At 52.2% G+C, this 70,487-nt stretch overlaps 1 protein-coding gene across 1 annotated transcript; it reads right to left on the bottom strand.

Annotated features, from left to right (window-relative positions):
• Positions 1-29,006: 29,006 nt before the first annotated feature.
• LOC148140016 (nuclear factor 7, brain-like) lies at positions 29,007-59,222 on the bottom strand. The gene is made up of 6 exons (XM_087979197.1): positions 58,609-59,222; positions 58,423-58,518; positions 58,099-58,332; positions 55,699-55,721; positions 55,483-55,598; positions 29,007-29,745 (listed from the first exon to the last, which is right to left on the bottom strand). The coding sequence occupies exons 1-6, from the start codon at positions 59,017-59,019 to the stop codon at positions 29,231-29,233; spliced, it is 1,395 nt and encodes a 464-aa protein (XP_087835323.1). The 5' UTR covers positions 59,020-59,222; the 3' UTR covers positions 29,007-29,230.
• Positions 59,223-70,487: the final 11,265 nt, after the last annotated feature.

Here is a 70,487-nt window from a genome sequence, read left to right as displayed (position 1 = left end):
TAAGCAAATATAGGCCAGAGAATTCCTAGAGGCCTGGCACCCCAACCACAACGCCATAAACAAGCACATAGATCTAGATGCCATCTATCAACCCCTCAGAAAACGAACAGGAAATGACATCACCACAAACCCCAGGAACCCCATCCAGGAGAAAGATATAAATAGAAAGCAGGAGACAACAGCTTCTCTTCACTTGGAGGTCACCACTGATGATGTTACCTAGCTAGGTAACGAAACGTCTGGATATCAAACCTACAGCTCAGCGAGCAAACCGACACCCTAAGTCATAAATTCCCACCAACACCGTGTGATATCACATTGTGAAGTGAAAGAGCTAAAGAATTCTCTCTGTCAAACTCAAAGTCAGTGCCGAGTGGAAAAGCAACTTGGAAAAAACAACCATTCACCAAGAACTCCAGGATATCTACAAACCTTTTGACTGCTAAACAAACAAGACAACAGCAAAACAGACAGGATTCAGATAGTTAAAAATCACACAACACCAGGTTATAGTCCAACAGGTTTGATTAAACGTGTTGGACTATAACCTGGTGTTGTGTAATTTTTAACTTTGTACACCCCAGTCCAACACCGGCATCTCCAAATCAGGATTCAGATAATTCCCACAACTCAAAGACTTGAAACTTCAGCTTCCCCAGTGGATCAGACACCCTGTCCCTTCTGGTCTGTGGTTATACTTGATGGTGCATTTTTATTATTTTCTCAGGGCCATTGGGAACAAAATTCCTCTTTTTTGCACTGAAGAAATCCTTATCATTTGGCTCCATAATTTTGATCTCATTCGCTACATTTGAATTGAAGTGTGTCGTGTGAAACAGAAGAGGAAATGAAGATGAAGGTTTGTGTGAAGATTTGTAGCTCGGATGCCAGTTCCCGTAGTTGTGGGTATGTTCACCAAGCTGGGAAGTTGATTTGCAGACGTTTTGTTCCCCGTCCAGGGGACATCTTCAGTGCTTTGGATTCTCCTGTGAAGTGCTGCTGTACTGTGTCTTCTGTATTTATTTGGTTCCGTTCCTGCTGCTTCCAGTTGCTGGTTCCGGTTGATCGTTGTGGTGGCCGGTATATTGGGTCACGGTCAGTGTGTTTGTTAATGGAGTCCGTGGATAAGTGCCATATTTCTGGAAATTCTCGAATGTTTCATGCAGTTTTTACAAGGAGGAATCTTGTAAAAATGCAAAGACTGCATGAAACACCATCGAGACAGACAATTGCAATCCACATCCATGAACACCAAGTAGCCACAAAACACCATGACCAACTGTCCCAAGTAGCCATATGAACAGATGACAGGGACCACAAATTCAACTGGGACAGCACAATGATCATTGGACAAGCTAAACAGAGGTACAGCCAGAGAATCTCTAGAAGCAAAGCACTCATCCACGGACTCCATCAACAAACACACAGACCGTGACCCAATCGACCGGCCACTAAAACGAACAACCGGAAGCAGCAGGAAAGAAACCAAATAAATTCCAGAAGACACCTCACAGCAGCACCTCACAGGAGGATCCAAAGCACTGAATGTCCCCGAGTCAGGGGATGAAACATCTGCCTTAACTTTCTCTGATCTTTCTTATTTTCTGCTCCACCTTATCTTTTTCTGCCTTCTCTAGTTTCTTCATTCTCTCTGTCTGCTCCAGCTGCCTTCACTGGAACTGCATCTGACCTGGTTCCTCTGTTTCACTCCCTGGAGAATGCGCTTCTCTCGTGTTTCCTCTAAACCCAGGTGCTGTGCCTTCTTAGCTCTGCCAGCTAATCCTGCCTCTAGATTGTCCATCAAATCAAACAACGTCGTCTTTGAAATGAGTCGCAGAGTGAAAGTCTATCAATGATTTTTGAGGAAATTGACTGAAGACATTGCACAAATAATGCTTTCCATGGACCGTCATCGCCATCTGGTGGTTGTCATTGGGACACCCCATTTTTATTTTTCCCTACACTGCCTATTTCCGCCACCTGGCGGTGCCATTACTCCACTTACCATTTCCCTCCAAATCGTCTCGCTCCCATGAAACTGGAAGGTGAAGAGATAGCCGCTCAGCTGTGGTATAGGAATATTGCAGCCTTCCAGAAATATTATGTTGTACTCTATGTTCCTCTATATTTTTTACGTGCAGAGCATTTTTTGTCTGAATGCTTCCGCAGTTTCCATTTGAACCCCTTGTCGACGAATCGTTTCGTTGCGTTCAACATTAAAATAAAATTAACGCAAAATACTGCAGGTTCTGGTGGTTGAACGTGCAAAGTGTTGGAGAAACACAGCAGGTTCTGTATGTTCATTGGACAGAGAAACAGAATTAATATTTCAGTCCTTTGTGTGTGTGTGTGTGTGAGAGAGAGACAGCGAGAGAGAGAGAGAGAAATAGCCCAGAGAAAGCTCCGGCTCCAGATGCCCCAATTCCCAAACCCACTCGACCCTCCATCATGATGCTGCCCCCGCGGGGGTCGGTTCTCACAATCCCACCCGCCCGCCCCTCCCTCCCTTAAATAAATGGGGAAGAGGAGGATCAGAGTGCAGGAAGATCCCAGTCTCTTTCAATCCGCCCCCGGAGAAAGGGGGAGGTGGGGGTGGGTGGGAGAGAGAGAGAGCGACAATCTGCCTGAACCGGTTTAGTGAAGGATGAACGGTGACCGGTGCTGTCCAATTCCTGTCCCTCCCTCTCTCCCCCCGCATTACCCCCCGGTTACCGCCCGCCCGCGAGCGCCCCCTCTCGGCCCCGCCCTTCCTGTGAGGAGGGCAGATTGCTTTCCCTAAAGGGCAGCACTGACACTAATGGGGGGGTGTGGGGGGAGTGAGGGGGGGGGGGGAGTGAGGGGGGGGGGGGTGCGGTCCAACATTGAGCCACTTTAATGGGAATCACTTTCCATTCCAGACTGAGACTTTGCATTGAAGTTCTAACAGGCACCGTGATGGATTGGGACCCGTGTGTCCATCCGGGAATTATTCCTCTAGTGAGGTTCCCACTGCACCGCCATCTCCCCATTACAGGGGCACAGGAACAGGAATAGGCCATTCGGCCCCTTGGGTATGTTCTACCATTCAATGAGATCATGACTGAGCTTGTCCCAGGTCCATGTTCCTGACTTTAGCCCGAATCCCGTAACACCTTTGACCCAAAAAATGCATCTCTTTCAGATTTAAAATGAACAATTTATTCAATAGGAGGAGATCACGTGACTTTAGGTGTGGAGGCGGGGAGAGGGATAATACATTGTGATACACAGGATGGAGCAGTTGGGAAGGACAAACTGAACGGACCAGCAGCTGTTCCCTGTCCTGTTCCAGACTCAGATGGACTTTCATAAAAACCGAAAGAACCCACGGATGCTGTAAACCGGAACCAAAACAGAAATTGTTGGAAAAAGCTCAGCAGGTCTGACAGCATCCGGGAAATTCTCCAGTCTCCTTCCACAATCCAAAGAGATGCCGCCAGACCTGCTGAGCTTTTCCAGCAATTTCTGATTTCCTCCAGTTTGTCTGATGTCCTTTTGGGGTAACAGTGCAGATACTAAACTTCTCTGCCACGATGCAGGCTCAATGTGCCAAAAGCTTCGACCTCAAGAGGACAGCAAGAGGGAAACCTGCAGGAAAAAACTCAGGAGAAAGAAAAATACTTTCAGATGGTCCTTTCCTTGGGAATATCTTTCGGATTAGCGGGAGGAGCTGCACACTGCAGTGGGAATGGAGAGGGTGGACGCTAGGAAATTGTTTCCGTTAGGCGAGGAGACTAGGACCCGTGGACACAGCCTTAGAATTAGAGGGGGTAAATTCAGACCAGAAATGCGGAGACATTTCTTCAGCCAGAGAGTGGTGGGCCTGTGGAATTCATTGCCACAGAGTGCAGTGGAGGCCGGGACGCTAAATGTCTTCAAGGCAGAGATTGATAAATTCTTGATGTCTCGAGGAATTAAGGGCTACGGGGAGAATGCGGGTAAGTGGAATTGAAATGCCCATCAGCCATGGTTGAATGGCGGAGTGGACTCGATGGGCTGAATAGCCTTACTTCCACTCCTATATCTTATGGTCTTATGGAATGGTGCGAGAGACAACAGTTGGGTTAATCCCACAATCCAATGGGGGAGGCTGCACTGGAACGGATCCTTCCACCACATCACAAATCCTCCCCTTTATGCTTGTTACTTTTCTCACCTTTCCCCGCCTCTGTCAGGCTTCAAATTAGATCTATTTTTCACCTTTTCACATTTTGGCAAAAGGCTACAGATCTGCAACGTTATATCTGTTCAAAGATGCTACTTGATCTTCTGAGTAATTGTAAACCTTTTCTGATTTTATTTCGATGTTGAGTATCTGCAATATTTTACTTTTGGGCTATGATCGCGCATGAATGATATTTGGCTGCAGTACCGGTGACTGCCACCTGGTGGCAATCCTACACCACGAGTGTCATCGCCGTTTAGAATTTACAGTGACGTCTGTGACCTGCAGTACCCCTCGCCGCCAGAGGATGGTAATATTGCACAGTTAAAAATCACACAACACCAGGTTATAATCCAACAGGTTTAATTGGAAGCACACTAGCTTTCAGAGCGACACTCCTTCATCAAGTGATAGTGGAGGGCTCAATCCTAACACAGAATTTATAGCAAAAATTTACAGTGTGATGTAACTGAAATTATACATTGAAAAATTGATTGTCTGTTAAGCCTTTCATTTGTTAGAATACAGTGATAGTTTTACTTCTTTCATTTGTAAATCACAAAACCCTTCTTTTTAAAGTTGCATTTTCGGGTTACCTGTTAACAATGGTGATACCTACACAATATGCTGAAGGTGTTGGCCCCCTGTGTTCTCTGTCTGTGCCATGATGTTTAGATTGATTCTAATCCAAAAAGTGAGTTGACGGAGTTTTACATAAATTCATGCAGTTTTTGAGCTCAGAGTTCTACATGAATGCATGCAGTTTTTGAGCAAAGTACAATGTAACCCTGCAAGTTCAAATTCACCCCACCAAATATATGTGTGCATGTGGCTCTTTGTCTGTCTATGTGTGTGTGTCTGTCTGGGGTGGGGGTTGTGAGTGTGAGAAAATGTATATGTGTGTGTAGTGAGTGCAGAGTGTCTTAATTCTGTGAGGGGGTGCATGTGTGAGTGTGGGAGTGTGTATGTCTGTAAGGGTGTGTGTGGGTGCCTGTGTGTCCATGTGCACAGGAGTGCCTGCGTGTGTGTGAGAGTGTGTGTGTGTAGGAGTATCTGTGTATGTGTATAGTGCAATGGTGGTCACCTGTAATGTGACATGAACCCGAAGTCCCAGTTGAGGCCCTCCCTATGGGTACTGAACTTAGCTATCAGCCTCTGTTCTGCCACGTTTCTCTGCTGCCTGTCCCAAAGTCCCCGTTGGAGGATGGTCACCCGAAGGTCCGAGGCTGAATGTCCTGGACCACTGAAGTGTTCCCCAACTGGGAGGGAACCCTCCTGTCTGTTGGTTGTTGTGCAGTGCTCATTCATCTGTTGTCGTAGCCTTTGCTCAGTTTCCCCAATGTACCAAGCCTCCGGGCATCCTTGCCTGCATCATATAAGATAGACAACGTTGGCTGAGTCACATGAGTACTTGCCATATACAAGGTGGGAGCTGTCCCCACATGTAATGGTGGTATCTATGTCCACACTCTGACACGCCTTGCAGCACCTACCATGACAGGGTTGTATGGAGTTGTCCTGAGAGCCGGGCAGCTTGCTACGAACATATTTCTGTTTGAGGTTTAGCAGTAGTTTAAAGGCAAGTAGTGGAGCTGTGGGGAAGGTTTTGGTGCTCATCCTCATTGATCATGTGTTGCAGGTCACGAAGAACATGGCGTAATATTTCAGCCCCTGGGAAGTACTGAACAACGAAGGGTACCCTGTCAGTTGCAGCATGTGTCTGTCTCCTGAGGAGGTCATTACGGTTCCTTGCTGTGTCATGTTGGAACTGGCGGTCGATGAGTTGAGCATCGTACCCCGTTCTTGTGAGGGCATCCCTGAGTACATCCAGGTGTCTGTCACGTTCCTCCTTATCTGAGCAGATCCAGTGTATGCGTAGGGCTTGTCCATAGGGGATGACTGTTTTAATATGTTTTGGGTGGAAGCTGGAGAACTATAGCGTTGTGAGGTTGTCTGTGGGTTTGTGGTAGAGTGTGGTGCTGAGGTGTCCATCCTTGATGGAGACACATGTGTCCAAGAATGAGACAGATAGTCGAGAGTAGTCCATGGTGAGTTTGATGGTGGGATGAAACTTGTTGATGTCACTGTGTAGTTTTATCAGTGACTCCTTGCCATAGGTCTAGAGGAAGAAAATGTCGTCAATGTACCTGGTGTACAATGTTGGTTGGAGATCCTGCATAGAAAAGGAGTCTTGTTCAAACCTGTGCACAAAAATGTTGGCATATTGGGGTGCAAATTTGGTCCCCATGGCTGTTCCGTGTGTCTGAATGAAGAAATGGTCGTCAAAGGTGAAGACGTTGTGATCAAGGATAAAGTGGATGAGTTGTAGGATGGTGTTTGGAGATTGGTAGTTGTTGGTGTTGAGTACTGAGATTGTTGCCGCGATGCCATCATTATGGGGGATGCTGGTGTAGAGTGCGGAAATGATGAGTGCAGAGTGCAGAATGGTTGATAGCTAAGTTCGGTACCCATAGGGAGGGCCTCAACCGGGACCTTGGGTTCACATCACATTACAGGTGACCACCATTGCACTATACACACACACAGATATTCCTACACACACACACTCACACACAGGCACTCCTATACACACATACACACATACGCGCACACAGACACCCACACACACCCTTACAGACATACACACTCCCCTCACAAAATTAAGACACTCTGCACTCACTACATACATACACACACACTTTCTCACACTCACAACCCCCACCCCAGACAGACACACACACACACATAGACAGACAAAGACCCACATGCACACATATATTTTGTGGGATGAATTTGTACTTGCAGGATTACATTGTACTTCGCTCAAAAACTGCATCCGTTCATGTAGAACTCTGAGCTCAAAAACTGCATGAATTTATGTAAAACTCCGTTAACTCACTTTTTAGATTAGAATCAATCGAAACATCATGGCACAGACAGAGAACACAGGGGGCTAACACCTTCAACATATTGTCTAGCTATCACCATTGTTAACAGCTAACCCGAGAATGTAACTTTTTTAAAAAGAAGGGTTTTGTGATTTACACATGAAAGAAGTGAAACTATCACTGTATTCTAACAGATGAAAGGCTTAACAGACAATCAATTTTTCAATGTATAATTTCAGTTACATCACACTGTAAATTTTTGCTTTAAATTCTGTGTTAGGATTGAGCCCTCCACTATCACTTGATGAAGGAGTGTCGCTCTGAAAGCTAGCGTGCTTCCAATTAAACCTGTTGGACGATAACCTGGTGTTGTGTGATTTTTAACTTTGTACACCCCAGTCCAACACCGGCATCTCCAAATCAATATTGCACAGATTATTCTTCAAATGGAATCAGACAGGAAACGGGAGTCCTCACTGAAACGGCGAAGTGGACATCTTGTGGACCGTTGGTGGGTTCCCTGAAAATGCTGGAGATTGCAACAGATTGAATGCAGCAGGACGGGCAGCATCTCTGGAGACAGAAGCAGAGTTAATGGTTCGAGTCCAGAAAGACTTTTCTTCAGAACTGAAAGGGGCTGGAAAATCGTAAAAGCTTGTGTTGATGACAGAAAGTGGGGAGCAGAGAGGGGAACGGATTGTGAGGGTGCCCAGAGCAAAAGACAAAGGGAGTGACGATGGTGTAAACTCAATGTGGAGATATAACATAGATGTAAATGTTCGATGTGAAATGAGAAAAATGTGTCTGTGCAGCAAGATCAGAGATCTCCTCCCTCGGGACCTGAAGTGGGATCAGACCCTCCCACTGATATTCATTGGGCTCCGAGAGACAAGAATCCAGGGATACCAGCTGTTCTCCTCACAAACTGGTCACTGGGCACCAGATGAGAATGCCAGTGTGGATACTGGTGCCCACTCTGACCAATTCACAGATGAGGGCAATGACCAAAGATAAATTTACAGCTTAATTGTGACAGACATTGTGTTTCCTTTATTGCTATGGATCAGACCAAACCCCCTCAAAATAGGTCAAGAGATAGCCGTGACCCTAATTCTTCATTTTATTTAAAGGGAAGTGTAAGGTGCTGCGTTCCAGATGTGATTTGATTGGTCCAGTGTGAGGCTTTAAGCAAAACACATTTTATTTATAAATGGCTGTGGGAGATCAGGAGATGGTGGAAAATTACACTGGAATGGGAATGTTTGACCCACTCAACAGGGACGCAGAGTCTATCATGGACAAAGCCAGCCCCAGGACAGAGAGCTGCAACAGCAGCCCCAAGAAAGGGGAACAGGGACAGGAGACCCACATGGATCCTCAGCTCATGGAGCATTCCATACAGTTGGAGATGGGAATAATGCTCCTGGAATGTTGCTACTCCTTTAACAAGATTAGCTTGTCCTTTTTTCTCAGAGGAGTCACAAATGCAGATTCCGATGTGTCCAATTGGGATGGATTTTAGGGCCAACTTGCTTATAGCCAACAAATAATGCCTCAGGCAAAAGGCTTTCAAGGTGTTATTTTTTGAAAAGAAAATGTGTACAGTGAAAGGAAAGTGCCCAGTTCTCCCAGCTCATCTTCGCTCTGGTTTGGTTTGGTTTTAGCAAGATGGCAGCTTTTTGAGGCTGCTGGTCAAGGAAGCAGCTCCACGCTGATTCTCTCTCTCTCTCTCTCTGACATCCCTCCTGTGAGATCCTGTGTTTGAGTTTAGATTTTTTGCCAAGGGGGTGTTTATGGGGTCTGTACAAGTATTTGGAACAGCATCATTGAGTTGTGATAAAGTCAAGTGTTTTTAAATAGTTATGTAATTTAATATTTTGTTCTCGTTTTGATCTTGCAAATGAATTCTGTTTTGTTTACACTAGGTGGTTGGGCCAGCTGCATCACTCCTGGAATATCCACGTCACACCTGCTTAAAACAACCAGAAAGGTTAGGGTCTGGGATACCTTCTTAAACTGCTTTGAGGGAGGTCTGGCCTGGTCCATAACATGCTCCTGGAACCAATCCTGCTCCCAGAGTAGGGGGTTTGCGGATTTTTATGGAACCACGAAGACGGTGATGATCCTGGGATTCCCGACTGGGAACCTTGTCCAGACAGAATCAGGAAGAGAATAATAATGCAGGGTCAGTGATTGATACACCGATCCCATTGAAACCCTGAGGGTCAGGCTGGGTGGGGAGGGGGGATACATTGGGTAACTGAGGAGGGTGATGGAGTGGGGTAAATTGGTGAGGTTTGAGAGGGGAGGTTACACTGGGGAGCTGACTAGAAATTGTCAAGTAAAGTGTGTTTAGCAGCACAAACACAGTTAGGGAAGAATAAGTAAAGAAAGTGTTTATCATTTGTAACACATCCATAAAGACAGTGATGGAGAATAATCCCGTCTGGTTTCTGAGGAGAGTTAAAATAGATGGGAGCAGGTAGGGGATACCTGGAATCCAGATGTCTCCTCCTCAGTCAGAATCCGAGTGCATTGACGTCGGTACTGGAGGGAACAATGTGAGGGAGACATAATGTGAGGCCTGGGGCAGGCCCCAGCTTCAGTCAGGTTGGGATGGGAATGGCGGCTGTGAAAGGCAAATCTTCATCGCTGTTGGGATGGAAGAGGTGGACCTATTAGGCATTGCATGGCACTGCCCTGGAAAGGAGGTGGGCCCTTGGGGCTGTGTGCTGGAAAAAGGGGGGAAATGTTCCATTGGAAAAACATTAATCTCACCCAGAAGCTCCCTCTGTTTGCTTTGAAGAAAAAGAGGAACCCAAGTCTGCCGGATGCTCTCCCCAATCACTGGGACTATAGAACGGGCTGTTTGTTACTCCCACCCCGATGAGCCTCTCTCCCCATGGGCCCCACCAGGTAATGCTGGCAATGAGGAATTTAGGGGATATGGGGACACCCCCACAGTGTCAATATAAAGCATGAGCATTGCAGAATTGATGCTGCACCAAGTGTTGAGATGGAGCAGCTCCGTGAGAGATGAGGGTATTGGGTGAATATTGTGTCCCATCTGAGAATACAGGGACAGGGATCTGATCAGTTCTATTCTCAATGGGATGTTTAGTTTAACCCCAGCTCAAGGTGTTCAACTGGGTGTGCAGGGAATACTGAATGTCTCTTCTCATGGACAGGTGAATATTACTGTGAAGGGGGGAACTTGAGTGGACAGCTCCATGAGTATGTTGTCCATTTCGGATCTCATTGACCCCCCAATGTCCTAACATTCTGTCGAGCTGTTCCAGAGGATGAACACTTCCAATCACTGGCTGTAAATTTGTTGATGATTGAAAGGCAAGTGGTCTGTCTTCCCAGAAGAAATACAGCTTCTTTTTCCTTGTTTTATCTTTACTTTTGTTGCTGTTGAAAAGAAGTTAACTTTGTAAATGTTGAAATGTTTTCTACCATGTGAAGCTCTCACATTGAACAGAGAGAACTTGGGTGGGAGGGTGAGCTGTGAGGAGGATACAGAGATGTTTCAGTGTGATTTGGACACGTTGAGTGAGTGGGAAAACGTGCAGCAGATGAGATATGATATGGGTAAATGTGAGGTTATCCACTTTGTAGCACAAACAGAAAGGCAATAGATAGGGAAAAGGGGATGTGCAATGAGACTTGGATGTCCTTGTACACCTGTCGCTGAAAGTAAGTATGCAGGTGCAGCAGGTGAAGGGGGCAAATGATAAGTTAGCGTTCATAGTGAGAGGATAGTGTACAGGGACAGGGATGAGTTGCTGCAGCTGTACAGGGCCTTAGTGGGACCACACCTGGAGTATTCTGTGTGGTTTTGGTTTCTTTATCTGAGGAAAGAAGTACTGACTATGAGGGCATTGAAATATGGTTTGCCAGACTGAATCCTCGGACATGTGAAAAGAAACTGGATCTGTCAGGGCGATATTCCCTGGACTTCAGACAAGGAAGCATCTTATAGAAATCTATAAAATTCTAACAGGATAAATACAGGAAGGGTGATAATCAAGATTGCAGCACCTGAGTCACAGTCAGAGTACAGAGAAGGTTTACCAGGATATTACCTGGTGTGGTGTAGCTATGAAGTCTGGATAGAATTGGTTTGTTTTCACAGGGAACACAGGAGGTTGAGGGCTGACCTGATGGAAGTTTATGAGATTGTGAATGGCAGATAGAATGGAAAATATGAGGGGTTTTCTCAGAGTGGAGGAGTCAATTACTAGAAGGCACAGATTCAACTTGTGGGGACTGGGAGGGTTTGGGAAATGTTTAGAAGAGATATGCAAGTCACATTTTGCACATCAAGAACAGTGAATGCCTGGAATATGCTGTCAGAGGTGGTGGTGGAAGCAGACACAACAGCAGCATTTGAGAAGCACCTGGATGAATACATAAATAGGAAGTGAATAGAGGGATATGGATCCTGTAAGTGAAGACAGTTTTAGTATGGAAGGGCAAAATGTGTTGGCGCAGGCTCGCGGGCTGAGGGGCCTGTTCCTGTGCTGTTTTGCTTTTTTGGTCTAAAATGAAGAGAAATTTCATCTTCCAGAGGATGCTAAGCCTGGGGCGTTCTCTGCCTCACAAAGTGGTTGAGGGTAAAGTATTAAATGTTTTCATGAAGGCTTTAGACATAGGTCTTGGGCTAAAGGAGTAAGGGGGATGTGCGAGAAAGTTAGAATAAGGGACTGCATTGAATGATCACCCATGGTTCAGTTTCAAAAGATCAAATGGCCTACTCCAGATCCTATTTTCTATGTCTATGAGATAGCGTAATGCTTCGATATGTTTTAGGGAAAGATTAACATTCCATTACACAAAACTGAAAGATGGTATGGTGTTCAGGACATGCAGCCTGTGTAGATTGACTGCCATTGCAGGTGTAGTTACATGAATCAATCAGAAATAAGATGATGTATAACAGCAATACATTTATGAATGGGAGTTTCCAATGAAGGGTCACCTGTGGGGCCCCCAGAAGCATTTCTTTCATTGCCCTGTCACTATGGGCACTGTGAAGTGACAATAGTCAGAGTAAGGCATCTTGGAGTCACGGTTCATGTTCAATGAGGTGAGCTATGGAGAACTGTGAGAAAACTCACTGAATGATCCCATCCATGGAACTTCCCAAAATTGACACTTGTCTGATATTTGATAACATTCGCTTGATGGATCCTCACTCTGCAACACACGCTGAACTATATTTCAACAGCAATGTCTTTTGCTAAAAAAAAATCACAACACCAGGTTTATTTGGAAGTTCAACAAGTTTATTTGGAAGTACAAGCTTTCAGAACACTGCTTCTTCGTCAGGTTGCTTGGGGGGCAGGATCACAGAATTTATAGCTTAAGATTTTTTTTTGCAGTAGAGCAGAGAGAAGGAAGCTGGAATTATCAGAAAGATCATAAGAACTAGGAACAGGAATAGGCCATTCAGGCCCTTGAACCTGCTCCACCATTTGATGAGGTCAGTCATGGTCCGATCTCAGCCTCAACTGCACTTCCTGCCTGCTCCTTCTAACCCTTTCACCGATCAATTAGAAACCTATATCCACCTTAAGTTTACTCAATGTCCCAGCATGCACTGTACTCTGGGATAGTGAATTACACATATTCACGACCCTGTGAAAGAAATAATCTTTCCTCTTTTCTGTTTAAAAACTACAATACCTTTTCCTAACAACTATGATCTCATTCCGGGAAGTATCCTCTGGACATTTAATTTCTCAATCCCCTACATCATCTTATATACTCACTGAGATCTCCCCTCACTTAACTCCAGTGCCACTATATTCGTCCTCAAGGATATGGGAACTAAAATTGTACACAATCCTCAGGTCTCATTAATGCCTTGTACAATTGTAGCAACACTCATCTACTTTCATACCCTATTCCTTTAGTAATAAATGTCAGGATTCCATTTGCTTTCCTGGTTACCTGCTGTAGCTACATTTGACTTTTTTGCGATTCACACCCAAGGATATCCAGATCCCTCTGCACTGAAGCACTCAGATGTTTCTCTCCATTTCAATAAAAAGTTGCTTTTCTTTTCCTCTGTCCAAAATGGATAACCTCACACACATTCACGTTTCATCTATCAAATTCTGCCCATTCACCTCATCTATCCATATGCATTTTTATATTTCTTATTTATTCATTGCAATATGTTTTCTCACCTCTTTTAGCATCATCTGTAAATTTGTCCATAATTCCTTCTATCCTTCCATCCAAGTCATTCATAACGACTGGAAATATTTGGGGTTTGTGACATGCTATCAGTTACATTTTGACAAACAGAAAATGGCCCAATTTGCCCAACTCTTGGCTTTCTGTTAGCCAATTCTCGATCCAAGCTCAAATTCCCACCAACACAGTGTGCTATTACCTTGTGAAGTGAAAGAGCGGTGGAGTGTATTATTTCCCCCTCCAAATCGATTTTGATCTAATCCCTGCCCTCCACTTCATATTTGATCACGCAGCATTGTCCTGAGGAAGGGCATCGCTCGTCACTGGCCAGTCAGGTGTTTCCTTTCTTCCTGGTGGTGGAATATAAATAAAGATTTACACACATTTTTCTGCGAAAAACAACAAGAAGTGAAAGAGCTAAAGGGTTCTCTCTGTCAAAGTCAATGTCAGTGCCCAGTGAAAAAGCAACTTGGAAAAAAACAACTAAGAACTCCAGGATATCTTCAAACCTCTCGACTGCTAAACAAACAAGACAACAGCAATACAGACAGGATTCAGATAATTCTCACAACTCAAGGAATTTAAACTTCAGCTTCCCCTGTGGATCAAACATCCCTGTCCCTTCTGGTCTGTGTTTATACTTGTTGGTACTTTTTTTTATTTTCTCAGGGTTATTGGGAACAAAACTCCTCTTTTTTTCACTCAAGAAATCCTTATTATTTGGCTCCATCAGTTTGATCTCATTCATTACATTTGAAATGAAGTGTGAAACAGAAGAGGAAATGAAGATCAAGGTTTGTGTGAAGATTTGTAGCTCGGGTACCAGTTTCCATGGTTGTGGGTATGTTCACCAAGCTGGGAAGTTGATTTGCAGACGTTTTGTCTCCTGTCTAGGTGAAGTCTTCAGTGCTTTGGATTTTCCTGTGAAGTGCTGCTGTACTGTTTTCTGGAATTTATTTGGTTCGACTCCTGTTGCTGGTTCCTGTTGTTCATTGTAGTGCCCAGTATATTGGTTGGCGGTCTATGTGCTTGTTGATGGGAGTCCATGGCTGAGGGCCATGCTGCTAGAAATTCTCCAATGTTTCATGCAGTCTTTCCAAGAAATCTTGTAAAAATGCTTAGACTGTATGTAACACTATCGAGCACGGACAGACAATTGCAATCCACATCCATGAACACCAACTCGCCACAAAACGCCATGATCAACTGTCCCAAGTGGCCATATGAACAGATGACAGGGACAACCTAAATAGAGGTACAGCCAAAGAATTTCTCGAAGCAAAGCACTCATCCACGGACTCCATTAACAAACACACAGACCGTGATCCAATATACCGGCCACGACAACGAACAACCAGAACCAGCAACTGGAAGCAGCAGGAACAGAACCAAATAATTTCCAGAAAACACCTCACAGCAGCGCCTCACAGGAGGATCCAAAGCGCTTAATGTCCCGGAGTCAGGAGATGAAACATCTGCAAAACAACTTCCCAGCTCGGTGAACAGACCCACAACTGTGGTAGTAAATGAAGATATTTGTTGCGATGTATGAAGAGGGATTGAAAAGAGAGTACCTGATATATTTAAATAAGAACATAAGGAATACGAGAAATAATAGGCGGTTCAGCCCCTCAGGTCTGCACTGCCATTCAACAGGATCATGGGTAACCTGCCCCAGGGCTCAGCTCCATTTCGATGGCAGCTCATCACAGCCATCAACTCTCAGATATTACAACATCTATCAACCTCTACTTTAAATCCTTTCAGTGATGGCACCTCCACAACTCTCAGTACTACATTAGTATTTGATGTCTCTTGTTCCAAATGCATTGTGTTAAACTGATATTCATATTATTTCACTTCTTTCTCCCTTTCACTTCTCAACCAAGTTCTCTTTTCCATTTCAAGCCTTTTCAGTTTGATTTCATAGCTTCATAATTCCATCTCCTTTGCCTTAACTTTCTGTGCTCTTTCTTTCTCATGTTCTGCTCCACCTTATCTTTTTTCTGCCTTCTCAATTTCTTCATTCTCCCCTTATGCTCAAGCTGCATTCACTGGAACTGCATCTGCCCTGATTTCACTCCCTGGAGAATTGGCTTCATGTATTTCCTCGAAACCCAGGTGCTGTGCTAATACATAGAGTCATAGAGACCCTTCGGTCCAACTCTTCCATGTTGTCCAGATCTCCCAACCCAAACTAATCCTACCTGCCAACATCTGGTCCATATCGATCCAAACCCTTCCTATTGATATACCCATCCAGATGCCTTTTAAATGTTGCAATTATAGTCGCCTCCACCACTTCCTCTGGCAGCTCATTCCATACACATAGCACTTTGCGTGAAAACCTTGCGCCTTAGGTCTCTTTTATATCTTACCCCTCTCACCCTAAAAATACACCCTCTACTCCTGGACTCCTCAACCCCAGGGAAAATACTTTGTCTATTTATCCTATCCAAACCCTTCATGATTTTATAAACTTCTATAAGGTCACCCCTCAGCCTCCAATGTTCCAGGGAAAACAACCATAGCCTATCCAACAACTCCCTACAGCTAAAATCCTCCAACTCTGGCAACATCTTTGTAAATCTTTTCTGAACCCTTTCAAGTTTCACAACATCTTTCTGACAGGAAGACCAGAATTGCACACAATATTCCAACAGTGGCCTCACCAATGTCCTGTACAGCCGCAACATGACTGTACTCCTGTACTCAATACTCTGACCAATAAAGGAAAGCATACCAAACACTTCTTCACAATCCTACCTATGTGCGACTCCACTTTCAAGGAGCTGTGAACCGGCACTCCAAGGTGTCTTTGTTCAGTAACACTCCCCAGGACCTTACCATTAAGTGTATAAGTCCTGCTAAGATTTGTTTTCCTAAAATTTAGCACCTCGCATTTATCTGAATTAAAGACCATCTGCCACTTCTGACCCCATTGGCCCGTCTGGTCAAGATCCTGTTTTAATCGGAGGTAATCCTCTTCGCTGTCCACTACACCTCCAATTTTGGTGTCATCTGCAAACTTACTAACTGCACCTCGTATGCTCGCATTCAAATCATTTATGTAAATGACAAAAAGTAGAGGTCCCAGCACAGATCCTTGTGGCACTCCACTGATCACAGGCCTCCAGTCTGAAAAACAACCCTGCACCACCACTCTCTGTCTTCTCCCTTTGAGCCAGTTCTGTATCCAAATGGCCATTTCTCCATGTAATCTGAGAGATCTAACCTTGCTAACCAGTGTCCCATGGGGAACCTTGTCGAACGTCTCACTGAAGTCCACATAGATCACATCTACTGCTCTGCCCTCATCAATCCTCTTTGTTACTTCTCAAAAAACTCAATCAAGTTTGAGAGACATGATTTCCCATGCACAAAACCATGTTGACTATCCCTAATTAGTCCTTGCCTTTCCAAATACATGTACATCCTGTCCCTCAGTATTTCCTCCAACTTGCCTACCACTGACGTCAGGCTCACTGGTCTATAGTTCCCTGGCTTGTCCTTACCACCCTTCTTAAACAGTAGCACCACATTAGCCAACTTCCAGACTTTCGGCACTATTTTAAACTAATTGATACAAATGTTTCAGTAAGAGGCACACCAATCACTTCCCTCGCTTCCCACAGAGTTCGAGGGTACTCTTGATCAGGTTCTGGGGATTTATCCACCTTTATGTGTTTCATGTCATCCAACACATCCTCCTTTGCAATATGGATGATTTTCAAGAGATCGCCAGTTTTTCCCTACATTCTATATCTTCCATGTCCTTTTCCACAGTAAATACAGTTGGAAAATATTCTCTTAGTGTCTCCCCCATCTCCTGCGGCTCCACACAAAAGCCGCTTTGCTGATCTTTGAGATGTCCTATTCTCTCCCTAGTTACCCTTTTGTCCTTAATGTATTTGTAAAAACCCTTCGGATTCTCATTAACTATTTGCCAAAGCTATCTCATGTCCCCTTTTTGCCCCACTGATTTCCCTCTTAAGTGTACTCCTACTGCATTTTTTTCTCTCAGGATTCACTCGAATTATCCTGTCCATACCTGACATTTGCTTCCTTCTTTTTCTTCACCGAACCCTCAATTTCTTTAATCATCCAGCATTCCCTATACCTACCATCCTTTCCTTTCACCCTAACAGGAATACACTTTCTCTGGACTCTCATTATCTCATTTCTGAAGACTTCCCACTTTCTAACCATCCCATTGCCTGCAAACATATGCGCCCAATTAGCTTTTGAAAGTTCTTGCCCAATACCATCAAAATGGCCTTCCTCCAATTTAGAACTTCAACTTTTAGATCTGGTCTACCCTTTTCTATCACTATTTTAAAACTAATAGAATTACGGTCACTGGCCCCAAAGTGCTCCCTTAATGACACCTCAGTCACCTGCCCTGCCTTATTTCTCAAGAGTAGGTCAAGTTTTGCACCTTCTCTAGTAGGTACATCGATATACTGAATCAGAACATTTTCTTGTACACACTTAATTCCTCTCCATCTAAACCCTTAACACTATAGCAGCCCCAGACTACGTTTGGAAAGTTAAAATCCCTTACCATAATCACCCTATTATTCTTACAGATAACTGAGATCTCCTGACAAATTTGTTTCTCAATTTCCACCTAACTATTAGGGGGTCTATAATGCAATCCCAATAATGTGATCCCATTTTGAAATTGTGAATTGTACTCTATGTCCCTCTATATTTTTCATGAAGATCGATTTTGTGTCTGAATGCTTCTGCAGTTTCCATTTGAATCTCTTGTTGATGCATCTTTTCATTGCATTTAACATTACTATAATAATATTAAACCAACATACTGCAGATTCTGGTGATTTAAAGTACAAAACAAAGTGATGGAGAAAGCAGGTATAGTAGAGTCAGTGAACAGAGAAACAGAATTAACATTTCAGTCCAATCTGTCTCTTGTTCAGAACTCCACGCTCAGTTTGTGTTTCTCTCTGCACTGACCCTACTAGACCTGCTGTGTATTCCCAGCATTCTCTACTTGTATTTATACAATTGTTGAGGAGAAAGTGAGGTCTGCAGATGCTGGAGATCAGAGCTGGAAATGTGTTGCTGGAAAAGCGCAGCAGGTCAGGCAGCATCCAGGGAACAGGAGAATCGACGTTTCGGGCATAAGCCCTTCTTCAGGAAAGAAGAAGGGCTTATGCCCGAAACGTCGATTCTCCTGTTCCCTGGATGCTGCCTGACCTGCTGCGCTTTTCCAGCAACACATTTCCAGCTTTATACAATTGTTGTCTCATATCCCTGTTTACCATCACCATGTTTTTTCACATCCTTTAATCTCTGTCATAGAGGCATACAGCAACTCGACCATGCCAGGCAACTTTCCCAAACTAAACAAGTCCTAGGAGCCTTTGTTTACTCCATAACCCTCTCACCGTTTCCTATTCATGTCCCTGTCCAAATGCCCTTTAAATGTTGTCGTCGTTTCATTTTGTCTGGCAGCTCGTTCCATACACGACCCTCACTCTGTGTGAAAATGTTTCACCTCAGGTCTCTCTGTAATCTTTCCCTCTCACCTTAAACCTCTCTGTCTAGTTTTGAACTCCCCCACCCTAAGGGGAAAAAATCATTGCTGCTCATCCTATCCATGTCCCTCATGATTTATAAACCTCGATAAAGGTCACCCTTCAGCCTCCAACACCCCAGTGAAAAACCTGTCCAGTCTCTCCTTGTAACTCAAACCCTCCAGTCTGTGTGATATCCTTGTGGATTGTTTCTGAACCCTTTCCAGTTTAATAATATCCATCCTACAGCAGGGTGACGAGAATCTAACACATTGCTCCAGAAGTGTCCTCACCAACATCCTGTACAACCTCCTGAAACAGTCATGAAGAACATTTTAATCCGTTGTCATCTGGTGATATTTTCCTCCCAAGACCCTCCATGAAGACACGGTGCCCCCTCAGTCCTGGGATTGTAACCCTTCACCTTGGGCAAGCTCAGAGACCTCTCCATTTCAGACTCAGGGGCGCGGGCTCCAGCAGCTTCCTTTCAGCCTCATCGCCCACGTCTTGTTTCCGGCAGATTGCTGTTTCCCGCCCGGTCTTGGCTCACAGCCTTTCTCCCCTCTCTGTGTGTGATTGTGTGTGAGAGAGAGAAATAGCCCAGAGGCAGCTCCGGCTCCAGATGCCCCACTTCCCAAACCCACTCGATCCTCCATCATGATGCTGCCCCCGCGGGGGGTCGGTTCACACAATCCCCACCCGCCCCCTCCATTCCTTAAATAAATGGGGAAGAGGAGACAGAGAGTGCAGGAAGATCCCAGTCTCTCCCTTCACCCGCCCAAAGCCGCCATTATTGTGAGCAGAGCCGTTCCCGCCATTCACCGCCATCTTAACCGTCACCGCCGCCCGCGAGCGCACATTCAAATTTGAATCTAACCGTCGCGCCTGCGCGAGAGCCCGAGCCCGAGCCCGCCCCAAACGGCTGGAGCCGAACCGCCCGCGAGCGCCCCCTCTCGGCCCCGCCCTGCCTGTGAGGAGGGCAGATTGCTTTCCCTAAAGGGCAGCACTGACACTAATGGGGAGGGGGAGGGGTTACAACATTGGGCCACTTTAATCCATTCCAGATTGAGATACTACATTTTAAGTATAAACAGGCACCATGATGGTTTGGACCCCATGTCCACCTGAGAATTAAAACCGAAAGAACTGCAGATGCTGGAAATCAGAGACAAAAACAGAAATTGCTGGAAAAGCTCAGTAGGTCTGGCAGCATCTGTGGAGAGAAATCAGAGTTACGTTTCGGCTCCGGACGAGGAAGGAAATGAACCACCCGGGTTCCTGAGAAATACCTTCGAGCCGTGTGCACTTTTACCACCGAGATCTGTCAAATCCTGGTGCTGGGATCACCTGGTGAAGCCTGAGGGCCATCCGGGGAACAGGAGCCTGGCCTGGCTCGGCTTGGTTCTGGATTCCCCTGTCCTGGAGGAAGAGGACATGCCTCATCCTCTTCTCCAGCTGAAAGCATTGGGCTCGAAAACCCCAGGCCCATGTGTCCCAATTTGAGCAAGGCGCAGGGACAGGGCACTCGGGGCCCAGGATGACTTGGGGAGGTCCGGGTTTGTCCAGCTCGGCTCACACAGCGGGATCCATTTATTTGTGAAAAGAACAGACAATGAAGGGAGAAAGAGCAGAGACTGGTGACGGGGGTTACTGGGGGGGACATTGGTCTTAGCCTCGAACTCCACTCTTGGGGATGAATTCTCTCTCGCGTCCTGGTTGTGAGCCTGGATTTATCGTTGTCTGTCTGTTGTCTGACCAAGGTCATGGGCTCAGGGACAGGAGAGCAGGAAAGTGGCTGAAGATGTTCCTGAAGGGACTGGATAAGGTGAGTGGAGCAGATTCACAAGTGGAGTCATGTTCGTTGGGAATAACATCGACTTGAAGCTGTGAGGTTTTTTAGTGTTGGTGTGTATCCATCATGTAATAAGGGAAGATCTGTCTTTGTTATTTAATCTGTCTGGTATTTCTTCCTGTGTTAAAATGGAACCAGTTGTGAGGTGGAGCAACCTCCTTGAATTCCTGCCTTGTCACTTTTCTGAGAAAAAAGAGCAAGGGAGATCATTGACAACCTGAGAGAGGCCACTTCTGAGAGGAGACACTTCAAACGGGCTCACCCTGGGCACTGACCACACTCCCCGGAATGGGGCTTGAACCCACCACCTTCCCACTTCGAGGGGAGAGAGCTCGACCCATGGAGGCCCCCTCTCTCACTGCGCCTCACGATGGGCACTTGGAATTCTCCAGCTGTTAACAGGAACAGGATATTCCTGAGGTGCTGTTGCAGTGGGACCCTTTCCCTCAAACCCAAAGCCACCCTGAACCCACCTCTGCTAGTGACAGAAAGCACAGCGTATTCCCAGGAAGTCTCACGTTCCCTGTCTGCAGGTTCCTGGAAAACCCGCAGGAATCAGGGGAGAGAAAAGCTGAGCCCTCACAGGAAGTGAGAGTGGGTTCAGCTGCTCCCCTGAGCTCAGTGCAATGAACTTGATCAATATCTGTCCCTGACACTGAAGAGCAACTCAGAAAGGAAATGGTCAGCTCACGCCCACCCTCCTGTTATTTGGATCGTGCTGTGCGCAGAGTGGGCAGACTGTGGCGCCACCTCAGAGTGATATCAAGCAACATCTGAACCTCCCCCATGGCAGATGAACAATTCAGAGACCTGACAGAGAGTGATCCAGTGGGAGAGATGCTGGGCTCAGGGTTGGAGACAGTGTTCCTGTCTGTATTCCCATGTGGAGCTCTCAGATTGCAGAGGGACTGAGCAATCTCAGACTCTGATGAAGGGCTTTTGCCTGGAACATCAATTCTCCTGTTCCTCAGATGCTGCCTGACCGGCTGTGCTTTTCCAGGACTACACTCTCGACTCTGATCTCCAGCATCTGCAGTTCTCACTCTCGCCCAATCTCAGACTGTGATCACCTGCCAGCAGCTTCCTCTGATTTCTGTCTGCAGTCTCTCTCTCTCTCTCTCTCTGAGCCTCCCAAGCTGGCCCACGGTCAATACAATGGGAGGCTGTGGTTTCCCAGTTTCACCCAGAGACATCACTGCCTCACCTCGGTCTGCACAGGGGTGACAGGCAGCTTGAGAAACTCAGCCTGAATAGCCCCATCCCAGCCCAGTCTGAGGGAGGTTGAAGGAACACAGAGGGGAGGGAGAGACCCTGCAGTTTATGTACACCACTGTAAAAGTAGGGTTGTAGGTCAAACGAAGCAGACAACGCTGTTTAATGTGAAATAACAAAGCAGCAGTGAGAACAACAATAGCAACAAAAGGGAACCAGCACTTTTCAGATAGAGTCTTATTCGTAAAACATAGAAACAGACCCTTCGGTCCAACTCATCCACACCAAGCAGATGTCCTAAATTAATCTAGCCCCACTTGCCACACATCCACATTCGTTCTTCCTATTCACATACCCACCCAGATGCCCTTTAAATGTTGTAATTGTACAAGTCTCATCCACTTCCTCTGGCAGCTCAGTCCATACACTCACCACCCTCTGCATGAAAAAAACAATTCCCCATGGATCCCTTTTAAATTTTTCCCCTCTCACCTTAAACCTCTGCCATCTAGTTTTGGACACCTCAGCCCAGGGAAAAGACTTTGACTATTCACCCTATCCATGCCCTTCATAATTTTATGAAACTCTATAAAGTCCCCCTCAGGCTTCGACACTCCAGGGAAAACAGCGCCACCATGTTCAGCATCTCCTTGTAGGTCAAACCCTCCAACCCCAGCAACATCCTTGTAAATCTTTTCTGAACATTTTAAAGTTTCACATCATCCTTCCTATAGCAGGGAGACCAGAATTGAATGCAGTATTCCAGTAGTGGCTGAACAGACTGTACAGATACAACGTGATCTCCCAACTCCGATACTCAATGCACTGACCAATAAAGGCAAGCGAATGGCTCAAACTCCACTTTCTCAGTGAGAGCACTGTGTTTACTTCTGTCTGTCCTTTGATGAACCTGGTTAACTCTGAGAGGGAAAGTGTTTAAGAGGGGCATTTCAATGGCATCCCACAAGGAGGGGGCTTCTTAAACATTCATTCATGGGGATGTGGGCATCGCTGGCTGGGATCAGCTCTCCGGGTTCTCAAGTACACCCTCTTCGGGGTCTCCCTACCCCCGGGTCCCCCTCCTGATCCTCCCCATTTTACATTACCACCCCCTCCTCCCCCAAAGGCTGAGCTCCCACAGGTGAGTGATGGAGGACATTAAGTCCCTTAAGTGGTGACTGGGATCTTCTCAAGGTCATCCCCGGCTGGGGAGGGGGTCCTTGCAGCCATCCTGGTTCCCCATCCCCCTCCCCCTCCTTCCTCTCCAAGGGTACTGAGGCCAATGGGATGCTCCACATGCTGACCACTCAGAGACCAGCTTCCCAATTGGCCTCAGTGCCATTCCTGGGATTTCCCGAGAGATTCCTTTGCCCTGACTCCGAGCGGCAGCAATTTATAACGAGGAAAGGTCTGGTGTAAACTGGGCAATGTCAAAACATCAAATGACCTTCCTCTCAACAACAAGGAAGAGTTGCATTTGTGTAGCGCCTGTCCCAGCGGCAGGCTCGGTGACGTGCTTCCCTCCCTTTCCCCCGCTCTCTCACTTGCTCGGGCTGCTCTGGCTCGGCTCCACATCGGAAGTAGATGACGAGCAGGGCCGTGGTGGGCACTGACAGCCCCAGGCTCAGGAAGACGGTGCCGAGTACAGGGGCCAGGCGGCCACCAGCTCCGTCCGCTCCCTTCTCCGAGTCAGGCATGGGGCTGGGGGAGCTCTCCTGGGCTGTGGGGGTTGGGAGGACTGTCTGCTCTGAGTGTCTCACTCCCTCTGGTAGGTGCAGCCGAGCAGGGCTGGGGGCTGCCCTCTCTCCCTCTGTGTGTGTGTGAATAATAGCAGGAATAATAGCAGCCCATCATACCTGCTATTTTGTAAAATATTTATTTATATTGAAAAAAATTTGAGTTGTTTCTTACAAAACTACAAAATTAATACAAAATAGTTTATCCACTTTACAATATAATAACATCATCAATATAAAATTAAGAAAACTAACTACTAATCTACTGTACAAACTACCAAAACACAAAATAGGATACAGGAAAGAAGACTCTAAAAAGAAAACCACAGTATCGTACATTACTCACAATAACAAAAAAAAGAGAAAGGAAAAAAATAATTAAATAAATCACATTCAAAATAAAATTATATTAAGTCATAGCAAAACCCATATTTATATGGGATTCCTCCTCCCAGGGGCCCCCGAACCAACAAGCACCATCCCCACGGCTAAACAAAGGGCCTGAACATCTGGCCGATACATCTGCATTGGTGTAGTTCAAAAAGGGCTGCCATGTTCTGTAAAATAATTCAGTTTTTTGGTGCACCATATTCGTAAGGAAGTCAAGGGGAATATATTCCATGACTATCCTATGACAATTCGAAAGTTCTGGAGGACTTTCGGATCCCAACTTACTGAAATGTTTTTCCTAGCACAAAAGGAAAGGACAGTGAACCACTTCTTCCCGGATGCATCGAGAGAGGGGAAATTTGGAAAGCCCAAAAAAAGAGACACAGGGTCCAACCCAAATCTCCATTCCCAAAATCTTTGCCAAGGCATTCGCTATGCTGTTCCAATATCTTCAAATCTTATGGCACTCTGGATTAGTGGTGCTGGAAGAGCACAGCAGTTCAGGCAGCATCCAAAGTGCAGCGAAATCGACGTTTTGGGCAAAAGCCCTTCACCAGGAATAAAGCTTTCTCCTGAGGATGTAGTACAGAGTGGGTCCTTTGCAATTCTGAGAGAGTGTGGCCCTCAGCTGAGGCAGGGCTGACTGTGGAGAGGTTAGGTGCCGGCGCATTGCTGCGAGCGTGGAGCGGAGGATCTTGAAGGAGAACTGTTGCTGGTGTTTTTGAATCTGTAGTCTGTACTGTTTGTCCTGTTCGGGTCTGAACTCTGCTGGTTTAAAGGTGGTCCGGAGTCCGTGTGGGATGAGTTGGTTACGGAGGCAGGCACTGAGGAAGCAAATGTGGCTGTGGTACCGAGTTTGTTTCAGGACATGGTTGAAGAGCTTCAGAGGAAATGACATGGGAGTTGCAGTGGGAGAGGGACTCCCTGAGATTCTTGTAGAGAGAGAGGAGGAAAACTTCTTCAAGGCAGGCATCCTTGCAAGAGGATTCGCAGTAGGGTTAAAATCAACGAGGTAAAAAAAATGACTGCAGATGCTGGAAACCAGATTCTGGATTAGTGGTGCTGGAAGAGCACAGCAGTTCAGGCAGCATCCAAGGAGCAGCAAAATCGACGTTTCGGGCAAAAGCCCTTCATCAGGAATAAATCTTATGGCATGTCCACAAACAGTGAGTGAGAGTACCCACTTCTATTTTACATTTAGGGCATTGGAGATGCTTCTGCTTTGAACTTTGCACATCAGTCTGGTGCCATATGAGCCCTATGAAGTATTTTCTATTGAATAGCCTGAGTTCTATGACATCTTCATGGCATTTTCCCAGATATCCTCCCACATCTCGAAGGAGATTTCTATCCCTAATTCTTGATTCCAGATTTTATATAACCGTTCCATGTCCTTCATGTATTACGTTGTGAGTGGTAGAGAGTACTGACTCAGGGCGCATCCATTGGCCGCAGCACTCTCCTTTCCGAATCTGATTTGTATGGATTAATCATCAATGTGGTCTTTTTTTGTCTGAAGTCTTGTACTTGAAAATATTGAAGAAGGTCCTTGCTTCTGACGCAACTGTTTGAAGGATATCATGACCTCCCCATCGAACAGATGCCTCTGGACTCCCAGATTTTAAATCCAGCATCAGTCAGGCCTGGCTGAAATTCCAATGTTCTCACTACAGGGTAAAAGGAGAAATTTTTTGTAAATTATCCTCATCCTGTCATGTCATCCTCCAAGCTTTGATTGTATTTAATACAATTCGATTTTTACAGTAATCTGTAATAACTCTCATCTTATCCATAAATAATAGATTGATGAGGGGACATTTTGCTTGGGAAGCCTCAATATCCAGCCAGGTAAAAACAATGACTGCAGATGCTGGAAACCAGATTCTGGATCAGTGGTGCTGGAAGAGCACAGCAGTTCAGGCAGCATCCAAGGAGCAGCGAAATCGACGTTTCGGGCAAAAGCCCTTCATCAGGAATAAAGGCAGTGAGCCTGAAGCGTGGAGAGATAAGCTAGAGGAGGGTGGGGATAGGGAGAAAGTAGCATAGAGTACAATGGGTGAGTGGGGGAGGGGATGAAGGTGATAGGTCAGGGAGGAGAGGGTGGAGTGGATAGGTGGAAAAGGAGATAGGCGGGTAGGACAAGTCCGGACAAGTCATGGGGACAGTGCTGAGCTGGAAGTTTGGAACTTGGGTGAGGTGGGGGAAGGGGAAATGAGGAAACTGTTTTCGTCCACATTGATGTCCTGGGGTTGAAGTGTTCCAAGACGGAAGATGAGGCGTTCTGGTGGTGAGGGAGCGGCGGTGAAGGAGGCCCAGGACCTCTATGTCCTCGGCAGAGTGGGAGGGGGAGTTGAAATGTTGGGCCACGGGGCGATGAGGTTGATTGGTGCGGGTGTCCCGGAGATGTTCCCTAAAGCGCTCTGCTAGGAGGCGTCCTGTCTCCCCATTGTAGAGGAGACCGCATCGGGAGCAACGGATACAATAAATGATATTGGTGGATTTGCAGGTAAAACTTTGATGGATGTGGAAGGCTCCTTTAGGGCCTTGGATAGAGGTGAGGGAGGAGGTGTGGGCACAGGTTTTACAGTTCCTGTGGTGGCAGGGGAAGGTGCCAGGATGGGAGGGTGGGTTGTAGGGGGTTGTAGGTAGTTACGGAGGGAACGGTCTTTGTGGAAGGTGGAAAGGGGTGGGGAGGGAAATATATCCCTGGTGGTGGGGTCTTTTTGGAGGTGGCGGAAATGTCGGCGGATGATTTGGTTTATGCGAAGGTTTGTAGGGTGGAAGGTGAGCACCAGGGGCATTCTGTCCTTGTTACGGTTGGAGGGGTGGGATCTGAGCGCGGAGGTGCGGGATGTGAACGAGATGCGTTGGAGGGCATCTTTAACCATGTGGGAAGGGAAATTGTGGTCTCTAAAGAAGGAGGCCATCTGGTGTGTTCTGTGGTGGAACTGGTCCTCCTGGGAGCAGATACGGCGGAGGCGGAGGAATTGGGAATACAGGATAGGCTGGGAAGAGGTGTAATCCAGGTAGCTGTGGGAGTCGGTGGGTTTGAAAAATATGCCTACGCAGAAGAAGCTTGGAGAGGAATGCAGTGGTGTTTGTCGAGGTTCATCCCGAGCAGCGCCGTGACGCTGTGCTCAACTCTGCACAGAACCTAACTGCTTTTGTGATTAGATTAGATTAGATTAGATTAGATTACAGTGTGGAAACTGGCCCTTCGGCCCAACAAGTCCACACCGACCCGCCGAAGCGTGACCCACCCATACCCCTACATTTACCCCTTACCTAGCACTACAGGCAATTTAGCATGGCCAATTCACCTGACGTGCACATCTTCATGACTGTGGGAGGAAACCAGACAACCCGGAGGGAACCCACACAGACACGGGGAGAATGTGCAAACTCCACACAGACAGTCGCCTGAGGCGGGAATTGAACCCGGGTCTCTGGCGCTGTGAGGCGGCCGTACTAACCACTGTACCACCGTGCCGCCCATAAATCAGGGCTCAAGATCCTCTGATGATGCAGGCTCTCAGCTCAGTCCCGTTCTGGGAGACCCACCTTCTGGATCAGGGAATCACCCTGTGCCAGGCGATTTTCTTTCCCCACTGCACCTTGGCAGCAGCTGCCCTGAGCTGTAGTGCGTCCCTCAGCACGTAGTCCTGGACCTTGGAATGTGCCAGTCTGCAACACTCGGTCAGGGTCAACTCCTTGTTCTGGACCAACAGGTTTCAGGCAGATCAAGGATTGTCTTTCACCGAGCAATATTTTGTCTTTAAATAGAAACCCCATTGGGTCATATTTAACCTCATGGCCCTCACTATGTTCTTCCTTTTCACTTCTGCCTCCCTTTCCAGTCGCTGTGTTTGAGTCTGAGACTTTAATGTTGCAGATTGCCTCTCCCTGCTGTTCCCTTATACTGACAGGAGCCAGCTACAGGCTCTGCTCAGCTGATCAGAGACATTGGAGAAAGTTCTCACCTTTTCCCTGGACGGTGGCACAGTGGTTAGCACTGCTGCCCCACAGCGCCAGAGACCCGGGTTCAATTCCTTCCTCAGGCGACTGACTGTGTGGAGTTTGCACGTTCTCCCTGTGTCTGCGTGGGTTTCCCTCCGGGTGCTCCGGTTTCCTCCCACAGTCCAAAGATGTGCAGGTTAGGTGAATTGGCCATGCTAAATTGCCCGTAGTGTTAGGTAAGGGGTAAATGTAGGGGTATGGGTGGGTTGCGCTTCGGCGGGTCGGTGTGGACTTGTTGGGCCGAAGGGCCTGTTTCCACACTGTAAGTAATCTAATCTAATCTCCTTGTGTTTGTTTGGGATCTTTCAGCGGGAATGATACCCACCCGATCCCACCGGGAATGACCTCTTCCTGACATTAAAGAGGATCTGGGGCTCAGTTCTTACTATCTGGTATTTTGTTGACGATTTTCCACGTTTTCCAACAGATGTGTAAAGAATAAACATGATCACAGCAACAGCTCGACCCTGGACACTGACTTTTCAGTGAATTTACAAATTGATCGATGATCCTCGGAGCCTTTTCAGACACACGGTACAGGACCGCCCCCGCCTGGCGGGAGACGGTACTGCGGCCCAATGTCATTCAGTACCAATTCCATCCAGCAGATGGCGGGGACACACAAACAAATCCTGGGGACGCTGGAAATCAGAAATAAAATCAGAAAATGCTTCAAATCCTCAGCAGGTCAGGCAGCATCTGTGCACAGAGAACCGGAGTTAACGGGCAGTTAAACACTGGGGATATTGTATATCCTGACAGAGATTCTGTGTAAATCTCCGCCCCAATGATACAAGCAGCTCAGTGGAGGATGCTATGTAAATGCAGTTTTGTTACACCCTCCAGTGTTTGGATTTCTCCCTCAGGATTTCATGTTCCGGGTGCAGAGTGAGAAATGGAAACACAGAAATCCCAGCTCCAGACTGGGAAACAGGTGAAGAGATGGAGGATGGGACTGAAACAGGGAGTAAATGAAGGAAGGAGAGACACAAGATATTTAATTTACTTTTTATTTTCACCATCTGACATTTATATTTGTATCTGATTTATTGACAGTTTGGTTGTGTTGTTACAAAGTATAATCTCAGAATTCAATAACACATTCAGTAACATCCTGTTGTCAATGGGAGGTTTCTGACCCCAATCCCTAACCCAGACCCTAAACCCGGGGGTCATTGTGAAGTCAGGGAGGCCCCGCCCCTTTAACAGCTGATTCTCAGAAACTGGTTTAAACCCCGGGTCCTGAAGAAAGGATAAAGTTTCCCAGTGAATTTATTCCCAGTGAAGGTGTGGAGAAGGGACTTGGTGTCCACGTTGTAAAATGAAACTGTCCCAGATTCATAACTGAGATAAACTCCCACCTTCCTGGGGATCTGACCGACAGGGAGAGGGGATCGAGGAGAGGAGTTTATATAAAACTGATTCCAATCCCGCCCCATGGTCCAGAATCCATTCTCCGGGATCAGACTGACCGGTCTCTTCCTCTCCACAGACTCTGAGGCTACTCCCAGATTCCAGCCCCGATTCCCCCCCACCTCCACCTCCCAGTAATGTCTCCCCGATGTGAATCCCTCTGATCCCAGGGCACAGAGACAGTCTGTAAACCTCTTCTCGGTGTCAGGGAGACTCCTCGGGGACACGGTCCGTCTCAAACTCTTCAGATCCTCAGAGACCTCGAGCTCGGGATGCGCTGTTTCCACATCCAGGGTCACAGAGACTGGGAGAGAAACACAGAGAGTTAGAGACAGTCCCTGGGTCTGGATATGTGGGGTGGGGGAGGTGTGAGTGGGGGAGGAAGGGGGTGTGGGTGGATGGGAGGGGGATGTGTGTGTGGTGTGGGGGTGGTGTGAGTGGGGGGGAGGGGGATGGGTGTGTGTGGGGGGAGGGGGATGGGTGTGTGTAGGGGGGGAGGGGTATGTGTGTGTGGGGGAGAGGGGTATGTGTGTGTGGGGGGAGGGGGATGGGTGTGTGTGGGGGGAGGGGGATGGGTGTGTGTGGGGGAGGGGGATGGGTGTGTGTGGGGGGAGGGGTATGTGTGTGTGGGGGAGGGGAATGTGTGGGGGGGTGTGTGGGGGTGGGGAGGGGGATGGGTGTGTGTGGGGGGGAGGGGGATGGGTGTGTGTGGGGGGGGAGGGGGATGGGTGTGTGGGGGGGGAGGGGGATGGGTGTGTGGGGGGGGAGGGGGATGGGTGTGTGTGGGGGGGGGAGGGGGGTGGGTGTGTGTGGGGGGGAGGGGGGTGGGTGTGTGTGGGGGGGAGGGGGGTGGGTGTGTGTGGGGGGGAGGGGGATGGGTGTGTGTGGGGGGCAGGGGGATGTGTGTGTGGGGGGCAGGGGGATGGGTGTGTGTGGGGTGGAGGGGGATGGGTGTGTGTGGGGGGGAGGGGGATGGGTGTGTGTGGGGGGGAGGGGGATGGGTGTGTGGGGGGGGGAGGGGATGGGTGTGTGTGGGGGGGAGGGGTGTGTGGGGGGAGGGGGATGTGTGTGTGGGGGGAGGGGGATGTGTGTGTGGGGGGGGAGGGGGATGGGTGTGTGTGGGGGAGGGGGATGGGTGTGTGTGGGGGGGAGGGGTATGTGTGTGTGGGGGAGGGGAATGTGTGGGGGGGGTGTGGGGGGGTGGGAGGGGGATGGGTGTGTGTGGGGGGGAGGGGGATGGGTGTGTGTGGGGGGGAGGGGGATGGGTGTGTGGGGGGGAGGGGGATGGGTGTGTGGGGGGGAGGGGGATGGGTGTGGGGGGGGGAGGGGGATGGGTGTGTGTGGGGGGGGAGGGGGGTGGGTGTGTGTGGGGGGGAGGGGGATGGGTGTGTGTGGGGGGGGAGGGGGATGGGTGTGTGGGGGGGGAGGGGGATGGGTGTGTGTGGGGGGCAGGGGGATGTGTGTGTGGGGGGAGGGGGATGGGTGTGTGTGGGGGGGAGGGGGATGGGTGTGTGTGGGGGGGAGGGGGATGGGTGTGTGTGGGGGGGGGAGGGGGATGGGTGTGTGGGGGGGAGGGGTGTGTGGGGGGAGGGGGATGTGTGTGTGGGGGGAGGGGGATGTGTGTGTGTGGGGGGAGGGGGATGTGTGTGTGGGGGGGGGGGGGTGTGTGTGGGGGGGGGTAGGGGGATGTGTGTGTGTGGGGGAGGGGGATGTGTGTGTGGGGGAGGGGAATGTGTGGGGGGGATGTGTGGGGGTGGGGGGGATGTGTGGGGGTGGGGAGGGGGATGGGTGTGTGTGGGGGGGGAGGGGGATGGGTGTGTGTGGGGGTAGAGGGGGATGGGTGTGTGTGGAGGGGGGAAGGGGATGGGTGTGTGGGGGGGAGGGGGATGGGTGTGTGTGGGGCGAGGGGGATGGGTGTGTGTGGGGGGGGAGGGGGATGGGTGTGTGTGGGGGGCAGGGGGATGGGTGTGTGTGGGGGGAGGGGATGGGTGTGTGTGGGGGGGAGGGGGATGGGTGTGTGTGGGGGGGAGGGGGATGGGTGTGTGTGGGGGGAGGGGGATGGGTGTGTGGGGGGGGAAGGGGATGGGTGTGTGGGGGGGGAGGGGGATGGGTGTGTGTGGGGGGGAGGGGGATTGGTGTGTGTGGGGGAGGGGGATTGGTGTGTGTGGGGGAAGGGGGATGTGTGTGTGGGGGGAGGGGGATGTGTGTGTGTGGGGGGGGGAGGGGTGTGTGTGGGGGGGGGTAGGGGGATGTGTGTGTGTGGGGGGGGATGTGTGTGGGGGGAGGGGGATGTGTGTGGGGGGAGGGGGATGTGTGTGTGTGTGTGGGGGAGGGGAATGTGTGTGTGTGGGGGGGATGGGGATGTGTGTGTGGGGGGGAGGGGTATGTGTGTGTGGGGGGAGGGGTATGTGTGTGTGGGGGGGGAGGGGTATGTGTGTGTGGGGGGAGGGGGATGTGTGTGTGGGGGAGAGGCAGATATGTGTGTGTGGGGGTGAGGGGTATGGGTGTGTGTAGGGGGGAGGGTGATGTGTGTGGTAGGGGGGAGGGTGATGTGTGTGGTGGGGGGAAGGGGATGTGTGTGGTGGGGGGAAGGGGATGTGTGTGTGGGGGGAGGGGTGTGTGTGTGTGTGTGGGGAGGGGGATGTGTATGTGTGTGTGGGGGAGAGGGGGTTGTGTGTGTGGGGAGAGGCAGATGTGTGTGTATGTGTGGGGAGGGGGATGGGTGTGTGTGTGTGGGGGGGAGGGGGATGTGTGTGTATGGGGGGTGGGGGTGTGTATGGGGGGTGGGGGATGTGTTTGGGTGGGAGGGGGATGTGTGTGGGGGGGGAGGGGGAGGTGTGTGGGGGGGAGGGGTGTGTGGGGGGAAGGGGTGTGTGGGGGGGGATGTGTATGTGTGGGGGGAGGGAGTTGTATGTATGGGGGGAGGGAGTTGTGTGTGTGGGGGGAGGGGGTTGTGTGTGGGGGGAGGGGGTTGTGTGTGGGGGGGTTGTGTGTGTGGGGGGGAGGGGATGTGTGTGTGGGGGGGGAGGGGATGTGTGTGTGGGGGGGGAGGGGATGTGTGTGTGGGGTGGAGAGGGATGTGTGTGTGTGGGGGAGGGGGATGTGTGTGTGGGGGGGAGGGGGAGGTGTGTGTGGGGGAGGGGTGTGTGTGGGGGAGGTGTGTGTGGGGGGAGGGGTGTGTGGGGGGAGGGGGATGTGTATGTGTGGGGGGAGGGAGTTGTATGTATGGGGGGAGGGAGTTGTGTGTGTGGGGGGAGGGGGTTGCGTGTGTGGGGGGGAGGGGGTTGTGTGAGGGGGAGGGTTGTCTGTGTTGGGGGGGGTGGAGGGAGAGGGATGTGTGTTTGGGGGAGAGGGATGTGTGTGTGAGGGGGAGGGGTGTCTGTGTGGGGGGGTGGAGGGAGAGGGATGTGTGTTTGGGGGAGAGGGATGTGTGTGTGCGGGAGGGATGTGTGCGGGGGGGAGGGGGAGGGATGTGTGTGGGGGGGAGGGGGACGGATGTGTGTGGGGGGGGAGAGGGATGTGTGTCTGGGGGGGAGAGGGATGTGTGTCTGGGGGGGGAGAGGGATGTGTGGGGGGGGGAACGGGGAGGGATGTGTGTGGTGGGGACGGGGAGGGATGTGTGTGGGGGGGGAGAGAGGGATGTGTGTGTGGGGGGAGAGGGGTGTGTGTGGGGTGAGAGGGGTGTGTGAGGGGGAGGGGTGTCTGTGTGGGGTTGTGTGTGGGGGTGGGGGTGTGCGGGGGATGGAGAGGGATGTGTGTGTGGGGGGTAGGGAGATGTTTGTGGGGGGGAGAGGGATGTGTGTGGGGGGGGTGAGAGGGGTGAGTGTGGGTGTGTGTGTGGAGGGGAGAGGGATATGTATGTGGGGGGAGGTGGATGTGCTTGTGGGGGGAGGGCGATGTGTGTGGGGGGGAGCGGGATGTGTGTGGGGTGGTAGGGGGTTGTGGGTGGGGAGGTGGATGTGTGTGGGGGGAGGGGGATGTGTGGGGGAGGGGTGTCTGTGTGGGGGGAGGGGGATGTATGTGTGGGCAGCAAGGGGATGTGTGTGTGGGGGGGAGGGGGAGGTTTGTGTGTGGGGGGGGAGGGGGATGTGTGTGAGGGGGGGGAAGAGGGATGTGTGTGTGGGGGGGATGTGTGTGGGGGGAGGGAGATGGGTGTGTGTGGGGAGAGGGGGATGTGTGTGGTGGGGGGAAGGGGATGTGTGTGTGGGGGGAGGGGGTGTGTGTGTGTGTGGGGAGGGGGATGTGTATGTGTGTGTGGGGGGGAGGGGGTTGTGTGTGTGGGGAGAGGCAGATGTGTGTGTATGTGTGGGGAGGGGGATGGGTGTGTGTGTGTGGGGGGGAGGGGGATGTGTGTGTATGGGGGGTGGGGGTGTGTATGGGGGGTGGGGATGTGTTTGGGTGGGAGGGGGATGTGTGTGGGGGGGAGGGGGAGGTGTGTGGGGGGGAGGGGTGTGTGGGGCGGGATGTGTATGTGTGGGGGGAGGGAGTTGTATGTATGGGGGGAGGGAGTTGTGTGTGTGGGGGGAGGGGGTTGTGTGTGGGGGGAGGGGGATGTGTATGTGTGTGTGGGGGGGAGGGGGTTGTGTGTGTGGGGAGAGGCAGATGTGTGTGTATGTGTGGGGAGGGGGATGGGTGTGTGTGTGTGGGGGGGAGGGGGATGTGTGTGTATGGGGGGTGGGGGTGTGTATGGGGTGTGGGGATGTGTTTGGGTGGGAGGGGGATGTGTGTGGGGGGGAGGGGGAGGTGTGTGGGGGGGAGGGGTGTGTGGGGGGGGATGTGTATGTGTGGGGGGAGGGAGTTGTATGTATGGGGGGAGGGAGTTGTGTGTGTGGGGGGAGGGGGTTGTGTGTGGGGGGAGGGGGTTGTGTGTGTGGGGGTTGTGTGTGTGGGGGGGGAGGGGATGTGTGTGTGGGGGGGGAGGGGATGTGTGTGTGGGGGAGGGGGATGTGTGTGTGTGTGGGGGAGGGGGATGTGTGTGTGGGGGGGAGGGTAGGTGTGTGTGGGGGAGGGGTGTGTGTGGGGGAGGTGTGTGTGGGGGGAGGGGTGTGTGGGGGGAGGGGGATGTGTATGTGTGGGGGGAGGGAGTTGTATGTATGGGGGGAGGGAGTTGTGTGTGTGGGGGGAGGGGGTTGCGTGTGTGGGGGGGAGGGGGTTGTGTGTGTGGGGGGGAGGGGGTTGTGTGTGTGGGGGGAGGGGATGTGGGTGTGGGGGGGAGAGGGATGTGTGTGTGGGGAGGAGGGGTGTGGGGGGGGGAGTGTGTGTGGGGGGGAACGGGGATGTGTGTGTGTAGGGGGGAGGGGGATGTATGTGTGGGGTGTGTGTGTGTGTGTGGGTGTGTGTGTGTGTGGGGGGTGCGTGTGTGTGGGGGGAGGGGTGTGTGTATGGGGGAGGGGGAGTGTGTGTGGGGGGAGGGGGAGTGTGTGTGTGTGGGGGAGGGGGAGTGTGTGTGTGGGGGGGGAGGGGAGTGTGTGGGGGGGGAGGGGGGGTGTGAGCGGGGGGAGGGGGAGCGTGTGTGGGGGAGGGGGAGTGTGTGTGGCGGGGGAGTGGGATGGGTGTGTGTGGGGAGAGGGGTGTGTGTGTGTGGGGGGAGAGGGATGTGTGTGTGGGGGAGGGGGAGGAATGTGTGTGTGGGGGGGAGGGGGAGGGATGTGTGTGTGTGGGGGGGAGAGGGATGTGTGTGAGGGGGAGGGTTGTCTGTGTGGGGGGGGTGTGGAGGGAGAGGGATGTGTGTTTGGGGGAGAGGGATGTGTGTGTGAGGGGGAGGGGTGTCTGTGTGGGGGGGTGGAGGGAGAGGGATGTGTGTTTGGGGGAGAGGGATGTGTGTGTGCGGGAGGGATGTGTGCGGGGGGGAGGGGGAGGGATGTGTGTGGGGGGGAGGGGGAGGGATGTGTGTGGGGGGGGAGAGGGATGTTTGTGTTGGGGGGGAGAGGGATGTGTGTCTGGGGGGGGAGAGGGATGTGTGTCTGGGGGGGGGAGAGGGATGTGTGGGGGGGGGAACGGGGAGGGATGTGTGTGGTGGGGACGGGGAGGGATGTGTGTGTGGGGGGAGAGAGGGATGTGTGTGTGGGGTGAGAGGGGTGTGTGAGGGGGAGGAGTGTCTGTGTGGGGTTGTGTGTGGGGGTGGGGGTGTGCGGGGGATGGAGAGGGATGTGTGTGTGGGGGGTAGGGAGATGTTTGTGGGGGGGAGAGGGATGTGTGTGGGGGGGGTGAGAGGGGTGAGTGTGGGTGTGTGTGTGGAGGGGAGAGGGATATGTATGTGGGGGGAGGTGGATGTGCTTGTGGGGGGAGGGCGATGTGTGTGGGGGGGGAGCGGGATGTGTGTGGGGTGGTAGGGGGTTGTGGGTGGGGAGGTGGATGTGTGTGGGGGGAGGGGGATGTGTGGGGGCGGAGGGGGGTGTGGGAGAGGGGGGATATGTGTGGGGGGGAGGCGAATGTGTGGGGGAGGGGTGTCTGTGTGGGGGGAGGGGGATGTATGTGTGGGCGGCAAGGGGATGTGTGTGGGGGGGGGAGGGGGAAGTTTGTGTGTGGGGGGGGAGGGGGATGTGTGTGAGGGGGGGGAAGAGGGATGTGTGTGTGGGGGGGATGTGTGTGGGGGGGAGGGAGATGGGTGTGTGTGGGGAGAGGGGTGGGTGTGTGTGGGGAGAGGGGTGTGTGTGTGTGGGGGGGAGAGGGGTGGGTGTGTGTGGGGAGAGGGGTGTGTGTGTGTGGGGGGAGAGGGATGTGTGTATGTGGGAGGGGGAGGGATGTGTGTGTGGGGGGGAGGGGGAGGGATGTGTGTGTGTGGGGGGGGAGAGGGATGTGTGTGAGGGGGAGGGATATGTGTGTAGGGGGAAAGAGTGATGTGTGTGTGGGGGGGAGGGGGAGTGTGTGGGGGGAGGGGGAGTGTGTGTGGGGGGAGGGGAGTGTGTGTGTGTGTGTGGGGGGAGGGGAGTGTGTGTGTGGGGGGAGGGGAGTGTGTGTGGGGGGGTGAGTGGGGGGAGGGGGAGTGTGTGTGGGGGGGGAGGAGGAGTGTTAGGGTGGGAGGGGGAGTGTGTGTGTGGGGGGGAGGGGGGGGATGTGGGTGTGTGGGGGAGGGGGAGGGATGTGTGTGGGGGGGGAGGGGGAGGGATGTGGGTGTGTGGGGGGGGAGAGGGATGTGTGTGAGGGGGAGGGATATGTGTGTAGGGGGGAAGAGTGATGTGTGTGTGGGGGGGAGAGGGGTGTGTGAGGGGGAGAGGTGTCTGTGTGGGGGGGTGGAGGGAGAGGGATGTGTGTTTGGGGGAGAGTGATGTGTGTGTGCGGGAGGGATGTGTGTGGGGGGGAGGGGGACGGATGTGTGTGGGGGGGAGGGGGAGGGATGTGTGTGGGGGGGAGGGGGAGGGATGTGTGTGGGGGGGGGAGAGGGATGTTTGTCGGGGTGGAAGAGGGATGTGTGTGGGGGGGACGGGGAGGGATGTGTGTGGTGGGGATGGGGAGGGATGTGTGTGGGGGAGGGGGAGGGATGTGTTTGTGTGGGGGGAGAGGGGTGTGTGTGTGTGTGTGTGGGGGGGGAGAGGGCTGTGTGAGGGGGAGGGGTGTGTGTTGGGGGTTTTGTGGGGGGTGGGGCTGTGGGGGGGAGGGAGAGGGATGTGTGTGTGGGGGGTAGGGAGATGTTTGTGGGGGGGAGAGGGATGTGTGTGTGGGGGGGGTGAGAGGGGTGAATGTGGGTGTGTGTGTGGAGGGGAGAGGGATGTGTATGTGGGGTGGAGGGGGATGTGCTTGTGGGGGGGAGGGTGATGTGTGTGGGGGCAGGAGCGGGATGTGTGTGGGGTGGTAGGGAGTTGTGGGTGGGGAGGGGGATGTGCGTGGGGGGAGGGGGATGCTGTGGGGGGAGGGGGATGTGTGTGGCGGGAGGAGGGTGTGGGGGAGAGGGGGATGTGTGTGGAGGGGAGGGGGATGTTTGGGGGGAGGGGGATGTGTGTGGGGGGAGGGGAGGTTTGTGCGTGGGGGGGAGGGGGATGTGTGTGAGGGGGGGAAGAGGGATGAGTGTGTGTGTGTGTGTGGGGGAGAGGGATGTGTGTGAGGGGGAGGGATATGTGTGTAGGGGGAAAGAGTGATGTGTGTGTGTGGGGGAGGGGGAGTGTGTGGGGGGAGGGGGAGTGTGTGTGTGGGGGGAGGGGAGTGTGTGTGGTGGGGTGAGTGGGGGGAGGGGAGTGTGTGTGTGGGGGGAGGGGGGGTGTGAGCGGGGTGGGGGAGTGTGTGTGTGGGGGGAGGGGAGTGTGTGTGGTGGAGTGAGTGGGGGGAGGGGGAGTGTGTGTGTGGGGGGGAGGGGGAGGGATGTGGGTGTGTGGGGGGGGAGAGGGATGTGTGTGAGGGGGAGGGATATGTGTGTAGGGGGAAGAGTGATGTGTGTGTGGGGGGGGAGAGGGGTGTGTGAGGGGGAGGGGTGTCTGTGTGGGGGGGTGGAGGGAGAGGGATGTGTATTTGGGGGAGAGTGATGTGTGTGTGCGGGAGGGATGTGTGTGGGGGGGAGGGGGGGGATGTGTGTGTGGGGGGGAGAGGGATGTTTGTGGGGGGGAGAGGGATGTGTGTGGGGGGGAGGGATGTGTGTGGTGGGGATGGGGAGGGATGTGTGTGGGGGAGGGGGAGGGATGTGTTTGTGTGGGGGGAGAGGGGTGTGTGTGTGTGGGGGGGGAGAGGGCTGTGTGAGGGGGAGGGGTGTGTGTTGGGGGTTTTGTGGGGGGGGTGGGGCTGTGGGGGGGAGGGAGAGGGATGTGTGTGTGGGGGGTAGGGAGATGTTTGTGGGGGGGAGAGGGATGTGTGTGTGGGGGGGGTGAGAGGGGTGAATGTGGGTGTGTGTGTGGAGGGGAGAGGGATGTGTATGTGGGGTGGAGGGGGATGTGCTTGTGGGGGGGGGAGCGGGATGTGTGTGGGGTGGTAGGGAGTTGTGGGTGGGGAGGGGGATGTGCGTTGGGGGGAGGGGGATGTTGTGGGGGGAGGGGGATGTGTGTGGCAGGATGAGGGTGTGGGGGAGAGGGGGATGTGTGTGGCGGGGAGGGGGATGTGTGGGGGGAGGGGGATGTGTGTGGGGGGAGGGGGATGCGTGTGGGGGGGAGATGGATATGTGTGTGTTGGGGGAGGGGATGTGTGTGTGGGGGGGAGGGGGAGGTGTGTGTGTGGGGGGGAGGGGGATGTGTGTGTGGGGGGGGGAGAGGGATGTGTGTGTGTGGGGGGGTGTGGGGGAGGGGGATGTGTGTGTGGGGGGGAAGAGGGATGTGTGTGGGGGGGATGTGTGTCGGGGGGAGGGGAATGTGTGTGTGGAGGGGAATGTGTGTGAGGGGGAGGGGGAGGGATGTGTGTGGGGGGGGAGCGATGTGTGTGAGGGGGAGGGATGTGTGTGAGGGGGAGGGATGTGTGTGTAGGGGGGGAGATGGATGTGTGTGTGTGGGGGGGAAAGGGATGTGTGTGGGGGGGAAGGGGATGTGTGTGGGGGGGAGGGGGATGTGTGTGTGGGGGAGCGGGATGTGTGTGTGGGGGGGGAGGGGATGTGTGCGTGGGGGGAAGGGGTGTGTGTGTGGGGAAGGGAATGTGTGTGTGTGGGGGGGAGGGGGATGTGTGTGTTGGGGGGGAGGGGAATGTGTGTGGGGGGGTAGGAAGATGTGTGTGGGGGGAGGGGGATGTGTGTGTGTGGGGGGTATATGTGTGGGGGGTAGGGGATGTGTGTGGGGGGTAGGGGGATGTGTGTGGGGGGTAGGGGGATGTGTGTGGGGGGGAGGGGGATATGTGTGTGGGGGGAGGGGGATATGTGTGTGGGGGGAGGGGGATGTGTGTGTGTGGGGGGAAGGGGGATGTGTGTGTGGAGGGGGGGAAGTGCGTGTGTGGGGCGGAGTGGGAGTGTGTGTGTGGGGGGAGGGGGATGGGTGTGTGGGGGGAGAGGGTTGTGTGTGGGGGGGAGGGGGGTGTGTGTGGGGGGAGGGGGATGTGTGTGTGGGGGGAGAGGGTTGTGTGTGGGGGGCGGAGAGGGATGTGTGTGTGGGGGGAGAGGGTTGTGTGTGGGGGGCGGAGAGGGATGTGTGTGTGGGGGGGAGGGATATGTGTGGGGGGAGGGGGATGTGTGTGTGTGGTGGGAAGGGGGATGTGTGTGTGGAGGGGGGGAAGTGCGTGTGTGGGGTGGAGTGGGAGTGTGTGTGTGGGGGGAGGGGGATGGGTGTGTTGGGGGAGAGGGTTGTATGTGTGTGGGGGGAGGGATATGTGTGGTGGAGGGGGAGGGGTGTATGTGTGGGGGGAGGGGTTATTGTGAGGGGGAGGGATATGTGTGTGTAGGGGGGAGAGGGATGTGTATGTGGGGGGGAGGGGATGTGTGTGTGGGGTGGAGGGGTGTGTGTAGGGAAGGGGATTTGTGTGTGTGTGGGGGGGAGGGGGATGTGTGTGTTGGGGGGGAGGGGGATGTGTGTGGGGGGGTAGGAAGATGTGTGTGGGGGGAGGGGGATGTGTGTGGGGGGGATGTGTGTGGGGGGGTAGGGGAATGTGTGTGGGGGGAGGGGGATGTGTGTGCGGGGGGGAGGGGGATGTGTGTGCGCGGGGGAGGGGGATGTGTATGTGGGGGGGGATGTGCGTGTGTGGGGTGAAGGGGATGGGTGTGTGGGGGGATAGGGGTGTGTGTGGGGGCGGAGAGGGATGTGTGTGGGGGCGGGAGGGATGTATGTGAGGGGAGGGGTATGTGTGGGGAAGGGGGAGTATGTGTGGGGGGAGAGGGGTGTGTGGGGGGGGGAGGGATGTGTGTGGGGGGAGAGGGGTGTGTGTGAGGGGAGGGATATGTGTGGGGGAGGGGGAGGGATGTGTGTGTAGGGGGTGAGAGGGATGTGTGTGTGGGGGCGGAGAGGGGTGTGTGAGGGGGAGGGGTGTCTGAGTGGGTGTGTGTGTGTGGGGTGGGGTAGAGGGATGTGTGGGATGGGGAGAGGGATGTGTGTGTGTGGGGGAGGGGGAGGGATGTCTGTGAGGGGAGGGGTATGTGTGGGGGAGGGGGAGTGTGTGTGGGGGGAGAGGGTTCTGTGTGGGGGGCGGAGAGGGATGTGTGTGGGGGGGAGGGGGATGTGTGTGGGGGGAGGGGGATGTGTGTGTGTGTGGGGGGAAGGGGGATGTGTGTGTGGGGGCAGAGGGTTGTGTGTGGGGGGCGGAGAGGGATGTGTGTGTGGGGGGGGAGGGATATGTGTGGGGGGAGAGGGTTGTGTGTGGGGGGCGGAGAGGGATGTGTGTGTGGGGGGGGAGGGATATGTGTGGGGGGAGGGGGATATGTGTGTGGGGGGAGAGGGATGTGTGTGTGGGGGGGGTGAGAGGGGTGAATGTGGGTGTGTGTGTGGAGGGGAGAGGGATGTGTATGTGGGGTGGAGGGGGATGTGCTTGTGGGGGGGAGGGTGATGTGTGTGGGGGCGGGAGCGGGATGTGTGTGGGGTGGTAGGGAGTTGTGGGTGGGGAGGGGGATGTGCGTGGGGGGAGGGGGATGCTGTGGGGGGAGGGGGATGTGTGTGGCGGGAGGAGGGTGTGGGGGAGAGGGGGATGTGTGTGGAGGGGAGGGGGATGTTTGGGGGGAGGGGGATGTGTGTGGGGGGAGGGGAGGTTTGTGCGTGGGGGGGAGGGGGATGTGTGTGAGGGGGGGAAGAGGGATGAGTGTGTGTGTGTGTGTGGGGGAGAGGGATGTGTGTGAGGGGGAGGGATATGTGTGTAGGGGGAAAGAGTGATGTGTGTGTGTGGGGGAGGGGGAGTGTGTGGGGGGAGGGGGAGTGTGTGTGTGGGGGGAGGGGAGTGTGTGTGGTGGGGTGAGTGGGGGGAGGGGAGTGTGTGTGTGGGGGGAGGGGGGGTGTGAGCGGGGTGGGGGAGTGTGTGTGTGGGGGGAGGGGAATGTGTGTGGTGGAGTGAGTGGGGGGAGGGGGAGTGTGTGTGTGGGGGGGAGGGGGAGGGATGTGGGTGTGTGGGGGGGGAGAGGGATGTGTGTGAGGGGGAGGGATATGTGTGTAGGGGGGAAGAGTGATGTGTGTGTGGGGGGGGAGAGGGGTGTGTGAGGGGGAGGGGTGTCTGTGTGGGGGGGTGGAGGGAGAGGGATGTGTATTTGGGGGAGAGTGATGTGTGTGTGCGGGAGGGATGTGTGTGGGGGGGAGGGGGGGATGTGTGTGTGGGGGGGAGAGGGATGTTTGTGGGGGGGAGAGGGATGTGTGTGGGGGGGAGGGATGTGTGTGGTGGGGATGGGGAGGGATGTGTGTGGGGGAGGGGGAGGGATGTGTTTGTGTGGGGGGAGAGGGGTGTGTGTGTGTGGGGGGGGAGAGGGCTGTGTGAGGGGGAGGGGTGTGTGTTGGGGGTTTTGTGGGGGGGGTGGGGCTGTGGGGGGGAGGGAGAGGGATGTGTGTGTGGGGGGTAGGGAGATGTTTGTGGGGGGGAGAGGGATGTGTGTGTGGGGCGGCTGAGAGGGGTGAATGTGGGTGTGTGTGTGGAGGGGAGAGGGATGTGTATGTGGGGTGGAGGGGGATGTGCTTGTGGGGGGGGGAGCGGGATGTGTGTGGGGTGGTAGGGAGTTGTGGGTGGGGAGGGGGATGTGCGTTGGGGGGAGGGGGATGTTGTGGGGGGAGGGGGATGTGTGTGGCAGGATGAGGGTGTGGGGGAGAGGGGGATGTGTGTGGCGGGGAGGGGGATGTGTGGGGGGAGGGGGATGTGTGTGGGGGGAGGGGGATGCGTGTGGGGGGGAGATGGATATGTGTGTGTTGGGGGAGGGGATGTGTGTGTGGGGGGGAGGGGGAGGTGTGTGTGTGGGGGGGGAGGGGGATGTGTGTGTGGGGGGGGGAGAGGGATGTGTGTGTGTGGGGGGGTGTGGGGGAGGGGGATGTGTGTGTGGGGGGGAAGAGGGATGTGTGTGTGGGGGGGATGTGTGTCGGGGGGAGGGGAATGTGTGTGTGGAGGGGAATGTGTGTGAGGGGGAGGGGGAGGGATGTGTGTGGGGGGGGAGCGATGTGTGTGAGGGGGAGGGATGTGTGTGAGGGGGAGGGATGTGTGTGTAGGGGGGGAGATGGATGTGTGTGTGTGGGGGGGAAAGGGATGTGTGTGGGGGGGAAGGGGATGTGTGTGGGGGGGAGGGGGATGTGTGTGTGGGGGAGCGGGATGTGTGTGTGGGGGGGGAGGGGATGTGTGCGTGGGGGGAAGGGGTGTGTGTGTGTGGGGGGGAGGGGGATGTGTGTGTTGGGGGGGAGGGGAATGTGTGTGGGGGGGTAGGAAGATGTGTGTGGGGGGAGGGGGATGTGTGTGTGTGGGGGGTATATGTGTGGGGGGTAGGGGATGTGTGTGGGGGGTAGGGGGATGTGTGTGGGGGGTAGGGGGATGTGTGTGGGGGGGAGGGGGATATGTGTGTGGGGGGAGGGGGATATGTGTGTGGGGGGAGGGGGATGTGTGTGTGTGGGGGGAAGGGGGATGTGTGTGTGGAGGGGGGGAAGTGCGTGTGTGGGGCGGAGTGGGAGTGTGTGTGTGGGGGGAGGGGGATGGGTGTGTGGGGGGAGAGGGTTGTGTGTGGGGGGGAGGGGGGTGTGTGTGGGGGGAGGGGGATGTGTGTGTGGGGGGAGAGGGTTGTGTGTGGGGGGCGGAGAGGGATGTGTGTGTGGGGGGAGAGGGTTGTGTGTGGGGGGCGGAGAGGGATGTGTGTGTGGGGGGGAGGGATATGTGTGGGGGGAGGGGGATGTGTGTGTGTGGTGGGAAGGGGGATGTGTGTGTGGAGGGGGGGAAGTGCGTGTGTGGGGTGGAGTGGGAGTGTGTGTGTGGGGGGAGGGGGATGGGTGTGTTGGGGGAGAGGGTTGTATGTGTGTGGGGGGAGGGATATGTGTGGTGGAGGGGGAGGGGTGTATGTGTGGGGGGAGGGGTTATTGTGAGGGGGAGGGATCTGTGTGTGTAGGGGGGAGAGGGATGTGTATGTGGGGGGGAGGGGATGTGTGTGTGGGGTGGAGGGGTGTGTGTAGGGAAGGGGATTTGTGTGTGTGTGGGGGGGAGGGGGATGTGTGTGTTGGGGGGGAGGGGGATGTGTGTGGGGGGGTAGGAAGATGTGTGTGGGGGGAGGGGGATGTGTGTGGGGGGGATGTGTGTGGGGGGGTAGGGGAATGTGTGTGGGGGGAGGGGGATGTGTGTGCGGGGGGGAGGGGGATGTGTGTGCGCGGGGGAGGGGGATGTGTATGTGGGGGGGGATGTGCGTGTGTGGGGTGAAGGGGATGGGTGTGTGGGGGGATAGGGGTGTGTGTGGGGGCGGAGAGGGATGTGTGTGGGGGCGGGAGGGATGTATGTGAGGGGAGGGGTATGTGTGGGGAAGGGGGAGTATGTGTGGGGGGAGAGGGGTGTGTGGGGGGGGGAGGGATGTGTGTGGGGGGAGAGGGGTGTGTGTGAGGGGAGGGATATGTGTGGGGGAGGGGGAGGGATGTGTGTGTAGGGGGTGAGAGGGATGTGTGTGTGGGGGCGGAGAGGGGTGTGTGAGGGGGAGGGGTGTCTGAGTGGGTGTGTGTGTGTGGGGTGGGGTAGAGGGATGTGTGGGATGGGGAGAGGGATGTGTGTGTGTGGGGGAGGGGGAGGGATGTCTGTGAGGGGAGGGGTATGTGTGGGGGAGGGGGAGTGTGTGTGGGGGGAGAGGGTTCTGTGTGGGGGGCGGAGAGGGATGTGTGTGGGGGGGAGGGGGATGTGTGTGGGGGGAGGGGGATGTGTGTGTGTGTGGGGGGAAGGGGGATGTGTGTGTGGGGGCAGAGGGTTGTGTGTGGGGGGCGGAGAGGGATGTGTGTGTGGGGGGGGAGGGATATGTGTGGGGGGAGAGGGTTGTGTGTGGGGGGCGGAGAGGGATGTGTGTGTGGGGGGGGAGGGATATGTGTGGGGGGAGGGGGATATGTGTGTGGGGGGAGGGGGATGTGTGTGTGTGTGGGGGGAAGGGGGATGTGTGTGTGGAGGGGGGGAAGTGCGTGTGTGGGGTGGAGTGGGAGTGTGTGTGTGGGGGGAGGGGGATGGGTGTGTGGGGGGAGAGGGTTGTGTGTGTGTGGGGGGAGGGATATGTGTGGTGGAGGGGGAGGGGTGTATGTGTGGGGGGAGGGGTTATTGTGTGGGGGAGGGATATGTGTGTGTAGGGGGGAGAGGGATGTGTATGTGGCGGGGAGGGGATGTGTGTGGGGGGGGGAGGGGGATGTGTGTGTGTGGGGGGGGGAGGGGCTGTGTGTAGGGAAGGGGATTTGTGTGTGTGTGGGGGGGAGGGGGAATGTGTGTGTTGGGGGGGAGGGGGATGTGTGTGGGGGGTAGGGGGATGTGTGTGGGGGGTAGGGGGATGTGTGTGGGGGGGTAGGGGAATGTGTGTGGGGGGAGGGGGATGTGTGTGCGGGGGGGAGGGGGATGTGTGTGCAGGGGGGGAGGGGGATGTGTGTGTGGGGGGGGATGTGCGTGTGTGGGGTGAAGGGGATGGGTGTGTGGGGGGATAGGGGTGTGTGTGGGGGCGGAGAGGGATGTATGTGAGGGGAGGGGTATGTGTGGGGAAGGGGGAGTGTGTGTGGGGGGAGAGGGGTGTGTGGGGGGGGGAGGGATGTGTGTGGGGGGGAGGGGTGTGTGTGAGGGGAGGGGTATGTGTGGGGGAAGGGGAGGGATGTGTGTGTAGGGGGTGAGAGGGATGTGTGTGTGGGGGCGGAGAGGGGTGTGTGGGATGGGGAGAGGGATGTGTGGGATGGGGAGAGGGATGTGTGTGTGTGGGGGAGGGGGAGGGATGTCTGTGTGGGGAGTAGAGGGATGTGTGTGTGGGTGGGGGGAGAGGGGTGTGTGAGGGGGAGGGTTGTCGGTGTGGGAGGGAGATGGATGTTTGTGGGGGGAGAGAGGGATGTGTGTGTGGGGGAGAGGGAGGGGTGTGTGTGTGGGGGAGGGGATGGGTGTGTGGGGTGGGAGAGGGGTGTGTGAGGGGGAGGGGTGTCTGTGTGGGGGCGTGTGTGGGGGGAGGGAGAGGTATGTTTGTGGGGGGGAGGGAGAAGGATGTGTGTGGGGGTGGAGAAGGATGTTTGTGGGGGGGGTTGAGAGGGATGTGTGTGTGGGGAAGGGGATGTGTATGTGTGTGTGGGGTGGGATGTGTGTGAGGGGAGGGATATGTGTGGTGGAGGGGGAGGGGTGTGTGTGTGTGGGGGAGAGGGATGTGTGTGTGTGGGGGAGCGGGATGTGTGTGGGGGGGAGGGGATGTGTGTGTGGAGGGGGTGAGGGGGATGTGTGTGTTGGGGGGGAGGGGGCTGTGTGTGGGGGGGTAGGAAGATGTGTGTGGGGGAGGGGGATGTGTGTGTGGGGGGGATGTGTGTGGGGGGTAGGGGATGTGTGTGGGGGGTAGGGGATGTGTGTGGGGGGGGAGGGGGATGTGTGTGGGGGGAGGGGGATGTGTGTGGGGTGAGGGGGATGTGTGTGCGGGGGGGAGGGGGATGTGTGTGGGGGGGTGGGGCATGTGTGTGTGGGGGAGGGGGAGTGTGTGTGGGGGGTAGGGGGAGTGTGTGTGTGTGTGCAGGGGAGGGGGATGGTTGTGTGGGGGGAGAGGGGTGTGTGTGAGGGGGGAGAGGGATGTGTGTGTGAGGGGAGGGGTATGTGTGGGGGAGGGGGAGGGGTATGTGTGGGGGAGGGGGAGGGGGATGTGTGTGTGGGGGAGAGGGAGGGATGTGTGTGGGGGGGGAGAGAGATGTGTGTGTATGTGTGGGGGGGAGGGATGTGTGTGTGGGGGAGGGATGTGTGTGGGGGAGGGGGAGGGATGTGTGTGTGGGGGGGAGAGGGATGTGTGTGTGGGGGAGGGGGAGGGTTGTGTGTGGGGGAGAGGGAGGGATATGTGTATAGGGGGTGAGAGGGATGTATGTGTGGGGGCGGAGAGGGGTGTGTGAGGGGGAGGGGTGTCTGAGTGGGTGTGTGTGGGGTGGGGTAGAGAGATGTGTGAGGGGGAGAGGTGTCTGTGTGGGGGGGGTGTGGGGGGAAGGGAGAGGGATGTTTGTGGGGGGAGAGAGGGATGAGTGTGTGTGGGGGAGGGGGATGTGTGTGTGGGGGGGGAGAGGGGTGTGTGAGGGGAGGGGTGTCTGTGCTGGGGCGTGTGTGGGGGGAGGGAGAGGGATGTTTGTGTGGGGGTTGAGAGGGGTGTGTGTGGGGGGAGGAGGGGGATGTGTGTGTGGGGGGGAGGGGCATGTGTGTGGGGGGGAAGGGGGTGTGTGTGTGGGGGGAGGGGTGTGTGTGTGGGGGGGAGGGGTGTGTGTGTGGGGGGGGAGGGGTGTGTGTGTGTGGGGTGGAGGGGGATGTGTGTGTGGGGGGAAGGGGGATGTGTGTGTGGGGGGAAGGGGGATGTGTGTGTGGGGGGAGGGGGATGTGTGTGTGGGGGGGAAGGGTATGTGTGTGTGGGGAAGGGGATGTGTGTGTGGGGGGAAGGGGGATGTGCGTGTGTGGGGGGGAGGGGTGTGTGTGTGTGGGGGGGGTGGGGGGAGGGGGAGTGTGTGGGCAGAGTGGGAGGGTGTGTGGGGGGGGAGTGTGTGTGTGGGGGAGGGGGATGGGTGTGTGTGGGGAGAGGGATGTGTGTGTGGGGGGGAGAGGAATGTGTGTGGGGGGGGAGAGGGATGTGTGTGTGGGGGAGGGGGAGGGATGTGTTTGGGGGGGGAGGGATGTGTGTGAGGGGGAGGGATGTGTGTGTGGGGGGCTAGAGGGGTGTGTGAGTAGGAGGGGTGTCTGTGTGGGTGTGTGTGTGGGTGGTGGAGGGAGAGGGATGTGTGTGTGGGGGGGAGAGGGATGTGTGTGTGGGGGAGAGGGATATGTGTGTAGGGGAGGGATGTGTATGGGGGGGGGATGGTGTGTGTGAGGGGGAGGGGTGTCTGTGTGGGGGGGGTGTGGGGGGAGGGAGAGGGGTGTTTGTGGGGGGGAGGAAGGGGAATGTGTGTGGGGGGAGAGGGATGTTTGTGGGGGTGTTGAGAGGGGTGTGTGTGGGGGGTGAGGGGGATGTGTGTGTGCGGGGGAGGGGTGTGTGTGGGGGGGAGGGGGATGTGTGGGGGTAGGGGGATGTGTGTGTGGGGGGGTAGAGGGATGTGTGTGGGGGGAGGGGGATGTGTGTGGGGGGGAGGGGGATGTGTGTGTGGGGGGGAGGGGGGATGTGTGTGGGGGGGGAGGGGAATGTGTGTGGGGGGAGGGGGATGTGTGTGTGTGGGGGGAGGGGGATGTGTGTGTGTGGGAGGAGGGGGATGTGTGTGTGTGGGGGAGGGGGATGTGTGTGTGTGGGGAGGGGAATGTGTGTGTTTGGGAGGAGGGGGAGGTGTGTGTGGGGGGGAGGGGGAGTGTGTGTGGGGGGGTGAGGGGTGTGTGTGGGGGGGTGAGGGGTGTGTGTGTGGGGGGAGGGGATGTGTGTGCGTGGGGGGAGGGGGATGTGTGTTTGTGGGGAGGAGGGGGATGTGTGTCTGTGTGGGGGGGAGGGCGATGTGTGTGTGGGGGGGAGGGGTGTGTGTGGGTGGAGGGGGTGAGGGGGATTTGTGTGTGGGGGGGGAGGGGGATGTATGTGTGTGTGGGGGGGATGTGCATGTGTGGGGCGAAGGGGAAGTGTGTGTGTGGGGTGAGTGTGTGTAGGGTGGGAGGGCGAGTGTGTGGGGTTGTAGGGGGAGTGTGTGGGAAGAGTGGGAGTGTGTGTTTGGGGGGACTGTGTGTGGGGTGGGAGGGCGAGTGTGTGGGGTTGGAGGGGGAGTGTGTGGGCAGAGTGGGAGTGTGTGTTTGGGGGGAGTGTGTGTGGGGGGAGGGGGATGTGTGTGTGTGGGGAGAGGGGTGTGTGTGGGGAGAGGAGAGGGATGTGTGAATGGGGGGGAGAGGGATGTGTGTGTGGGGGAGGGGTGTCTGTGTGGGGGTGTGTGTGGGGGGAGGGAGAGGGGTGTTTGTGGGGGGAGGGAGAGGGATGTGTGTGGGGGGAGAGGGATGTTTGTGGGGGTGTTGAGAGGGGTGTGTGTGTGTGGGGGGGAGGGGGATGTGTGTGTGGGGGGAGGGGGATGTGTGTGCGGGGGGAGGGGGATGTGTGTGTGGGGGGAAGGGGATGTGTGTGTGGGGGAGGGGGTTGTGCGTGTGTGGTAGATGTGTGTGGGGGGGGAGGTGGATGTGTGTGTGGGGGGGGAGGGGGATGTGTGTTTGTGGGGAGGAGGGGGATGTGTGTGTGTGGGGAGGAGGGGGATGTGTGTGTGTGGTGGGGAGGGGGATGTGTGTGTAGGGAGGAGGGGGATGTGTGTGTGCAGGGGAGGGGTGTGTGGGTGGAGGGGGTGAGGGGGATTTGTGTGGGGGGGAGGGGGATGTGTGTGTGTGTGGGGGGGGATGTGCATGTGTGGGGCGAAGGGGAGTGTGTGTGTGGGAGGGGAGTGTGTGTGGGGTGGGAGGAGGATTGTGTGGGGTGGGGGGAGTATGTGGGGGGGAGGGGGAGGGTTGTGTGTGTAGGTGGGAGTGGGATGTGTGTGTGGGGGGGTGAGGGATGTGTGTGTGGGGGGAGGGGTTTGTGTGAGGGGAGGGGTGTGTGTGGGGGAGGGGGAGGGGTGTGTGTGTGTGTGTGTGTGGGGGGGTGAGGGGTGTGTCTTTGGGGTGAAGGGGGTGTGGGGGGGAGGGGTGGGTGTGGGTGGGTGTGGAGGGGAGGATGTGTTTGTGTGGGGGGGAGGGGTGTGTGTATATGTGGAGGGGAGGGGTGTGTGTGTGTGTGTGGAGGGGAGGGTGTGTGTGTGTGTGTGTGTGTGTGTGTGTGTGTGTGTGTGTGTGTGGAGGCCTGTGACTAGTGGAGTGCCACAAGGATCAATGCTGGGCCCTCTACTTTTTGTCATTTACATAAATGTTTTGGATGTGAGCATAAGAGGTACAGTTTGCAGATGACACCAAAATTGGAGGTGTAGTGGACAGGGTTACCTCAGATTACAAGAAGATCTGGACCAGATGGGCCAATGGGCTGAGAAGTGGCAGATGGAGTTTAATTCAGATAAATGTGAGGCGCTGCATTTTGCGAAAGCAAATCTTAGCAGGACTTATAGACTTAATGGTAAGGTCCAAGGGAGTGTTGCTGAACAAAGACACCTTGGAGTGCACACCTGCCTGATCAGCCTGGACCAAGAGAAAGCCTTTGACAGGATATCACACAGGTATATGAGAGATGTTCTCTCCAAAATGGGCTTTGGGGAGGGAATCTGCAATTGGATCAGACTGCTCTACACCAACATTGTCAGTGCAGTCTCAATCAATGGATGGGAATCAGATAGCTTCCCAGTCAGATCTGGAGTCAGGCAGGGCTGCCCCCTCTCTCCTGCCTTGTTTGTGTGCTGCATAGAGCCATTTGCCGAGTCCATCAGGAAGGATGTGAGCCTGAGAGGGATGACTATTCCTGGCAGCGGGGGCCTGCAGGTTAAGGCCTCCCTGTACATGGATGACGTCACCGTTTTCTGCTCGGATCCGCTGTCCATGCGCAGACTCATGTGCAGATGTGACCAGTTCGAACGGGCCTCGGGGGCCAAGGTAAACCGAGGCAAGAGCGAGGCCATGCTCTTCGGGAACTGGGCCGACCAATCCTCGATCCCCTTCACCGTCAGGACCGACCACCTGAAGGTGCTGGGTATTTGGTTCGGAGGGGCTGGGGCGTGCGCCAAGTCTTGGGAGGAGCGTATCAGCAAAGTGAGGTAGAAACTGGGCAGATGGAAGCTACGGTCGCTCTCCATCGCGGGAAAAAACCTGGACATCAGGTGTGAGGCACTGTCATTGCTATTATACGTGGCACAGGTCTGGCCTATTCCCAGAACCTGTGCCGCTGCAGTCACCCAGGCCATCATCCAGTTTATATGGAGATCAAAGATGGACCGGGTCCGAAGGGACTCACTGTATAAAGATCTGGGCAACAGGGGAAAAAATACACCCAATGCCACCCTCACCCTGATGGCCACCTTTGTGTGTGGCTGCATCAAGCTGTGCGTGGATCCCCGGTACGCAAACACCAAGTGTCACTACGTACTGAGGTTCTACCTGTCCCCGGTGTTGCGAAGGATGGGCCTGGCCTCGCTGCCGCGGAATGATCCGAGTAGTTGGACCGTTCCGTATCACCTGTCCTTCGTGGAGAAATTTATCAAGAAAAACACCTTTGACCACAAGTCCATCAGGAAGTGGTCAGCACGTAGTGTCCTTGAGACCCTTCGGGAAAAGGAGAGGGCGGATCCTATCGAGCGGTTCCCTGAGCAGACTGTCAAAGCCATTTGGCAGAATGCCTCATCGCCAGAACTTTCCAACAAGCACCAAGACATGGCTTGGCTGGTGGTGAGAAGGGCTCTGCCTGTGAGATCCTTTATGCACGCCCGGACTCTCAGCCGCACCGCACGCTGCCCTCGAAGCGGCTGCGGGGGGGACAAGACTGTCACACACCTCCTTCTGGAATGTGCCTACGCAGAGGAAGTCTGGAGAGGAATGCAGTGGTGTTTGTCGAGGTTCGTCCCGAGCAGCGCCGTGACGCGGGACTCCGTGCTCTATGGTCTGTTCCCCGGGACGCACACCGAGACAAACATCAACTGTGCCTGGAGGATCATCAACTCGGTGAAGGACGCTCTCTGGGTGGTCCAAAACCTGCTGATCTTCCAGCTGAAGGAGTTGACCCCGACTGAGTGTTGCAGACTGGCACATTCCAAGGTGCAGGACTACGTGTTGAGGGACGCGCTGAAGCTTGGGGCAGCTGCCGCCAAGGCGCGGTGGGGAAAGACCACTGTGTAAAGTCTGCCTGCCTAACGAAGAACAGGGGGCCCATGCAGTCATTTGGGCTCTGCTGACGCCTCAGCTAATTATATGGGCATATGATCAAAAAATGTACAGACCTGTATAAAAATGATAAATTCTGATCTCTGTATGTACATGTTTACATATGTATGGCATGACCAACTGTACAGACAATCAAATTATTTATGAATAAAGTATATTTTTGAAATAAAAAAAAAAGAGACCTTGGAGTCTAGGTTCATAGCTCATTGAAAGTGGAATTACAGGTAGAGAGGATAGTGAAGAAGGCGTTTGGTATGCTTTCCTTTATTGGTCAGAGTATTGCGTAGAGGAGTTGGGAGGTCATGTTGTGGCTCTACAGGACATTGGTTAGGCCACTGTTGGAATATTGCGTGCAATTCTGGTCTCCTTCCTATCGGAAAGGTGTTGTGAAACTTGAAAGGGTTCAGAAAAGATTTCCAAGGATGTTGCCAGGGTTGGAGGATTTGAGCAATAGGTTGAACAGGCTGGGGCTGCTTTCCCTGGAGCGTCAGATGCTGAGGGGTGACCTTATAGAGGTTTACAAAATTATGACGGGCATGGATAGGGTAAATGGGCAAAGTCTTTTCCCTGAGGTGGGGGTGTCCAGAACTAGAGGACATAGGTTTAGGGTGAGAGGGGAAAGATATGAAAGAAACCGAAGGGGCAATTTTTTCACGCAGAAGGTAGTACGTGTATGGAATGAGCTGCCAGAGGAAGTGGTGGAGGCTGGTACAATTACAACATTTAAAAGGCATTTGGATGGGTATATGAATAGGAGGGATACGGGTGGGGTGCTCGCAGGTGGGACTAGATTGGGTTGGAATATCTGGTCGGCACGGACGAGTTGGACCGAAGGGTCTGTTTCCATGCTGTACATCTCTATGACTCTCTGACTCTAAATTCTAACTTACATCGTCCTTCTCCCAAGTGAAGACAGAAGCAAGATAGTAAATTAACACCCTGTGTCTCTCCTCCAGCTCCATACCTGGATTGCTCCTTGATCCCTACATTTTCCTGGTTATTCTCTTCCCCTTAATATACTGATGAAATATCTTGGAATTCTCCCTCATTTTAGCCACTAGTGTTTTCTCATGCACCTACTTTGCTCTCTCAATTACTTTCTTAAATTCCCAGCTGCTCTTTCAGTACTCCATGTGGGCCTTGTAATTCCCAGCTCTTACACTCCAACCACATTGAAAGGGCCACCTTTCCAATAGCTCTTCCTGATTACATGCTGCCCCTGAGTGCTAGTTTTCTGCATTTCATGCGCAAATACTCTCAAGTGCCATTGTGGTGCACCTTTCTGCAGTTTTTCTCCATTTAAATAATTCTTTGTTCTTTTGTTTTCTCTTCAAAATAAAGAACTTTCCCAAATTAATCCTCCATTTGCCAACTTTATGCCAGTTACTTGAACCATCAATGTCTCTGTGAATTGTTTGTATCCACCTGTTTTAGAATTGTCTGCAAATTTGGTGACAGTGCATTAACTTCTTTCCTCCAAATCATTAATATTTATTGTAAACATTTGCAGTCACAGCACTGATCCCTGTGGAACCCCACTGGCCACAGGTCACCAACCTGTAAAAGCACTCCTTATCCCCACCTGCTGTTTCCTGCCCATAAGCCAATTCTTTCTCCATCCCATAATCCTGCCAACAGTACCATGGCCTCTTCATCTTTCTTGAAGTATCTTGTTGAATGCTTCTAGAAGTCCAAATAAAACTCTACTGGCTCCCTTCCATTCCATTCCCTCTAGTTGAGATCTCCTCAAAAGCTTTCATAACTGAGACAGATATTAATTTCCTTTTATAAAACCACGCTGACTCTGCTTGATGAGATTATGATTTTCTGAATATTCTACTGTTACTTCCACAGTAACTAACTGCAATACTTTTCCAATAATAGATCATGGGATAATCTGCCTATAGTTACCTGCTTTTTGCCTCCTTCCCTTATTAAACAGACGTGTCATATTAGCAGTTTTCCAATCCTCTGGTACTTTTCCAGAATTGAGCAATTTAAGGAGAATTACAACAAATGCCTTCACTATCTCTGTAGTGACCTGTTTTAGAATCCTCAGATGTAAGCCGTCAGGGCCAAGCAACCTCTCTGCCTTCAGCCCCATTAGTTTGTCTCACACTATTTCAACATTATACTCTGGGGAGAAAGTGAGGTCTGCAGATGCTGGAGATCAGAGCTGAAAATGTGTTGCTGGAACAGCGCAGCAGGTCAGGCAGCATCCAGGGAACAGGAGAATCGACGTTTCGGGCATAAGCCCTTCTTCAGGAATTTTCTGTTTGGCTTGTCCTAAGATGGATGTATTGTTCCAGTCGAAGTGGTGTCCTTCCTTATCTGTATGTAAGGATACTAGTGACAGAGGATCATGTCGTTTTGTGGCTAGTTGGTGTTCATGTATCCTGGTGGCTAGTTTTCGCCTGTTTGTCCAATGTAGTGTTTGTTACAATCCTTGCATGGTATTTTGTAAATGACATTAGTTTTGCTTGTTGTCTATATAGGGTCTTTCAAGTTCATTAGCTGCTATTTTAGTGTTTTGGTGGGTTTGTGGGCTACCATGTTGTCGAGGGGTCTGAGTAGTCTGGCAGTTGTTTCCGAGATGTCTTTGATGTGGGGGTAAGTGGCTAGGGTTTCTGGATGTGTTTTGTCTGCTTGGGTTTGTTGCTGAGAAATTGGCGGACTGTGTTCATTGGATATCCATTCTTTTTGAATACACGATATAGGTGATTTTCCTCTGCTCTGCCGTAGTTCCTCTGTGCTGCAGTGTGTTGGCTCATTGAAGTGACGTTCTGATGCAGATAAGATAGGACATCACTTTGACTGGAACAACACATTGAGTTAGACCCCATCTACTACTCCCTGAGAAAAAGAACAGGAAATGACATCACCAACCCAAAGACACCCAAACATATAAATAGAAAGCAGGAATCGCCTGAGGCCCACAACCGACATGTTACCTGGTAGGTTGATGAAACGTCTGGAAATGAACCTCCCAGCTCAGCATGCAAACCTACATCCAGAAGCTCAACCTGAGCTACAAATCTTCTCAAAACTCGTACAGAGCAGTGTCTGAGAGTTCCTGTCTTGGTGAAGGTTTGGGATTGAACCGTCACAGCTGACCAGCTGAACATGATATTTCACATTCGGGAGACTTCTGCATCACTGTCTTGGCAAGCATTTATTGTCCAACCCTAATTATCCTGGAGGCTGCTCATTAACCCATTGTCATCCATGTAGGGGAGGGTCACCCACTGGGCAGTTAGGAGAGGATTTCCAGCATTTTGGCCCAATTCAGCATGGTGTATGGCATACAGGACAATTTGCAAGTGATGGTATTCCTGTCTATCTGCTATCCTTACCCTTCCAGTCGGTTCAGGTTGCATAATTGGAAGTTGCTCTCTGAGGAGGCTTGGTGAGTTTTCTCACACTTTTTTTTAAGTGTACACATTTCTGCAACTGTGTGTCAGTGATGCAGGGAGTGAATGTTAGAGGGATTAGACAGAGTCCATTCAAGCAGCATGTTTTGTCCTGGATTGTGTTGAGCTTCTTCAGTACAATTGGGGCTGCAGTCATCCAGGCAAGTGGAGAGACCTCTATTATATGCCAAATCTCTGCCTTATAGATGGAGGACTAGTAACTGAGGAGTCAGTAGGTGAGTTGCTGGCTGCAGACTTTTCACTCTCTGACCTGCTCTTGTAGCTATAGTGTGTGTTTGGCAGGTGAGTTCAGTTTCCGGTCAATGGTAACCTCCAGGATGTTGCAAGTGGAGGATGCAGTGATGAATGGAATTGTTACTGAACATCAAGTGTTGATGGTTACATTCTCTCTTGTTGGAAACGGTCATTGCCTGGCACTCGTGTGGCACGAATGTTACTTGTCACTTGTCAGCTCAAAGCTGAACAGCTGGACAGAGTCATGGCCTCATTGTATTTGAACATGGATTGTTTCAGGATCTGAGAGGTTGGAAACGGTGCTGTTATTGTGCAATCATTAGTGAATATCTCATCATCTCCACCGTGACCTTATCACGGAGGGAAGTCCATTCATGAAGCAGCTGAAGATGCTTAGGCCGAGCCATTACTCTGACAAACTCCTCCAGAAATGTCTGGGAGCTGAGATGGTTGATCTTGAACAATCACAACCATCTTCCCTTGTGTTCAGTATGACTCAAAAAAGTAGAGAGATTTCCACTGATTCCTATTAACTACAGTTTTGCTCATTACAGACTTTGATATTTGCATGAACAAAAATACAAGTTATACAATATAAATCAGGCCAAAAGAGGAACTTATCTGAGCTTTACCAGGGTGAGTGGCTTCCTGCATTTCTTTCCATACAAGAAAAGGGAAGAGGTTGCAGAATGTTTCAGTGGAGATGGTACCATCTGTTAGTGAGAGCACATAACTGTCGTCACTGATCCTGTAAATGTTAAACATTAATTGATTAGAAATTTAGAAGAAACACTTTCCTGAGTAATTTCACCAACTTGCACTGAGTTTCAGTAAAGTGCATGTCCTACCTTCTCTTCCGAGATGCTTCCTCCTGAAATAAACAAAACACAATCTGAGTTGACAGAGACTGACTGTCTACATCCAGAAAGCAGCAATAACACTCACATTGTTACAAGCTGCTGAGAACTGCCAATTCTGATTGTTGCAGGCATCGAATAGAAAGAGGATGTGACACCAAGGATATTGAAGACCAGAAGAATAAATACAAAATTTGAACAATTACAAAGGATTGAAAGAAACATTAATATATTTTAATGGATAAAAATCTGACTTTGATATTTAAAATTACAATAAAGAAAGGGATTGATTCCATAGATTCAGTAAAGATATTTTCACTTCTAAGGAATCTAAACATGTGAGTCTGTGAACATCATCCTGTTATAAAATAAATCCAATAAGTAAATACAGAACCTGTCAAAAACCGGGCGTGAGGCCTTCGGATCAGGAGACCTACTCAAATGACCTTCGCAGAGCCATTAAGCCAGCCAAGGACCAACACTGATCTAAACCAGAGACCCAGACAGACACCCGGCGACTATGGCAAGGACTGATTGACATCACAGGTTCTAAAAAGAGACAGTGCAAGATAGCAGACAATGACATATCCCTCCCAGATCGTCTCAACGTCTTCCATGCTCGCTTTGAGCAAACTTTCGGTGGAGAGGTAGCACCTATTGAGACAAGTCCGGATGAACCTATCCCAACAGCCACTGCATCAGAGGTCAGATCAGTTTTCCTTCCTGTGAATCCAATGAAAGCAATAGGACCAGACGGAGTACCAGGCCGTGCAGTCAGAGCATGCACAGATCAACTGGCAGAAGTCTTCTTGGACATCTTCAACCTCTCCCTGCAGCAGGCCACTGTCCCTGCCTGTTTCAAGAGGGCCAACATCATCCCTGTATCTAAGAAGGCTCATACAGCATGTCTCAATGACTACCACCCCGTGGCCCTAACTTTGGTGGTCATGTCATTAATCAACTCCACCCTCCCCATTACTCTTGACCCACTCCAATTTGCCTATTGGACCAATAGATCCATGTCAGATGCCATATCAGTGTCCTTCACTCCTCCCTATAACACCTTGACACCAAGAACAGCTACATAAGAATCCTACTCATTGACTACAGTTCAGCTTTCAACACTATTATCCCCTCGAGACTGATTTATTAAACTTAGTGATCTCGGCCTAAGCCCCACTCTCTGCAACTGTATCCTCAGTTTCCTGACCCACAGGTCATAATCAGTGAAGATTGGGGACAATAGTTCATCCTCACTAACACTCAACACTGGAGTCCCCCCAGTGGTGGGTACTCAGCCCCCTACTGTACTCACTGTATATCCATGACTGTGTCACCAAATACCAGACTAATGCCATTTACAAGTTCGATGATGATACCATTACAGTCAGTTGACTCTCAGATGGCGACGAAACAGACTACAGATGGGAGGTGGAAGACCTAGAAAAATGATGCACTGAGAGAAACCTAGCTCTCAATGCCGGAAAACCAAGGAACTTATTATTGACTTTCGGTGGGATGTTATTCATGCCTCCCCTGCACATTAACAGCACAGAGGTGGAATGAGTGGAGAGTGTCAAGCTCCTGGGAGTGGTCATCCACAACAAACTTTCTTGGACTCTTCAAGTGGACGCACTGGTTACAAAGGCCCAACAACATCTCTTCTTCCTCAGGCAGCTGAGGAAATTTGGCATGACAGCGAATACCCTTGCCAATTTTTGTAGGTGCGCCATGGAGAGCATTCTGTCTGGATGTATCACTACCTGGTATGGCAACTGTACCATTCAAGATTGGAGACAGTTACAGAGAGTGGTCAACTTGGCCCGGACAATCACAAAGGCCAATCTCCCACCTATAGAATCCATCTACCAGGCTCGCTGTCAAGGAAAGGCCGCCAGCATTCTCAAAGATCCATCCCACCCTGACAATGTTTTCCTACAATCTCTACCATCGGGGAGAAGGTACAGAATCCTGAACACACGCACCAGCCGGTTTTGCAACAGTTTCTTGTTAGAATACTGAGTGGACTCACAAACTCTGAACATTCCCCTGCACCTGTATGTTTGTTTTTGCTGCTGTTTGCCTATTATTTACTGTCTATGTGACTTAACTCTGTGATCTGCCTGTATTGCTCGCAAGACAAAGCTTTTCACTGTGCCCCGGTGCACGTGACAATAAATTCATTTCAATTCAATTCCATGGGGAATTCAGGAGAAATGTCTTGATCAAGAAAGTGATGAGAATGTGGAACCCACAGTCACACAGTGTGATTGAGACAAATATATTGAACAGGAAAGTGGAGAACCTAATGTTGGAGAAAGCAGCAGAGGAAGATAGTGATGGAGGATGGGTGTCTCTTTCACTGAACTAAACTGAAACATAATCCCTCACCTTCAGAAATATCACTCCGTCTGTTTGTTTCAATTGTTTTTCCAAGTTTGAGAGTTTCTGCTGAAGAGAATTTAAATTCTTTTGAATTTTACAGAGATTTAGCTCCATTGCTTTGAGAATGTTTTCCTCTTGTTCCCTGAGATCTCGGAGTAAACTCTGCTCTTTCTCAGTCAGCATCTGGTGCATTTTAGTGAACTCGGATTTGATGTGAGTCTGCAGGCTGCTGGATTCCTCCTGTCAGGGGAAATATAAAAACAATATGTTTCCGCAAAAAAAAACAAATGAACAAATCAAATGTTGAAGCCGAACCCGGGGAGATTTTACCTGAATTTGGGAAATCTTCTGTTTCTGCTCCCGCTCCATTTCTAGAGCTGCTGATTTTTTCTCTGTGAGAGAATCCAAGGAAGATTTCACCCGCTCCTGGGATTGGGAGAGAAAATCAGAAAATAAAAGTGTTAGACCATGAAAATGTGATGAAATAATCAGGGGACGGAATCTGTTTCCTTTTACCTTGTAGATTCCAACAGCTTCTTTAATCGGCATGAAGTTGTGAGATTTGTGTTCCCGGGAATCTCTACAAACCAGACACATCAATTTCTTGTCAGTTTCACAAAACAGCTTCAGTTCTTCCTGATGTTCCTCACAGTGATGTTTACTTTCCTTCTCTTGTGGATTCAGATTTAATGTTCGAGCTTTCTCGATCAGATTCGCTAAGGCCCGGTTTCCTCTGAGGGATCTGTCCGGAAACTCCTGTCTACATTCCGGGCAGGAGTTTCTCTCCTGCTTTTCCCAGCTCTGGGTGATACAGGAGCGGCAGAAGTTGTGTTCACACTCCAGTATAACCGGATCGGTGAAGAAATCCAGACAAATGGGACAGATTACCTCCTCGGTCAAACTCAGGACCTGCTGTCTGAAAGCCATGTTCACCCTCAGCACTTCCTGATTCAAACCCCTTTCAGTTTCGCTGTCCCTGCGCTGCTGAACACATTCAGCTCAGGCAGCACCGAGATGGTGATAGTTCATACAGGGCTTCCTTTCTGTATCCACCGGCACCGTCCATCGCAGAGTCTCGGACTAATTCGCCGTCGGCTGGATGTGACTGGAGCATTCCGTTTTCAGGAAATGAATAACAGACCCCAAACCCCCAACAATGAGCGTAAAATATTCTCCCTACATTCTCTCCCACTTATCTCTGTTGGTACATAACTCACTGAAAGAAAATTATGATGTATTTTTGGTGGTGGTTTCTCAGCCTTTAAATATAAATTGTGTATTGTTCAGCTCCTGGCCCTCCCATCAAGTGTTTGGTCCTGGCAAAACCATGGGAATCCCTGAAGCCGGGAGGTGAGTGGGAGTGGTGTAGGTGGGTGGAGAGAGGATGGGAGGGGGTGGGGATGTTGTCCTGGGAGTGACTGGCAGCCTGCTGCTCTCCTTCATATCCTTCAGTCCCAAAGCAGCCCCAGGCACGGATGGCCAAGTTGTGTTGGTCTTTGTGGGAAACACAAGCTGAAACATATTGTCCAGCGCCTCCTCACCTCTCCCTTACAATCCAGCAGGATCCTCTCAATCCTCACTTTGGGAGTCACTGCACAGAACTGAAGGGCCTCATCCCTGGTCCCATTCTGGGAAATCTCCCCTTGCACCATCCCTTCGGCCTTGACATCCTTCCGAAAGGGCAGGCCCAGAATTGGCTGCAGCTTGGGCGGGAGACAAGTGGGAATCCTGTTGGTGTCATTTCCACTATTTCTCTGGGCTCACTGCTGGATCCCACTAAATACCGCAGACAGTCCAGGGAATCTGCACCAGGGATATTCAACCCCAAGGGTTTCCATCAAACTGGACACACGGCAGCAATTCTCCCTCAGATTGTATCTCCCTCTCCCAGACACGGGGCAGGGGGAGGGCCTGACAGGACATGAGTCTCCATGAGAGTGTCCTTCTCTTCAATCGGCTGGTGGGATGTGGGACTCACTGCCACATGGAGTCATTGGGGGGATTGTCTAGGCTGCCCAGACCCAAGTGAGAGGTGTTTTCCCAATAGGGGCTCCCATAGGCGGTGGAGTCAGATCAGGCCCTTCACAGGACGGGGAATGCAGGCGGGTTTGAAACAGTGAGGGATTTAGGGGAAATTGTATCCCTGGCTCCCAAATTGATCCGAATATAGAAGGATGTATCTCCTTCCGTGATGCGGTGGATATTGTCTGGGCTATTGATTGTGACAATGACTTCTTCCATTTCTGAAAGGAATGACCTGATGATGCTGATCCTGTCTCATTGTTGTCATGTCCTAAAGTGTCCTTTGTTCATGATCTCAGTCCCTGTTGGAGGCTCTGGTGTTGGGAAGGATGTTGGGAAGCTTGGAAAAGTTCAGAAAAGATTTGGAGGCCAGTGGTCCATCTGATTTAATTCTTTGTTGGTGGTTTCTGCAGTGGGAGGGTTGAGAGATGTCTGACACATTAGCCAGAATAAGATGTGCAGCTCGGGTGCATTGGCCTTGCTAAATTGCCTGTGGTGTTAGGTGCATTAGTCAGGGGTAAACATAGGGTAGGGGAATGGGTCTGGGTGGGTTACTCTTCGGAGGGTCGGTGTTAACTTGTTGGGCTGAAAGGCCCATTTCCAATGCTGTCGGGAATCTGTAATCTAATCTGATCTAATCTGATCCTTGGCCTGGGCTCACGGATTACACTTTCAGTGGCATCAACACTACCCTCCCCTTTGATAACTGGTTATTTTTCAAACTGCTGAGAGGTAGACATTGGTGTTTATTAATGATCAATGCTCAAATGTCTGTGTTTTTGATTTGTATAATTGGTTTTGGATCATGGAATGGGAATGTGGTGGGAGTGGTTCTTATAGAGCGGTGAGCCTGAAGTCGGTGGTGGGCAAATTGTTGGAGGGAATCCTGAGGGACAGGGTGTACATGTGTTTGGAAAGGCAAGGACTGATTAGGGATAGTCAACATGGCTTTGTGCATGGGAAATCATGTCTCACAAACTTGATTGAGTTTTTTGAAGAAGTGTTAAAGAGGGCAGATCTATATGGACTTCAGTTAGGCATTCGACAAAGTTTCCCCATAGGTAAAAACAATAACTGCAGATGCTGGAAATCAGATTCTGGATCAGTGGTGCTGAAAGAGCACAGCAATTCAGGCAGCATCCAACGAGCAGCGAAATCGACGTTTCGGGCAAAAGCCCTTCATCAGGAATAAAGGCAGAGAGTCTGAAGCGTGGAGAGATAAGCTAGGGGAGGGTGGGGGTGGGGAGAGAGTAGCGTAGAGCACAATGGGTGAGTGGGGGAGGGGATGAAGGTGATAGGTCAGGGAGAAGAGGGTGGAGTGGATAGGTGGAAAAGGAGCTGGGCAGGTCGGACAAGTCCGGACAAGTCAAGGGGACAGTGCGGAGCTGGAAGTTAGAAACTAGGATGAGGTGGGGGAAGGGGAAATGAGGAAGCTGTTGAAGTCCACATTGATGCCCTGGGGTTGAAGTGTTCCGAGGCGGAAGATGAGGCGTTCTTCCTTCAGGCGTCTGGTGGTGAAGGAGAGGAGGTGAAGGAGACCCAGGACCTCCATGTCCTCGGCAGAGTGGGAGGGGGAGTTGAAATCTTGGGCCACGGGGCAGTTTGGTTGATTGGTGCGGGTGTCCTGGAGATGTTCCCTAAAGCGCTTTGCTAGGAGGCGCCCAGTCTCCCCAATGTAGAGGAGACCGCATCGGGAGCAACGGATACAATAAATGATATTGGTGGATGTGCAGGTAAAACTTTGATGGATGTGGAAGGCTCCTGTAGGGCCTTGGATAGAGGTGAGGGAGGAGGTGTGGGCACAGGTTTTATAGTTCCTGCGGTGGCAGGGGAAAGTGCCAGGTTGGGAGGGTGGGTCGTAGGGGGACGTGGACCTGACCAGGTGGTCACGGAGGGAACGGTCTTTGCGGAAGACGGAAAGGGGTGGGGATATATCCCTGGTGGTGGGGTCTGTTTGGAGGTGGCAGAAATGTCAGCGGATGATTTGGTTTATGCGAAGGTTTGTTGGGTGGAAGGTGAGCACCAGGGGCGTTCTGTCCGTGTTACGGTTGGAGGGGTGGGGTCTGAGGGCGGAGGTGCGGGATGTGAACGAGATGCGTTGGAGGGCATCTTTAACCACGTGGGAAGGGAAATTGCGGTCTCTAAAGAAGGAGGGCATCTGGTGTGTTCTATGGTGGAACTGGTCCTCCTGGGAGCAGATACGGCGGAGGCGGAGGAATTGGGAATACGGGATGGCATTTTTGCAAGAGATAGGCTGGGATGAGGTGTAATCCAGGTAGCTGTGGGAGTCGGTGGGTTTGTAAAAAATGTCAGTGTCAAGTCGGTCGTCACTAATGGAGATGGAGAGGTCCCGGAAGGGGAGGGAGGTGTCAGAGATGGTCCAGGTAAATTTAAGGTCAGGGTGGAATGTGTTGGTGAAGTTGATGAATTGCTCAACCTCCTCGCGGGAGCACGAGGTGGCGCCAATGCAGTCATCAATGTAGCGGAGGAAGAGGTGGGCAGTGGTGCCGGTGTAATTACGGAAGATCAACTGTTCTACGTAGCCAACAAAGAGACAGGCATAGCTGGGGCCATACGTGTGCCCATGGCTACCCCTTTGGTCTGGAGGAAGTGGGAGGATTCAAAGGAGAAATTGTGAAGGGTGAGGACCAGTTCGGCCAAACGATGAGAGTGTCGGTGGAAGGGTACTGTTGGGGACGACTGGAGAGGAAAAAACGGAGGGCTTAGAGGCCCTGGTCATGGCGGATGGAGGTGTAGAGGGATTAGATATCCATGGTGAAGATGAGGCGTTGGGGGCTGAGGAAACGGAAGTCTTGGAGGAGGTGGAGGGCGTGGGTGGTGTCTCAAACGTATGTGGGGAGTTCCTGGACTAGGGGGGGGATAGGATAGTGTCAAGGTAGGTAGAGCTGAGTTCAGTAGGGCAGGACCATGCTGAGACAATGGGTCGGCCAGGGTGGTCAGGCTTGTGGATCTTGGGAAGGAGGTAGAACCGGGCAGTGCGCCCCTGCTGTGTATCCCCAGCATTCTCTATTTGTGTTTATTCAAATTCTGTCTCATTTTCCCTTTTAACAATCATTCTTTTTCACATCCTTTAATCTCTGTCATAGAGGCGTACACTAATTCGAACATGCCGGCCAACTTTCCCAAACTAAACAAGTCCTAGGAGCCTTCGTTTACTCCATAACCCTCTGACCGTTTCCTATTCACCTCCCTGTCCAAATGCCTTTTAAATGTTGTCGTTGTATCACTTTGTCTGGCAGCTCGTTCCATACACGACCCTCATTCTGTGTGAAAATGTTTCCCCTCAGGTCCCTCTGTAATCTTTCCCTCTCACCTTAAACCTCTCTCTCGTTGTGAACTCCTCTACCCTAAGGGATAAAAAGCTTTGCTATTCGCCCCTTCCATGTCCCTCATGATTTATAAACCTCGATAAAGGTCACCCTTCAGCCTCCAACGCTGCAGTGAAAAAACCTGTCCAGCCTATCCTTGTAACTCAAACCCTCCAGTCTGTGTGATATCCTTGTAGATTGTTTCTGAACCCTCTCCAGTTTAATAATATCCATCCTACAGCAGGGTGACGAGAATCTAACACATTGCTCCAGAAATGTCCTCACCAACATCCTGTACAACCTCCTGAAACAGTCGTGAAGAACATTTCAATCCGTTGTCATCTGGCAATATTTTCCTCCCAAGACCCTCCATGAAGACACGGTGCCCCCTCAAACCTGGGATTGTAACCCTTCACCTTGGGCAAGCTCAGAGACCTCTCCATTTCAGACTCAGGGGCGCGGGCTCCAGCAGCTTCCTTTCAGCCTCATCGCCCACGTCTTTTTTCCAGCAGATTCGTGTTTCCCGCCCGGTCTTGGCTCACAGCCTTTCTCCCCTCTCTGTGTGTGAGTCTGTGTGTGTGTGAGTCTGTGTGTGTATGTGTGTGTGTGTGTCTGTGTGTGATTGTGTGAGAGAGAGAAATAGCCCAGAGGCAGCTCCGACTCCAGATGCCCCACTTCCCAAACCCACTCGACCCTCCATCATGATGCTGCCCCCGCGGGGGGTCGGTTCACACAATCCCCACCCGGCCCCTCCATCCCTTAAATAAATGGGGAAGAGGAGGATCAGAGTGCAGGAAGATCCCAGTCTCTTTCAATCCGCCCCGGAGAAAGGGGGAGGTGGGGGGTGGGTGGGGGAGAGAGAGAGAGCGACAATCTGCCTGAACCGGTTTAGTGAAGGATGAACGGTGACCGGTGCTGTCCAATTCCTGTCCCTCCCTCTCTCCCCCCGCATTACCCCCCCCCCCCGGTTACCGACCGCCCGCAAGCGCCCCCTCTCGGCCCCGCCCTGCCTGTGAGGAGGGCAGATTGCTTTCCCTAAAGGGCAGCACTGACACTAATGGGGGGGGGGGGGAGTGAGGGAGGGGGCTTTCCAACATTGGGCCACTTTAATGGGAATCACTTTCCATTCCAGACTGAGACATTGCATTGATGTTCTAACAGGCACCGTGATGGATTGGGGCCCGTGTCCATCCGGGAATTATTCCTCTCGTGAGGTTCCCACTGCACCGCCATCTCCCCATTAAAGGGGCACAGGAACAGGAATAGGCCATTCAGCCCCTTTGGTATGTTCTACCATTCAATGAGATCATGACTGATCTTGTCCCAGGTCCATGTTCCTGACTTTCGCCCGAATCCCATAACACATTTGACCCAAAAAATGTATCTATTTCAGATTTAAAATGAACAATTTATCCAACAGGAGGAGATCACGTGGCTTTAGGTGTGGGGGCGGGGAGAGGGATAATACATTGTGATACACAGGATGGAGCAGTTGGGAAGGACAAAGTGAACGGACCAGCAGCTGTTTCCTGTCCTGTTCCAGACTCAGATGGACTTCCATAAAAACCGAAAGAACCCGCGGATGCTGTAAATCGGAACCAAAACAGAAATTGTTGGAAAAAGCTCAGCAGGTCTGACAGCATCCGGGAAATTCTCCAGTCTCCTTCCACAATCCAAAGAGATGCCGCCAGACCTGCTGAGCTTTTCCAGCAATTTCTGATTTCCTCCAGTTTGTCTGATGTCCTTTTGGGGTAACAGTGCAGATACTAAACTTCGCTGCCACGATGCAGGCTCAATGTGGCAAAAGCTTCGACCTCAAGAGGACAGCAAGAGGCAAACCTGCAGGAAAAAACTCAGGAGAAAGAAAAATACTTTCAGATGGTCCTTTCATTGGGAATATCACTCGGATTAGCGGGAGGAGCTGCACACTGCAGTGGGAATGGAGAGGACGGACGCTAGGAAATTGTTTCCGTTAGGTGAGGAGACTAGGACCCGTGGACACAGCCTTAGAATTAGAGGGGGTAAATTCAGACCAGAAATGCGGAGACATTTCTTCAGCCAGAGAGTGGTGGGCCTGTGGAATTCATTGCCACAGAGTGCAGTGGAGGCCGGGACGCTAAATGTCTTCAAGGCAGAGATTGATAAATTCTTGATGTCTCGAGGAATTAAGGGCTACGGGGAGAATGCGGGTAAGTGGAATTGAAATCCCCATCAGCCATTATTGAATGGCGGAGTGGACTCGATGGGCCGAATAGCCTTACTTCCACTCCTATGTCTTATGGTTTTATGGAATGGTGCGAGAGACAACAGTTGGGTTAATCCCACAATCCAATGGGGAGGCTGCACTGGAACTGATCCTTCCACCACATCACAAATCCTCCCCTTTATGGTTGTTACTTTTCTCACCTTTCCCCGCCTCTGTCATGCTTCAAATTAGATCTATTTTTCACCTTTTCACATTTTGGCAAAAGGCTACAGATCTGCAAAGTTATCTCTGTTCAAAGATGCTACTTGATCTGCTGAGCAATTGTGAACCTTTTCTGATTTTATTTCGATGTTGAGTATCTGCAATATTTTACTTTTGGGCTACGATCGCGCATGAATGATATTTGGCTGCAGTACCGGTGACTGCCAGCTGGTGGCAATCCTACACCACGAATGCCATCGCGTTTAGAAATTACAGTGACGTCTGTGACCTGCACCTTCGTCCTTGAGGATTTCCTGCACTCTGTCTGTGGTGTCTTTAACCCTGGCACCAGGAAGGCAACACACCATCCTTAAGTCCTGCCTGCTGCCACAAAAACCCCGGTCAGTTCCTCTCACTATGGAGTTCCCTGTTACCACGGCTCTGTGCGATGCCTGACACTTCCGCTCTGCCTCCATGCCAACTTTTGATTGACAGATCTTTTCCCTCTGGTGGGTGAGTCCAGAACTAGAGGGCATACGTTCAGGGTGAGAAGTGAAAGATCTGAAAGGGAACTAAGGGACAACCTTTTCATGCAGAGTGTGGTACGTGTATGGAATGAGCTGCCAGAGGAAGTGGTGGAGGCTGGTACAATTACAGCATTGAAAAGGTACCTGGATGGGTATATGAATAGGAAGGGTTTGGAGGGATATGGGCCAAGTGCTGGCTAATGGGCCTAGATTAGGTTAGGATATCTGGTCGACATGGATGGGTTTGACTGAAGGGTCTGTTTCCATGCTGTATATCTCTATGACTCTATGACCAGAGCTTTATAGAGCCTCAGAAGTACATCTCTGCTTTTATATTCAAGTCCTAGTTGATTAATGAGGGAAGGGATGTAGATGTCATGTACATGGACTTTGGTAAGGCATTTGATAGGGTTCCCTATGGTAAGCTGATGGAGAAGGTGAAGTCGCACGTAGTCCAGGCTGTTCTAGCTAGATGGATAGAGAACAGGTTGGGCAACAGCAGACAGAGAGTATTAGTGGAGGGGAGCTTCTCAAAATGGAGACCTGTGACCAATGGTGTTCCACAGGGATCCGTGCTGGGATCACTGTTACTTGTGATGTACATAAATGATTTGCAGGAATGTGTGGGTTGCTTCATGAGCAAGTTTGCAGATGAAACTAAGATTGGTGGAGTAGCAGATAGTGAAGGGGTCTGTCAGAGAATACCGCAGAATACAGACAGATTGGTGAGTTGGGCAGAGAAATGCCAGATGGTGTTCACTCCGGACAAATGCGAGGTGATGGATCTTGGAAGATCAAATTCCAGAGTGAACTATAGAGTAAATGAAAAAGTCCTGGGGAAAATTGATGTACAGAGAGATCTTAGTGTTCAGGACCATTGTTCCCTGAAGGTGGCAATGTAGATCAGTAGAGTGATCAAAAAGGCATACGGTATGCTTTCCTTCATCAGACGGGGTATTGAGTACAAGAGTTGGCAGTTGTTTCAGACTTTGGTTTGGCCACATTAGGAATTCCACGTTCTAGTCCCAACATTCCCGAAAGAATGTGGACCATGGCTAACTATGAAGAGAGGTTAAGTAGATTAGGATTATTTTCATTGAAAAGACGGAGGTTGAGGAGGCCCCTGATTGAGGCCTAAAAAATCATGAGAAGTATACACAGGATGGACAGCAAGAAGCTTTTTCTGGATTAGTGGTGCTGGAAGAACACAGCAGTTCAGGCAGCATCCAACGAGCAGCAAAATCGACGTTTCGGGCAAAAGCCCTTCATCAGGAATAAAGGCAGTGAGCCTGAAGCGTGCAGGCAGTACACATCTGCTGCGGCGAACCCACAGCACTCGAACAGCACCTTCTTGATGAACACCATCCGATCGACTGGTGTACGCTCTTCCTCCTTCTTGACAGACACCCGGACGGTATTTCGAACCCCCTGGCCTGGGGTGCGGGCAGCTGTTGAGGCCATAGCTCTGAGGTTGGCTGGTCCCTGAATTGGCGTTAGGCTGAAGCCAGCATGAATATCCACCAATAGCAGGTCAGCACAACCAAACGATCCTCCAACGTCCAATCATGATCCATCGATGAGCTCCACTTGCTCTGATGACCCGCAACTCGACCCCTGTCCTGATAAGAACAGACAGTTGATCTTAGCCAAAAGGCCGAGAAGTGAGGGGTCACATGTTCAAAGTGAGAGGGGCAAAGTTTAGGGGAGATATGTGGAAAGTTCATCAGGCAGAAGGTTGTGGGTGCCTGGAACACATTATTAGTGGAGGTGGTAGGGGCTAGAACAACAACGTCATTGAAGATGTATCCAGGCAGATACATGAATGGGGAGGGAACAAAATGACACAGAGCTTTTGAAAATAGGTGGCAGGTTTAGACAGAGAAGCTGAATCGGCAGAGGCTTAGAGAGCTGAAGGGCCTGTTCATGTAAATTTCTTTGTTACTTGTTCGTCTCAAAGTAAATGCCAACATTACATTTGCCTTCAAAACTACTGACTCAACCTACAAGTTTGACCTTGAGGGAATGGTGGACTAGAACTCCCAAGTCTCTTTGCACTTCAGGTTTTCAAATGTTCTCCCCATTTAGATATAGTCTATGCTTCAATTCTTCTTTGGGAGCAGGAAGAACAGTCTGAACTTCAGTTTGACCCGCTATGATCGGGGTGGTATAAACCTCTTTATCATATTCCATAAATGCAATCTTGTGGGTGGCACAGTGGCGCAGTAGTTAGCACTGCTGCCTCGCAGTGCCAGAGACCCCGGCTCAGTTCCCACCTCGGGTAACTGTCTGTGTGGAGTTTGCACATTCTCCCCGTGTCTGCGTGGGATTCCTCCGGGTGCTCCGGTTTCCTCCCACAGTCCAAAGATGTGCAGGTTAGGTGAATTGGCCATGCTAGATTGCCCACAGTATTAGGTGAAGGGGTAAATGTAGGGGAATGGGTCTGGGTGGGTTGCTCTTCAGAGGGTCAGTGTGGACTTGTTGGGCCGAAGGGCCTGTGTTCATACTGTAAATAATCTAATCTAAGAGGTTCCTTTTGTTTGTTGATTAGAGTAAAACTCCAATATGTAATAGTTTCTTTGATCTGCTATTGTACCCTGCATTTGTGAGAAAACACATCTATGTAAAGACATTTCTATGAATAAAGTATAAATTTTAAAATTAAAAGAAATCTTGTGCTCTCAAAGCAGATTGCGAACCTCCCACAACCCCGAGGGCAGTCTCATAACACAGCAATACCAAAGCCCCACAAAGAACAGGTCAGACGGAGAGACACCACCAAGGACATCGCTCCCAGGACAGGAACAATGGAAGCCCCTTACTGTTTCAGAAGAGACATTCTCACCAACCTGCAAAAAGCTGGAATCTCCTGATCCCGTTGATACTGTCGGGATGTTGTATTGTATCGTATCGAGATTCAGGACATTCGTTCGATAACTGTTTTTCAATTATCATCATTGTAACTAGATTACTCCATTTCCAGATACATTGTATCTTTCCCCATTTTCATTAATCTTTTTGTACAAGATTCCTATAAAACCTGGCTTCATCCTCAGCTGGAGGAAGAGAACCCTTGATCTCCCTGTACAGACTGTCAGTTCTGTGTCAGACTGGTCAGTTTCTCTTCCAACCAAATCGCTTGTAATAAACAGCTGGTCAATTTAACCCGATCTGGTTTGTGTGCTCTCTGCCTCATTGGGTTAATTTCTCCCACAGGGTCGGTATGGCCTTGTTGGGGCCGAAAGGCCTGTTTCCACACTCTAGGGAATCTAATCTAATCAGATATCTATCTTGTGTTTCAACGATCATAAGCACATCTCATTGGTAAACCACGTTCCGTTATTAGTGTAAGTAAGCAAGTGCCGTAAATCAAAGACATGTGGAAACGATGTTTACATTGGGATCACAGGCGACTGTTTTTCAGAGCAACAAAGGGTGTTGAAAACGTGGAATGTGCAGCCAGAGAAGATGGTGCTCTCAGTTTAAACTCACATCCAAACAATGTTGAGAAATATTTACTTGTACCTGGCACCTTTAATCTTAATCGCTTGGACTAAATAGCTTGTCGATTTCACCCGATCTGGTTGTGTGCTATCTGCTTTATTGGGCTAATTTCTCTGCAGCTCCGGCTCAGCAGCCTGAAGGAAGAAGATGGCTCGATAACGTCATCTCAGGCTGACGTCATGAGGATCAGCAGATTCTTCTATGCCAGTCTGTATGACGCGAAGCTGACCGACAGCGCGGTCTCCCAAATGTTACTGCCCTCTATCACGGAGGTCTTAGACGACAGAACACAGGACAGGCTGGACCAGCCGCTATCTCTGGACGAGCTGACCAAGGCCCTCGAGTCCTTCAAAAAGAATAAAACTCCCGGAAGCGACGGCTTACCGGTCGAACTCTATTCCGCTCTGTGGGACTTGATTGGCCAGGACCTGCTGGAGGTGTATGTCAGTATGCTTCGGGCAGGTACCATGAGTGAATCCATGAGGAAAGGCATCATCACCCTTGTCTACAAGCGGAAGGGGGAGAGGGAAGAAATTAGAAATTGGAGACCAATCTCACTGTTGAATGCGGATTACAAAATTCTCTCAAAGGTAATCGCCAACCGGGTCA

This window comes from Chiloscyllium plagiosum, unplaced genomic scaffold (genome assembly GCF_037043375.1).
Source record: "Chiloscyllium plagiosum isolate Xiang-an unplaced genomic scaffold, Cpla_swu_hap1 HiC_scaffold_35, whole genome shotgun sequence".
Lineage (NCBI taxonomy): Eukaryota > Metazoa > Chordata > Chondrichthyes > Orectolobiformes > Hemiscylliidae > Chiloscyllium > Chiloscyllium plagiosum.
This window is presented reverse-complemented; position numbering and strand designations above follow the sequence as displayed.

Excerpts from the sequence above, each read along its gene's own strand:
- LOC148140016 (XM_087979197.1), bottom strand. The coding sequence starts at position 59,019 with ATGGCTTTCAGACAGCAGGTCCTGAGTTTGACCGAGGAGGTAATCTGT. Across the intron at positions 58,333-58,422 it reads AGAAGATTTCCCAAATTCAG|GAGGAATCCAGCAGCCTGCA; the intron begins GTAAAATCTCCC and ends TTCCCCTGACAG. Across the intron at positions 55,599-55,698 it reads GAAGCATCTCGGAAGAGAAG|GATCAGTGACGACAGTTATG; the intron begins GTAGGACATGCA and ends TAACATTTACAG.